Raw genomic sequence first — 63,955 nt, 5'->3', positions numbered from 1 at the left:
AACCCAGTTGATTCAGTCTTTCTTGATATGTCAGTCCCGCCATCCTGGGAATCAGTCTGGTGAACCTTCGCTGCACTCCCTCAATAGCAAGAATGTCCTTCCTCAAGTTAGAAGACCAAAACTGTACACAATACTCCAGGTGTGGCCTCACCAAGGCCCTGTACAACTGCAGTAACACCTCCCTGCCTCTGTACTCAAATCTCCTCGCTATGATCCCGGGCATGTTACCAATACCAGCAAAATCAAAACCCATGGAATAAAAGGGGCAGTGGCAGCATGGATACTCAGTTGGTTAAGTGAGAGGAAACAGAGAGTTGTGGGGAACAGTTGTTTTTCGGACTGTAGGAAGTTATACGGTGGTGTTCCCCAGGGCTCGGTCCTGGGGCCACTGCTTTTTCTAATAAATATTAATGACACAGACCTGGGTGTACAAGGCACAGTTTCCAAATCTGCAGATGGATCAAAACTTGGAAGTATAGAGAATGGTGAGGGGATGGTGATAGACTTCAGGAGGACAGAGACCGTACAGTGAATGGTGAGGAGGATGGTGATAGACTTCAGGAGGACACAGACAGGCTGGTGAAATGGACAGACACAGTACAGTGGATGGTGATAGACTTCAGGAGGATACAGACAAGCTGGCGAAATGGGCGGACACGTGGCAGATGAAATTTAACACAGAAAAGTTTGAAGTGATACATTTTGGTAGGAAGAACAAGGAGAGGCAATATAAACTAAAGGGTACATTTTTAAAGGGGTACATGAACAGAGAGACCGAGGGGTCTATGTGCACAAATCGTTGAAGGGGGCAGGGCAGGTTGAGAAAGAAGTTTAAAAATGCTTACAGGCTCCTGGGCATCATAGAGGCATAGATTACAAAATCATGGATATTATGATGGACCTCTATAAAATACAGGTTCGGCCTCAAACATAGAAACACAGAAAATAGATGCAGGAGCAGGCCATTCGGCTCTTCGAGCCTGCATCATCATTCAATATGATCATGGCTGATCATGCAACCTCAGTGCCCCACCCCTGCCTTCTCTCCATACCCCCTGATCACTTTAGCCGTAAGGGCCACATCTAACTCCCTTTTGAATATATCTAACGAACTCGACTCAATAACTTTCTGTGGTAGAGAATTCCTTAGGTTCTCAACTCTCTGGGTGAAAAAGTTTCTCCTCATCTCGGTCCTATATGGCTTACCCCTTATCTTTAGACCGTAACCCCTGGTTCCCAAATATCGGGAACATTCTATCTGCATCTAACCTGTCCAGTCCCGTCAGAATTTTATAAGTTTCAATGAGATCCCCTCTCATTCTTCTAAATTCCAGTGAGTATAAGCCTAGCCGATCATATCTTGGTCCTGCCATCCCGGGAATCGATCTGGGGAATTTTCGCTGCACTCCCTCAATAGCAAGCACGTCCTTCCTCAGATTAGGAGACCAAAACTGCACACAATACTCAAGGTGTGGTCTCACCAAGGGCCTTTACAACTGCAATAAGACTTCCCTGCTCTTATACTCAAATCCCCTCGCTATGAAGGCCAGCATGCCATTTGCTTTCTTTACTGCCTGCTGTACCTGTATGCCTATCTTCAATGACTGATGTACCATGAAACCCAGGTCTCTTTGAACCTCCCCTTTTCATAATCTGTCACCATTCAGATAATAATCTGCCTTCATGTTTTTGCCACCAAAGTGGATAACCTCACATTTATCCACATTATACTGCATCTGCCATGCATTTGCCCATTCACCTAACCTGTCCAAGTCCGCCTGCAGCCTATTAACATCCTCCTCACAGCTCGCACTGCCACCCAGCTTCGTGTCATCTGTACTATCTGCAACTGGAGTATTGTGTCCAATTCTGGGCACCGCATTTTCGAAAGTATGTGGAGGCCTTGGAGAGGGTGCAGAAAAGATTGACAAGATTGATTCCAGGGATGAGGGACTTCAGTTACTTGGATAGACTGGAGAAGCTGCGGTTGTTCTCCTCAGAGCAGAGAAGATTGAGAGGAGATTTGATAGATGTTCAAAATCATGAGGGGTCTGGACAGAGTTGATAGAACCTGTTCCCATTGGTGGAAGGGTCGAGAAGCAGATGACATAGATTTAAGGTGATGGGCAGAAGAACCAAGGGTGACGTCAGAAAAACCCTTTTTATGCAGCGAGTGGTCAGGATCTGGAATGCACTGCCAGAAAGGGAGGTGGAGGCAAACTCAATCACAGCTTCCAAAAGGGAGTTGGATAAGGACGAGAAGGAGAGAAGTTTGTGGGGCTACGGGAAATGGTGGGGGAGTGGGACCAGCTAACCGTTCTTGCAGAGAGCCAGCACGGGCTCGATGGGCCAAATGGTCTCCTTCTGTGCTGTAACCACTCTCTGATTGTAAAGATGATGAAAAATCTGTTGTCCAGGATGTTCCATCTCCCAGGCACTGGGACCCAGTGAGGAACAGAGACCTTGAAGCCCCGCCCACTGGGGGCTAAGCCCCTCCCACCCAGGCTCAGCCCCGCCCACTGGGGAGCCCAGGCTCCTCCCACCCGGGCTGAGCCCCGCCCACTTGGGGGCCCAAGACCCTCCCACCCGGGCTCAGCCCCGCCCACTGGGGGGGACACAAGCCCACCCCTCACACACTGAATTGTTGAGAGTTTCGATGCGGGACTCAGTGAGGGCTTTTGTCAACTGGTGTTCCAGGCTGAGAGAAAAGGGGAGCAGCATTTACAGAGCAAAGTCCCAGTCCACATCACACCCAGGTCTGACACAGTCACTGCATTCATCAGGGCCCCAATATCATCGGGCTCTGAGTGTGGAATGGCAAAGGTTTGTCTGTTCTGTGTGTGGGCAAAGATTTCAAACATCAGTGTGACTGGAAAAGCACCGACCCGAGTGAGAGTATTCCAGTGCACCGACTGTGGAAAGGGCTTTAACCAGTTACGCAACCTGAAAAAACATCGCACCATTCACAGCGGGGAGAAACCATACACGTGTTGTGTGCGTGGACGAGGCTTCAACTGATCGTCCAACCATGGAGAGACACAAGGACACACACCATGGAGAAACTGTGTAAATGTGGGGACTGTGGGAAGGGATTCAATTCCCCCTCCCAGCTGGAAACTCATCAATGCAGTCACACCGGGGAGGCCGTTCAGTTGCTCTTGCTGTCTGAAGACTTTCAAAGAATCATCGAACCTGCTGAAATACCAGCAAACGTTCACTGACGAGGTATCATTTAGGTGCTGTCACTGTGCAAAGACATTTGCTCACTCGTCCAACCTACTGAAACACCGGTGAGTTCACATCCGGTAAAGGTTGTTCACCTGCTCCGTATGTGGGAAGGGAGTCACTCGTTCATCTAAACTGCTGACCCACAAGTGAGTCCACACTGGGAAGTGGCCATTCTCCTGCTGTATGTGTGGGATGAGATTCACTCCGTCATGCAACCTCCGGACACACCAGCTTGTTTACACTGATAATAGATCTTTGAAACGTTCTGACAGTGAGAAGAGCTTTAAAAGCACAAAGGTTCTGCTGACACACCAGTGAATTCACACTGGGGAGATGCCGTTCACCTGCCCCGAGTGTGCAAAGGGATTCACTCATTTATCCAACCTGCTGAGGCACCAGCACGTTCACAAGTGGGTACAGGGGATGGATTCTGCTCTTATTGTTGCTGTTAATCATATCTAGGATTGAACCATGTTCATTCGGGCAGTCGGGGTTTGGTAAAACTGATGCTAGTAACCCCTATAACTGGGCTGGAGTTTAATCTGTATCGATGTCCAGTAAATCAGGTTTGTGTCCCACACACAGTATGTCAGGTCCTTGATGTTTCGACAATAAGACGAGCTGATTGAGCACTTGTTACAAACTGTGTGGTATACATCGTAGAACTGAGTTCCCACAACATTTTTAAGATGGATCTCCAAGGTGTCTAAGTCTGACAGGACAGAAATTTCTATTATATCACAGGGTCCAGTTCAACGATCCAGGGCAGTGAGTCCCTGTAATATTGTTTTTTAACCTATGGGAAATATTCTGATAATCTGTTATTGTCACAGGGCAAAGCAGTATTTTTAGTTTATCAATTTAATCAAACTCAATGGGCAATCGATCTTCAAAGGGACAGCATCGGCAGTTCTGAAGCTCATTTCTCACTGAGCGAGTCAGAATGAGAAGCTTTAACAACAGCCGATGTTTCATTAAGGGAGACCTCACCAGATCAAAGGACATTGATGCGTTTAACGGGCTGTTTGTTTCACTGGGCTCAGGAGACTATTTGTGACAGAGGGAAAGCTGGTCACAGCAAACAAACAGTTTACCGGCCTGTCCAGGGCCCACTCTGACCCCATCTCCTCTCTCTCACTATTGGTTATGCTGCAGTAATTGCTCCTCTGACCTTTCCTCTCTTGTCCCTCCTACATCTCTAAAACACAGCCCTACACAATCTCCCTCCCCGTCCATCCTCACTGTGCTGGAACCCACACCAGTCTCCCCATCTGCTCCTTGTTCTCTCCCTGGATCCTGAAACAACAGAACTAACTCTTCCCCTCCTGAAGTTTACAGGCTCTAAAACTGAAGCTTGGTGGCCCTCAGTCCCTACTCCTTCATTTACCTCCCCTTCTCTCCTCCTCTTTCCCCCTGGGTTGTGTTCCACACTCTGGACCTTGGGCCTTCCCCGGGGATTCTCAGTATGAACAGGGGGATGTGTGTTGAGACAGAATGTCCCAGCTCTTCACCTTTAAAGGGACAAGGAGAGGACCCGCTGGGCTGAATGGCCCTGCTTTATGACATCACTGCAGTGCCTAGCAACCACCCTCCCTAGGACCTGCTCATTATGGGCTGGGTTGAGCTCAGTGCTGTTACAGGAAGGGAAACAGGAGCAGGATTCGGCCCATGAGGAGCCCAGGAATAATGGGGAGAGGTACAGGATCAATTTATACATTATTGAGTGAGAAATGTCAGTGTCCCGGACACTCCCTGTCCCTCAGTATCTGTGTCGGGGAGCGACCGATGGGTTCACTCTGTATCTAACCCGTGCTGTGCCTGACTGGAGAGTGTTTGATGCTGGCACGAGGTGCTCAGCTCAATGAACACAACATTTAAGCCAAAGATGATCAGATAACCCATCAGCTTCTCCCCTGGACACAGGTCCTGAAGGACAGGGAGTGTCTCTAATAATTTGGCTGGTGTCCTTAATCAAATTGAAACACCTCACTCATCACCTTTTAAAACTCCTTCATGCGATGTGGGCGTCGCCTCGCACCTCTCATTCTTCTAAATGCTAGAGAATATAGGCCTGGTCTGCTCAATATCTCATAGGACAATCCCCCCGTCCCAGGAATCAGTGCAGTGAACCTTCGTTGCAATCCCTCTGATATGTTCGTAATAAACTGAATACTGTGTACAATGAGCAAGTGTGACCTCAGCTCCTTTAATAAGATTCCAGAGCGCAGGTACCGTGTGGGTGGCCTGCTTATATACCGTGCTCCCAAGGGACTCCACAGGTAGGCCCTCTGGTGGTAGTGTAATACAGGTTACAAGGGGTTAAATACATAACATCACTCCCCCGTGAAGTCAATTGTACACTTATTTACAAGGTGAAACGATCTGGGGCTTTTCGCTCCCTTGTCGATTGTCTCGGCACAAATGCGGATGTTGGTGAGGTGGTTAGTTCTTCACTGAGCTGTTGGGCAGCCGGCCTTGCCGGGCTAATGGGGAGGGATGGTGAGTTCGGCTTCGTGGTCAACCATGATGTCAGTTGCCACTTGTGTGTGTGTTGGAGAGTCAAAGTTGGTGGTGTCTTCTTCGGGTTGTTCGTAGCTGTTGGTGAACTGTAATTTGATTTGGTCGAAATGTTTTCTGCATGTTAGTCCATTGGCCAATTTGACCTGGAACACCCTACTCCACTCCTTGGCTATGACCGTGCCAGCGAGCCATCTGGGACTGTGTCCATAATTGAGTACAAGCACAGGATCATTGATCTCAATATCGCATGACAAATTTGCACGGTCATGGTACACACTTTGTTGATGCCGCCTGCCCTCTACGTGATCATGGAGATCAGGGTGGCAGCACTCGGGATAGGCGGAACTGCAGGGAGCCTTTCGACATGCATTTCAGGCTTTGCTTGATGGTCTGAACTGCCCACTCTGCCTGGCCATTGGATGTGGGCTTGAAAGGGGCAGATGTGACGTGCTTGATCCCATTGTGGGTCATGAATTCCTTGAATTCAGAACTGGTGAAACATGGTCCATTGTCACTGAATAGGACATCAGGCAAGCTGGGCATGGCAAACATGGCTCGTAGGCTTTGAATAATAGCCGTGGACTTGCTTACAGACATTATCGCACATTCAATCCATTTTGAGTAAGTGTCCACGACAACCAAAAACATTTTGCCTAGAAATGGGCCCGTGTAGTCCACGTGGATCCTCAACAATGGTTTGCAGGGCCACGTCCACAAACTTAGCGCTGCCTCTCTGGGTACATTGCTCAGCTGAGAGCAAATGTTGAACTGGCGCATGCATGACTCTAAATCTGAGTCGATGCCGGGCCACCACACATGGGATCTGGCTATGGCTTTCATCATTATAATGCCTGGGTGTGTGCTGTGCAGTTCACAAATGAACATATCACTGCCTTTCTTGGGCAAGACCACGCGATTGCCCCACAACAGACAGTCCGCCTGCAGGTACATTTCGTCTTTGTGCCAGTGGAATGGCTTAATTGCCTCCTGCATCTCCGCTGGGCGCTGGACCAGCTTCCTTGGCTGACACAGTTTTTTTTTACCAAGGACAGTAAAGGATCGTGGCTGGTCCAGGTCCTGACCTGGTGGGCTGTAATGGGGGACTTTTCATTTTCGAATGCATCCATTACCATGAGCAAGTCAGCTGGCTGTGCCATTTCCACCGGTGGTGGGCAATGACAGCCGACTGAGAACATCAGCGCAGTTCTGTGTGCCCGGTCTGTGGCGGATTACTTAGTTGTATGCTGACAGCATGAGCGCCCATCTTTGGATGCGGGCAGAGGCATTGGTGGTAATCCCTTTGCTCTCAGAGAACAGTGATATGAGCAGCTTGTGGTCAGTTTCAAGCTCAAACTTGAGGCCAAATAAGTACTGGTCCATTTTCTTTACCCAGTAAACGCATGCCAGAGCCTCTTTTTCAATCATGCTGTAGGCCCTTTCGGCCTTGGAAAACCTCCTGGAAGCATAAGCGACCGGTTGAAAAATCCACGATTCGTTAGCCTGTTGTAACACACACCCGATCCCGTATGACGACACATCACAAGCTAGCACTAATCTTTTACAAGAGTTATACAGGACAAGCAGGTTGTTTGAACACAACAGATTTCTGACTTTTGTAAAGGCAGCCTCTTGTGAATTCCCCCATACCCAGTCATCTCCCTTGCGCAGTAGCACATGTAGGGGTTCGAGCAGGGTGCTTAACCCAGGTAGGAGATTACTAAAATAGTTAAGGAGTCCCAGGAACGATCGCAGCTCCATCACATTCTGTGATCTCGGCGCGTTCTTGATGGCCTCCGTCTTGGCATCGATGGGTCTGATGCCGTCAGCTGCGATTCTTCTTCCCAGGAACTCAACCTCCTGCGCCAGGAAAATATATCGAGCGTTTCAACCTGAGCCCCAACTGACTAAGAACCTCTTCCAGATTCTTCAAGTGCTCGATGGTGTCCTGACCTGTAACCAGTATATCGTCCTGGAAAACCACAGTGTGAGGAACTGACTTTAGCAGGCTCTCCATGTTCCATTGGAAGATTGCCGCGGCCGACCGAATCCTGAATGGGCATCTGTTATAGATGAACAGACCTTTGTGCATGTTGATGCAGTTGAGGCCTTTCAAAGACTTCTCCAGCGCCTGTGTCATGTAGGCCGAGGTCAGGTCCAGCTTGGTGAATGTCTTTCCTCCAGCCAGAGTCACAAATAGGTTGGATGCCTTGGGTAGCGGGTACTGGTCCTGGAGTGAAAACCGGTTAATCGTTACTTAGTAGTCCCCACAAATTCTGACCGTGCTGTCCTCTTTAAGTACTGGGACAATCGGATTAGCCCACTCATTGAATTCCACCAGCGCGATGATGCCTTCGCGCTGCAGCCTGTCCAGCTCAATTTCCACTTTCTCATGCATCATATATGATACCACCCGTGCTTTGTGGTGGATGGGTCACGTACTGGGAACGAAATGGATTTGCACTTTCACCCCTGAGAAGCTTCCAATGCCTGGCTCGAACAACGATGGGAACCCAGCTCAAAGCCTGGGCACATGAGGCGTCGTTGACGGATGAAAGCGGTCGGATGTCATCCCAGTTCCAGCGGATTTTTCCCAGCCAGCTTCTGCCAAACATTGTGGGGCCATCCCCTGGCACAATCCACAGTGAGAGTTCGTGTTCTGCTCCATCATAGGAGACTTTGACTTCTGCATTGCCAATTACAGGGATTATTTGCTTGGTGTAAGTCCTTCGTTTGGTGTGAATGGGGCTGAGCTTGGGCCTGTGTGCCTTTTTGCCCCACAGCCTGTCGAAGGCCTTTTTACTCATTATGGACTGACTCGCACCCGTGTCCAGTTCCATAGATACTGGAATTCCGTTCAGTTCAACTTTCAACATTATTGGTGGATATTTCGAGGTGAATGTGTGCATCCCGTACACTTGTGCCTCCTCGGTACGAGTCTCCAATTCAGCCTGATCCACAGCGGATCGATCTTCCTCTGCAACATGGTGGTTTGCAGGGTTTGCAGTTCGCCTGCACATTCACTGGAGGTGCCCCATTGTTCTGCAACCATTGCATGCATAGTGTTTGAGGTGCCATTGATGGGGCCGATGATCATCTCCACAGCGCCAACAAGGTGTTAGCTGCCTAGCATTAAACATTGATGGTGGACTCTGGGTCATCTGAGGTCGGGCAACAGCAGCCGGTGTGTACGTTCTGCCATGTATATTTCTGCTGGAAAACGACATTACTTTGTGCACAGTACTGGTCGAAACTTCTTTACTCTGCGAAATCTGTTTGGTGTTGTCGCTGGTAGACATAAGTGTCTGGGCTATCGTTATGGCTTTACTTAGATTCGGAGTTTCAACAGTCAACAGTTTGCGAAGGATTACCTCATGGCCAATGCCCAGTACAAAATAGTCTCTTAGCATTTGTTCTCGGAATCCCTCAAATTCACAATATTCTGCGAGGCGCCTTAGTTCAGCGACATAGCTCACCAATTCCTGGCACTCTGACCGTTGACATGTGTAGAACTGATATCTCGTCATAAGAACACTTTCCTTAAAATTTATTTGCTCCTGGATCACCGTACACAATAATTCATAGAATTTAGCTGTTGGTTTTGCCGGAGCTAGGAGATTCTTCATGAGGCCATAGGTTGTTGCCCAACAGACAGTTAGGAGGATCACCCTTCATTTGGCAGCGTTCTCGTCCCCTTCCAGCTCGTTGGCCACAAAGTATTGTTCGAGTCTCTCCACGAAGACCTCCCAATCGTTCCCTTCTGAGAACTTCTCCAAGATACCAACAGTTCTTTGCATTTTTGCGCAGTTGTTCGTTACCTCATCGCCATTTGATAGCTCATAATAAAGGATGTAACTGAGTACTGTGCACAATGAGCAAGTGTGACCTTAGCTCCTTTAATGAGACTCCAGAGTGTAGTTACTTCATGGGTGGCCTGCTTATATACCGTACTCCCAAGGGATGCTGGGATCCCTTGGGACTCCAACAGGTGGGCCCTCTGGTGGTAGTGTAATGCAGGTTGCAAGGGGTTAAATACATAACACAAACGACCACCGTCCTGGGGCCATTACTTATCACCTTGATGTGTGTGGGAGCTTGCTGTGCATGAATTAGCTGCGACGTTTCCCACATTACAACAGCGACCACACTGGGAATGTGCTGTGAGGGGCTTGCGGGGGTCCTGAGGCTGTGAATGGTGCGGGTGAAATACAATGCTGGGTGTGAGCAGGTGTGATGGGGGGTGGGGCTGGGAGAGGTTACTGACTCTGTGCAAACCCTGTACAGGAAATACAATCACTGGCCTCCCTCATCTTCATCGTCCTCCGCTGCCCCTGACGCTGATCTAACAGGCCCAGAACTATTGGTGAGTCACCACAGGCCGCACCGGCGGGGGTGGGGGGGGGAGGGGGATAACCGTGTATGGGGGGGAGAGGTAACCGTGTTCGGGGGAGGGGGCGTGTACGGGGGGTGGAGGGGGAGTGTGGAGGGGAGCAAGACGGGGGAGGGGGGTAACCGTGTACAGGGAGGGGAGAGGTAACCGTGTTCGGGGGGGGAGCATGTAAGGGGGGTGGAGGGAGAGTGTGGAGGGGTGGAGGACGGCGGGGTAACCGTGTACAGGGGGGAAAGCTAACGGTGTTTGGAGGGGACGTGTATGGGGGGTGGAGGGGAAGTGTGGATGGGAGGAGGATGGGGGAGGTGGGGTAACCGTGTACAGGGGGGAGAGGTAACTGTGTTCGGCGGAGGGGGCGTGTACGGGGGGTGGAGGGGGAGTGTGGAGGGGAGGAGAATGGGGGAGGGGGGGTAACCGTGTACAGCGAGGGGAGGGGAGAGGGGGAGAGAGAGGGGAAGAGGGGGAGGAGTGGGAGAGAGAGGGGAAGGGAGGGGAGGTGAGAGAGAGGGGGAGGGAGGGGAGGTGAGAGAGAGGGGGAGGGAGAGAGAGGAGGGGGAGAAAGGAGGGAGAGAGGGTGAGGAGGGGGAGAGAGAGGGGAGAGAGAGGGAGGGAGGAGGGGAAGGGGAAGAGGGTGAGGAAGGAGGGTGAGGAGTGGAGGGGGAGGGGGAGAGGGAGGGGGTGAGGGGTGGGGGAGAGGGAGGTAGGGTGAGCGGGGGTGAGGTGCTGAGAGTGTGGGAGGGAGAGAGAGAGGGGGGAGAGAGAGGGAGGTGTACAGGGGAGGGGGAGAGGGAAGGGGAGGGGAGAGGGGGAGGGTGAGAGAAGGGGGAGAGCAAGAGAGTATATCTTGCGCTCTCTCTCAGTCTCTCTCCTTCTCTGTCTCTCCCTCTCTGTCTCTCCCTCTCTGTCCCTCCCTCTCTGTCTCTCTGTCATAAGGACATAAGAAATAGGAGCAGCAGTAGGCCATACGGTCCCTTGAGCCTGCTCCTCCATCCAATACGATCTCCCCCTCTCCCCCTCCCCCTCCCCCTCTCCACACCCTGCCCCTCTCAACCCCTTCCCCCTCTCCTCCCTCTCCCTCAACTCCCTCTCACCCCCTCCCTCTCCCCCTCCGATCTTGCCTGATCCGATCATGGACTCAGCTCCACTTCCCCACTCGCTCGCCATAGCCCCTTATTCCCTTATCGTTTAAGAAACTATCTATTTCTGTCTTAAATTTATTCAATGTCCCAGCTTCCACAGCTCTCCAAAGCAGCGAATTCCACAGATTTACAACCCTCTGAGAAAATAAATTTCTCCTCATCTGTTTTGAATAGGTGACCTCTTAATCTAGGATCATGCCCTCTAGTTCTAGTCTCCCCCATCAGTGGAAACATTCACTCTGCATCCACCTTGTCAAACCCTCTCATAATCTTATACGTTTTGATAAGATCACCTCTCATTCTTCTGAATTCCAATGAGTAGATGTCCAACCTACTCAACCTTTCCTCATAAGTCAACCCCCACATCTCCGGAATCAACCTGGTGAACCTTCTCTGAACTGCCTCCAAAGCAAATATATCCTTTCCTAGGTATGGAAACCAAAACTGCACGCAGTATTCTAGGTGTGGCCTCTCCAATACCCATATAACTGTAGTAAGACGTCCCCAACCGGACCCATATGATTTCCTGGGAGAGGCAAAAACCAGATAAAAATCCAGGCCAATTTAGAGAGAAGAAATCTGGGAACATTCCTCTCAGACCCCCATCCAGGTGATCGAAAATAGTCCAGGAGATCACCCTGGCCGTATTCTATTCCCTGCAGCACTCACCATTATATCTGCTCCGTCCACCAAAAGGTCACCCAGTCTAATCCCAGTAACCAGCTCTAGCTCTGTAACCATGCAGGTTACGGCACTTTAAGTGCCCATCCATCCATCTCTTAAAAGTAGTGAGGGTTTCTGCATCCAGCACTCTTCCAGGCAGCGAGTTCCAGATCCCCACATCCCTCTGCGTAAAGAACCCCCCCCCCGCCCACAAATCCCCTCTAAACCTTCCACCAACCACCTTAAAACTATGCCCCCTCGCAATAGACCCCTCCACCAATGGAAATAGACCCTTATTATCCTTAATGTCCAGGCCCCTCAATATTTTGTACACCTCAATGATATCTCCTCTCAACCTTCTCTGTTCCAATGAGAACAAACCCAGCCTATCCAATCTGTCCTCATAACTAAGATTCTCCATTCCAGGCAGCATCCCAGTAAATCTCCGATGCATCCTCTCTAGTGCAATGACGTCCTTCGATAATACGTCGACCAGAACTGCATGCAACACTGGCCAACCAAAGTATCATACAATTTAAGCATAACCTCCCTGCTCTTATATTCTATGCCTCAGCCAAGAAAGGCAAGCATTCCATATGCCTTCTTAACCACCTTATTCACCTGGTCTGCTACTTTCAGGGATCTGTGGACAAGTGCTCCAAGGTCCCTTTGTTCATCTACACTATTAAGTGGCCTTTCGCTTAATGTGTATGCCCTATCCTTATTAGCCCTCCCAAAGTGCATCACTTCACACTTCTCTGAATTAAATTCCATTTGCCATTGCTCTGCCCACCTGACCAGTAGATTAATATCTACCTGCAGCCCATTACTTTTCTCTTCATTATCAACCACACAACCAATTTTAGTGTCATCTACAAACTTCTTAATCATACTCCCTATATTCTAATCTAAATTGTTGATAAATACCACAAAAAGCAAAGGATCTAGTACTGAACCCTGCAGAACCGCACTGGAAACATCCTTCCAGTCACAAAAACATCCATCAATCATTACCCTTTGCTTCCTACTCCAAGCCAATTTTGGAACCAACTTGCAACTTTGCCCTGGATTCCACGGGCTTTAACTTTCATGACCAGTCTACCATGTGGAACCTTATCAAAAGCCTTGCTAAAGTCCATATACACTACATCGTACGCACTACTCTCATCGACCGTCTCGGTTACCTCCTCAAAAAATTCAATCAGGTTCGTCAGACACGACCTTCCCTTAACAAATCCTTGCTGACTGTCCCTAATTAATCCTTGCCTTTCCAAATGCAGATTTATCCTATCTTTCAGGATTTTTTACAATAATTTTCCCACCACTGAGGTTAGGCTGACAGACCTGTAATTGCTCAGCCTATCTCTTTCTCCCTTCTTAAACAAGGGTACTACATTAGCAGTCCTCCAATCCTCCGCACCATGCCCAGATCCAAAGAGGAGTGGAAAATGATGGTCAAGGCCTCTGCTATTTGCTCTTTTGCATTCGTTCCTGGGATGTGGGCATCGCTGGCGAGGCCGGCATTTATTGCCCATCCATAATCGCTCCTTGAGAAGGTGGTGGTGAGCCGCCATCTTGAACTGCTGCAGTCCGTGTGGTGAAGATGCTCCAACAGTGCTGTGAGGGAGGGAATTATACCCTTGCGTAAACTAGAGGTGATCCAAAACTCAGCTGCCCCGTGTCCTAACTCACACCGAGTCCTGCTCACCTATCACCCACTGTGGTCACTGTCCCGTGTCCTAACTCGCACCAAGTACCACTCACCCATCACCCCCTGTGCTTACTGCCCCGTGTCCTAACTTGCACCAAGTCCCACTCACCCATCACCCCCTGTGCTCACTGCCCCGTGTCCTAACTCGCACGAAGTCCCACTCACCCATCACCCCCTGTGGTCACTGCCCCGTGTCCTAACTTGCACCAAGTCCCACTCACCCATCACCCCCTGTGCTTACTGCCCCATGTCCTAACTCGCACCAAGTCCCACTCACCCATCACCCACTGTGGTCACTGTCCCGTGTCCTAACTCGCACCAAGTCTCGCTCTCCCATCACCCTCTGTGCTCGCTGACCTAAATTAGCTCCCCAGTTAAGCAAAGCCTCGATTTCAATATTATCATTCTTGTTTACAAGTTCCTCTATGGCTTCGCCCCTCCCTATCCCTGTAATCTCCTCCAGCCTCTACACCCCTCCCTACCTCTAACCTCCTCCAACCCCTACACCCGTCCCTATTTCTCTAACCTCCTCCAGCTCCTATGCCCCTCCCTATCTCTGTAACTTCCTCCAGCCCCTACACCCCTCCCTATCTCTGTAACCTCCATCAGCCCCTACACCCCTCCCTATCTCTGTAACCTCCTCCAACTCCCATGCCCCTCCCTATCTCTGTAACCCCCTCCAGCCCCTACACCCCTCCCTATCTCTGTAACCTCCAGCCCCTATACCCCTCCCTATCACTGTAATCTCCTCCAGCTCCCTCACCCCTCCCTATCTCTGTAGCCTCCTCAAAAAATTCAATCAGGTCGTCAGACACGACCTTCCCTTAACAAATCCTTGCTAACTGTCCCTAATTAATCCTTGCCTTTCCAAATGCAGATTTATCCTGTCTTTCAGGATTTTTTACAATAATTTTCCCACCACTGAGGTTAGGCTGACAGACCTGTAATTGCTCAGCCTATCCCTTTCTGTCTTCTTAAACAAGGGTACTACATTAGCAGTCCTCCAATCCTCCGCACCATGCCCAGATCCAAAGAGGACTGGAAAATGATGGTCAAGGCCTCTGCTATTTCCTCTTTTGCATTCGTTCCTGGGATGTGGGCGTCGCTGGTGAGGCCGGCATTTATTGCCCATCCATAATCGCTCCTTGAGAAGGTGGTGGTGAGCCGCCATCTTGAACCGCTGCAGTCCGTGTGGTGAAGATGCTCCAACAGTGCTATGAGGGAGGCAATTATACCCTTGCGTAAACTAGAGGTGATCCAAAACTCAGCTGCCCGGTGTTATAACTCGCACCGAGTCCCGCTCACCCATCACCCACTGTGGTCACTGCCCCGTGTCCTAACTCGCACCAAGTCCCACTCACCCATCACCCCCTGTGCTTACTGCCCCGTGTCCTAACTTGCACCAAGTCCCACTCACCCATCACCCCCTGTGCTCACTGCCCCGTGTCCTAACTCGCACCAGGTCCCGCTCACCCATCACCCCATGTGCTTACTGCCACATGTCCTAACTCGCACCAAGTCCCGCTCAACCATCACCCTCTGTGCTCGCTGACCTAAATTAGCTCCCCAGTTAAGCAAAGCCTCAATTTCAATATTATCATTCTTGTTTACAAGTTCCTCTATGGCTTCGCCCCTCCCTATCCCTGTAATCTCCTCCAGCCTCTACACCCCTCCCTACCTCTAACCTCCTCCAACCCCTACACCCGTCCCTATTTCTCTAACCTCCTCCAGCTCCTATGCCCCTCCCTATCTCTGTAACTTCCTCCAGCCCCTACACCCCTCCCTATCTCTGTAACCTCCTTCAGCCCCTACACCCCTCCCTATCTCTGTAACCTCCTCCAACTCCCATGCCCCTCCCTATCTCTGTAACCCCCTCCAGCCCCTACACCCCTCCCGATCTCTGTAACCTCCAGCCCCTATACCCCTCCCTATCACTGTAATCTCCTCCAGCTCCCTCACCCCTCCCTATCTCTGTAGCCTCCTCAAAAAATTCAATCAGGTCGTCAGACACGACCTTCCCTTAACAAATCCTTGCTAACTGTCCCTAATTAATCCTTGCCTTTCCAAATGCAGATTTATCCTGTCTTTCAGGATTTTTTACAATAATTTTCCCACCACTGAGGTTAGGCTGACAGACCTGTAATTGCTCAGCCTATCCCTTTCTGTCTTCTTAAACAAGGGTACTACATTAGCAGTCCTCCAATCCTCCGCACCATGCCCAGATCCAAAGAGGAGTGGAAAATGATGGTCAAGGCCTCTGCTATTTGCTCTTTTGCATTCGTTCCTGGGATGTGGGCGTCGCTGGTGAGGCGGCATTTATTGCCCATCCATAATCGCTCCTTGAGAAGGTGGTGGTGAGCCGCCATCTTGAACCGCTGCAGTCCGTGTGGTGAAGATGCTCCAACAGTGCTATGAGGGAGGCAATTATACCCTTGCGTAAACTAGAGGTGATCCAAAACTCAGCTGCCCGGTGTTATAACTCGCACCGAGTCCCGCTCACCCATCACCCACTGTGGTCACTGCCCCGTGTCCTAACTCGCACCAAGTCCCACTCACCCATCACCCCCTGTGCTCATTGCCCCGTGTCCTAACTCGCACCAAGTCCCACTCACCCATCACCCACTGTGGTCACTGTCCCGTGTTCTAACTCGCACCAAGTCCCGCTCACCCATCACCCCATGTGCTTACTGCCACATGTCCTAACTCGCACCAAGTCCCACTCAACCATCAACCCCTGTGCTCGCTGACCTAAATTAGCTCCCAAGTTAAGCAAAGCCTCGATTTCAATATTATCATTCTTGTTTGCAAATTCCACTATGGCTTCGCCCCTCCCTATCTCTGTAATCTCCTGCAGTCCCTACACCCCTCCCTATCTCTAACCTCCTCCAACCCCTCCACCTGTCCCTATTTCTCTAACCACCTCTAACTCCTATGCCCCTCCCTATCTCAGTAACTCCCTCCAGCCCCTACACCCCTCCCTATCTCTGTAACCTCCTTCAGCCCCTACACCCCTCCCTATCTCTGTAACCTCCAGCCCCTATACCCCTTCCTATCACTGTAATCTCCTCCAACTCCCACATCCCTCCCTATCTCTGTAACCTCCTCCAGCCCCTACACCGCTCCCTATCTTTGTAACCGCCTCCAGCCCCGACACCCCTCCCTATCTCTAATCTTCTCCAGTCTCACAACATCCCGAGATGTCTGCGCTCCTCTAATTCTGCCCTCCTGAGCATCCCTGATTATAATCGCTCCACCATTGATGGCTGTGCCTTCTGTTGCCTGGGTCCCAAGCTCTGGAGCTCTCTCCCTCAACCTCTCCGCCTCTCTACCTCTCTCCTCCTTCAAAATGCTCCTTAAAACGGACCTCTTTGACTGAGCTTTTGGTCACCTGCCCTAATTTCTCCAAGAATGATAGAGCACAGAATCAGGCCATTCAACATCAGCAACCACTTGCACTGATATCGCGCCTTTAGCCGAATAGTACGTCCCAAGCCGTTTCACACGGGGCGATTATCAAACAACATTATAATCAGGGATGTTCCAGAAGCCAGAATTGTCAGTGGGGTTGTGGGGCTGGAGGTTACATAGATGGGCAGGGCTGGGGGCCATGGAGGAATTTCTAAATACAGAGGAGAATTTTGAAATCGAGGCGTTGATTAATTACACCCAGGACATGGAGCGAGGTTGCCTCCTGGTGGTGAGTTGTTGAATTACACTCATAACAGGGAGCGAGGCTGCCTCATGGTGGTGAGTTATTGAATTACACCCATAACAGGGAGCGATGTTGCCTCCTGGTGATGAGTTGTTGAATTACACCCATAACTGGAGCACGGTTTCCCCCTGGTGGTGAGTTATTGAATTACACCCAGGACATGGAGCGAGGCTGCCTCCTGGTGGTGAGTTACTGAATTACATCCAGGGCAAGGAGCGTGGCTGCCACCTGGTGGTGAGTTATTGAATTATATCCAGGGCATGGTGCGAGGCTGCCTACCGGTGGTGAGTTATTGAATTACACCCGGGACATGGCGAGAGGCTGCCTCCTAGTGGTGAGTTATTGAATTATATCCAGGACATGGAGCGAGGCTGTCTCCTGGTGGTGAGTTATTGAATTATATCCAGGACATGGAGCGAGGCTGTTTCCTGGTGGTGAGTTATTGAATTATATCCAGGACATGGAGCGAGGCTGCCACCTGGTGGTGAGTTACTGAATTACACCCGGGACATGGAGCGAGGCTGCCTCCTGGTGGTGAGTTACTGAATGACACCCAGGACATGGAGCGAGACTGCCTCCGGGTGGTGAGTTACTGAATTACACCCAGGATATGGAGCGAGGCTACCTCCTGGTGGTGACTTGCTGAATTGCATCCAGGACATGGAGCGAGGCTGCCCCCTGGTGGTGAGTTACTGAATTACACCCAGGACATGGAGCGAGGCTGCCTCCTGGTGGTGAGTTACTGAATTACACCCAGAACATGGAGCGAGGCTGCCTCCTGGTGGTGAGTTACTGAATTACTCCCAGAACATGGAGCGAGGCTGCCTCCTAGTGGTGAGTTACTGAATTACACCCAGGACACGGAGCGAGGCTGCCTCCTGGTGACAAAGTTACCAGAGGTGAGATGAGGGGAAAAATATGCAGCAATTTGCTGTGATTGAGAATGGGCTTCCTGAAAGGGTGGTGGAAGCAAATTCAACAGCAAGTTTCAAAAGACAATTGGGAAATAATTGTAAAGGAAATAATTGCAGGGCAATGGTGAAAGAGCAGGGGGTGGGGGTAGTGGGGCTAATTGGAGAGCTCCACCAAAGAGCCTGGTGTAATACAATAATTCACCACCAGGAGGGAGCATTCGTCCAAGTTCTGGGTGTAATACAATAATTCACCCCCAGGAGACAGCATTTATCCACGTTCTGGGTGTAATACAATAACTCACCACCAGGAGGTAGCATTCATCCACGTTCTCGGTACAATACAATAACTCACCACCAGGAGGCAGCATTCATCCAAGTTCTGGGTGTGATACAATAACTCACCAGCAGGCGGCAGCATTAATCCAAGTTCTGAATGTAATACAATAACTCACCATCAGGAGGCAGCATTAATCCAAGTACTGGGTCTAATACAGTAACTCACCACCAGGAGGCAGCATTAATCCAAGTTCTGGGTGTAATACAATAACTAACCCGTGCTGTACCTGCACTGTCAGCCATGCCTCAGTGGGTAGCACCCGTGCTTCTGAGTCAGAAGGTTGTGTGTTCCAGTCCCACTCCAGGGACTTGAGCATGTAAATCCAGGCTGACACACCATTGCAGTGCTGAGGGAGCACCGCACTGTCGGAGGGACAGTGCTGAGGGAGTGCCGCACTGTCGGAGGATCAGTACTGAGGGAGCGCTGCACTGTCGGAGGGGCAGTACTGAGGGAGCACCGCACTGTTGGAGGGGCAATATTGAGGGAGGGCCACACTGTCAGAGGAACAGTACTGAGGGAGGGTCGGACTGTCGGAGGGGCAGTGCTGAGGGAGCGCCGCACTGTCGGAGGGACAATATTGAGGGAGGGCCGCACTGTCAGAGAAACAGTACTGAGGGAGGGCCGGACTATCGGAGGGGCAGTGCTGAGGGAGCGCCGCACTGTCAGAGGGTTAGTACTGAGGGAGTGCCGCACTGTTGGAGGGGCAGTGCTGAGGGAGCGCCGCATTGTCGGAGGGTCAGTACTGAGGGAGTGCCGCACTGTCAGAGGGGAAGTACTGAGGGAGTGCTGCATTGTCGGAGGTGCAGTACTGAGGGAGTGCTGCACTGTCGGAGGTGCAGTATTGAGGGAGTGCTGCCCTGTTGGAGGGGCAATACTGAGGGAGCGCCGCACTGTCAGAGGGGCAGTACTGAGGCGCCGCACTGTCGGAGAGGCAATACTGAGGGAGCACTGCACTATCGGAGATGCCGTCTTTCAGATCAGACATTAAACCGAGGCTCCTTCTGCCCTCTCAGGCGGATGTAAAAGATCCCAGGGCACTATTTGGAAGAAGAGCAGGGGAGTTCTCGCTGGTGTTCTGGGGCCAATATTTATCCCTCGATCAACATAACAAAAACAGATGATCTGGTCATTATCACATCGCTGTGTGTGGGATCTTGCTGTGCACAAATTGGCTGCCGCATTTCCCACAATACGACAGTGAGCTCACCCCAAAAGTACGTCATTGGCCGTAAAGTGATTGAGATGTCCAGTGGCTGTGAAAGATGCAATATAAATGCACGTCTTTCTTTCTTCTGCTTTCTAACCCGTGCTGGACCTGGCCTGGGAGTGTACGGTAAAGGTGCTATGTAAATATAAGATGTTGTTGTGTTTGATGGGACCCAGTAGTTCCTTTCCTGGCCCTGCAGGGGGCGCTTTACACTGAATCCATCGCCTCAGCCAATAGCAGCGGGCCCTCTCCTTGATGGGCAGCTGCTTCAGCTAATGGCAGAGCCGCCCGGCTGTGAGGGAATCTGCCTACTCGGCTGGGTGATGGACAGCTGTCACCAACCAATCACAGGGCCGCTCCAGCTGCCATTCCGCCGCCGCCCCAGCGCCATTGCGTCATCGCGCTTCTGACCACACGGCCGCTCCCTGGAATCGCCCTTAAAGCGGAGCCGCCCATCCGCGCAAATTATGGTTGTGCAACTATAATTCAGTCCCGACCCCATTAAAGCGGGAACTGGATTGTGGAAAGTCGGGGGGTGGGAGAGGAGGAGAAAGGGGGGAAAGAAATGCAGGGGCAGAACGATAGAAGATAGGAAAGGGAGAACTTAGGAAGGAAGAAAGAAACACTTGCATTTATATAGCGCCTTTCACTACCACCGGACGTCACAAAGCGCTTCACAGCCAATGAAATACTTTTGGAGGGTGGTCACTGTTGTAATGTGGGAAACGGAGAAAGGGAGGAAAAGGAGAAATAAGTCACAGAATGTCTTTGTATCACAGAATGATCTTGGGGCAGACCCTCGTATTGAGGGTGACAGGTGTTTCAATGAATATTCCGGATCCCGAACTAATCCTGAAGGGTGGAAGATGACTGTGTGTGGATTGTACACCAGCCACCACACAGGTTTGACAGAGCGAGGTCTTGGTCCAGTGGCAAGGGTTAACCAGGACCATTGGAGACCTGCTCTGCTGCACCGATAAATCCCTCCATGACCCTCGCCCCTCCCTATCTCTGTAACCTCCTCCAGCCCGACACCCCATCGTAGCTCTGTAACCTCCTCCAGCTCCTACACCCCTCCCTAGCTCTGTAATGTCCTCCAGCCCCTACATCCTCCCTATCTCTGTAACCTCCTCCAGCCCCTACACCCCTCCCTATCTCTGTAATGTCCTCCAGCCCCTACATCCCTCCCTATCACTGTAAACTACTCCAGCCCCTACACCCCTCCCTATCTCTGTAACCCCTCCAGCCCCTACACCACTCCATATCTCTGTAACCCCCTCCAGCCCTGCACACTACCTATCTCTGTAACCTCCTCCAACCCCTACACACCTCCCTATCACAGTAACCGCCTCCAGCTCCTACACCTCTCCGTATCTCAGTAACCTCCTCAAGCCCTACATCCCTCCCTATCTCTGTAACCTCCTCCAGCCCCTACTTTTATACTCATAATAAAGCAATGTAACTGAGTACTGTGGACATGACTAAGTGTGACCTTAGCTCCTTTATTCAAACTCCAGAGTGCCGGTACAGCATGGGAGGCCTGCTTATTTACAGTGCTCCCAAGGGATGCTTACATCACTCCCTCCCAATATCAATAGTACACTATTTACAGGGTGAGTCGATCTGGGGCATTTCACTCCCTTGTCAATCGTCTCAGTACAAATGCAGGTGTGGGTGAGTTTGTTGGTTCTTCACTGGGCTGCTAGGCAGCTGGCCTTGCCGGGCTGCTGGTAATGGTGAATTCAGCTTCGTGGTCGACCGTGATGTCGGTTACTACTTGTGTGTGTTGGTGGGTCGAAGTTGGTGGTGTCCTCTTCGGGTTGCTCGTGGCTGTTTGTGAATCACAGTTTGGTTTGGTCAAAATGCTTTCTGCAAGTTAGTCCATTAGCAAGTTTGACCTGAAACACCCTATTCCCTTCTTTGGCTATCACCGTGCTAGTGAGACATTTGGGACCATGTCCATAGTTGAGTACAAATACAGGGACATTGACTTCAATATCGCGTGAAAAGTTTGCGCGATCATGGTACATGCTTTGTTGATGCTGCCTGCCCTCAACGTGATCATGAAGATCAGGGTGAACAAGAGAGAGTCTTGTTTTGAGTGCCCTTTTCATGAACAGTTCGACTGGGGGAACCCCAGTGAGCGACTGGGGTCTGGTGAGGTAGCTGAGCAGGACTCGGGACAGGCAGTCTGCAGGGAGCCTTCCGACACACGTTTCAAACTTTGCTTGATGATTTGGACGATTCTGCCTGGCCATTGGATGCGGGCTTGAATGGCACAGATGTGACATGCTTGATCCTATTGTGGGTCATGAATTCTTGAATTCAGCACTGGTGAAGCATCGCCCATTGTCACTGACAAGGACAATGCATGGCGAACATGGCCTGTAGGCTTTCGATGGTGGCAGTAGACGTGCTTACAGACATTATTACACACTCAATCCATTTCGATTAAGCATCCACAACAACCAAAAACATTTTGCCTCGAAATGGGCCCGCAAAGTCAACATGGATTCTCGAGCATGGTTTGGAGGGCCATGACCACAAACTTAACGGTGCCTCCCTGGGTGCATTGCCCAGTTGAGAGCAAGTGTTGCATTGGCGCATGCATGACTCCAAATCTGAGTCGATGCCGGGCCACCACACCATGGGATCTGGATATAGCTTTTATCATTACTATGCCTGGGTGCATACTGTGTAGGTCACGTATGAACGTTTCCCCGCCTTTCTTGGGCGAAACCACACGATTTCCCCACAAAGGACAGTCCACCTGTGTGGACATTTCAGCTTTGCGCCGCTGGAACGGCTTGATCTCTTCATGCATCTCTCCGCTGGGACGCTGGAGCACAGTTTTTTACAAGGGACAATAAAGGATTCTGGTTGGTCCAGGTCCTGATCTGGCGGGCCATAATGGGTGATTTTTCATTTTCAAATGCATCCATCACCAAGAGCAAGTCTGCAGGCTGTGCCATTTCCACCCCGGTGGTGGGCAATAGTAGTCAACTGAGAGCATCAGCGCAGTTCTCTGTGCCTGGTCTGTGGCGGATTACATAATTATATGCAGACAGCATAAGCGCCCATCTTTCGATGCGAGCAGAGGCATTGGTATTAATCCCTTTGCTCTCTGAGAATAGGGATATGGTCGGTTTCTAACTCAAACTTAAGATCGAACAGACACCGGTGCATTTTTTGCACCCCATAAACGAATGCCAGAACTTTTTTTCAATCATGCTGTAGGCCCTTTCGGCCTTGGACAAACTATTGGATGCATAGGTGACTGGTTGCAATGTTCCCGATTCAGTTGCTTATTGCACACACCCGACCCTATATGATGACACATCACAACGTAGCACTAAACGTTTACATGGGTTAGAAACATAGAAACATAGAAAATAGGTGTAGGAGTAGGCCATTCGGCCATTCGAGCCTGCACCACCATTCAATAAGATCATGGTTGATCAGTACCCCTTTCCTGCTTTCTCTCCATACCCCTTGATCCCCTTAGCCGTAGGGGCCATAGCTAACCCTCTCTTGAATATATCCAATGAATTGACATCAACAACTCTCTGCGCTGCGAATTCCACAGGTTAACAACTGTCTGAGTGAAAAAGTTTCTCCTCATCTCAGTCCTAAATGGCCTACCCCTTATCCTGAGACTGTATTCCCTGGTTCTGGACTTCCCCAACATTGGGAACATTCTTCCCGCATCTAACCTGTCCAGTCCCATCAGAATCTTACATGTTTCTATGAGATCCCCTCTCATCCTTCTAAACTCCAGTGTATAAAGGCTCAGTTGATCCAGTCTCTCCTCATATGTTAGTCCAGCCATTCCTGGAATATTCTGCCTTCGTATCTTTGCCCCCAAAGTGGATAACCTCACATTTATCCACATTTACTGCATCTGCCCTGCATTTGTCCACTCGCCTGACCTGTCCAAGTCACCCTGCAGCCTCTTTGCGTCCTCCTCACAGCTCACACCGGGTTTACATGGGTTATACAGAACAAGCAGTTTGTTGGAACTTAACAGATTTCTGGCTTTCTCAAAAGCAGCCTGATGCCGTCTGCCGTCTGCTGTGATTTTTCTCCCTATGAACTCGACCTCTGGCGCCAGGTAAACACTCTTCGAGCATTTCAACCTGAGTCCCACGCGATCTAGCCAACTTAGAACCACTTCCAGGTTCTTCAAGTGTTCGATGGTGTCCCGACCTGTGAACAGTATGTCGTCCTGAAAAACCACAGTGCGCGGAACTGACTTTAACAGACTCTCCATGTTCCTTTGAAAAATTGCCGTGGCCGATCGAATCCCAAATGGGCATCTGTTGTAGATGAACAGACCTTTGTGCGTGTTGATGCAGGTGAGCCCTTTCGAAGATTCCGCCAGCTCCTGCATCATGTAGGCCGAAGTCAGGTCTAACTTGGTGAACGTCTTTCCTCCAGCCAGGGCCGCAAATAGGTCCTCTACCTCGTGTTGGGGGTACTGGTCCTGTAGCGAAAAATGGTTAATCATTAATTTATAATTCCCACAAATTCTGACCGTGCCATCGCCTTTGAGAACCGGAACAATTGGACTGGCCCATTCATTGACCTCCACCGGTGCGATGATGCTGTCTCGCTGCAGCTTGTCCAGCTCAATTTCCACTTTCTCTCGCATCATATATGGCACTGCCCGTGCCTTGTGGTGGATGGGTCGTGTACTGGGAACCGAGTGGATCTGCACCATCGCCTCCGAGAAAATTCTGCTGCTTGGCTCAAACAACGACAGGAACTTGCTCAGCACCTGGGCACATGAGGCATTGTCGACGGATGAGAGCCCTCGGATGTCGTCCCAGTTCCAATGGAATTTTCCCAGCCAGCTTCTTCCGAACAGTGTGGGGACATCTCCTGGTACAATCCATAGTGGGAGTTCGTGCACTGTTCCATCATAGGAGACTTTTAATACTGTGCTGCCAATTACAGGGATCAGCTCTTTAGTGTAAGTTCTTAGCTTGGTATGAATGGGGCTACGCTGGGGCCTGTGTGCCTTGTTGCACCACAGCCTGTCGAAGGCGTTTTTGCTCATGATAGACTGACTCACACCCGTGTCCAGTTCCATGGATACTGGAATTCTGTCCAGTTCGAATTTTAGCATGATCGGTGGACATTTCGTGGTGAAGGTGTGTACCCCATACACTTCTGCCTCCTTGGTTCGAGTCTCGAGTTCAGCCTGATCCGCTGTGGATCCATCCTCCTCTGCAACGTGGTGGTTTGCAGGGGTTGTACATTCGCTGGAGGTGTCTCATTGTTCCACAGCCTTTGCACATATAGTGTTTGAAGCGGCATTAATGGGCTCGATGATCACCTCCGCAGCGCCAACAAGGTGTTAACTGCCTCGCATTAACGTTTGATGGCAGACTCTGGGTCATCTGAGGTCGTGCAGCTGCAGGCGTGTACTTTCTGCCAGATGCATTTCCTGCCTGAAACCAATGTTACTTTGTGTACAGTACTTGCCGAAACCTCTTTATGCTGCAAAATTTGTTTGGTGTTATCGCTGGTGGACATAAATGCCTGGGCTATCATTATGTCTTTCCTCAGGTTCGTGTTTCAACAGTCAATAGTTTGCGAAGGATAACCTCATGGCCAATGCCAAGCACAAAAAAGTCTTTTAGCATTGGCTCAAAGAATCCATCGAATTCGCAATGTCCTGCAAGGTGCCTTAGTTCAGCGATGTAGCTCACCACTTCCTGGCCTTCAGACCGCTGAAACATGTAGAATCGATACCTTGTCATCAGAAAGCTTTCCTTCGGATTTTGGTGCTCCCAGACCAGTGCACACAGTTCTTCATAGGATTTGGTTGTTGGCTTCACAGGAGCGAGAAGATTCTTCATGAGGCCATAGGTTGTTGCCCCGCAGACGGTGAGGAGGATTGCACTTCGCTTGGCAGCATTCTCATCCCCTTCCAGCTCGTTGGTTACGAAGTATTGGTCGAGTCGCTCCATGAAGGCCTCCCAATCGTCCCCTTCTGAGAATTTCTCCAGGATACCAACAGTTCTCTACATTTTCGCGTGGTTGTTCGTTATCTCATCACCAATTGTTATGCTTATAATAAAGTAATGCAACTGGGTACTGTAGCCAATGAGTAAGTGTAACCTTAGCTCCTTTATTCAGACTCTAGAATGCTGGTACAGCGTGGTAGGCCTGCTTATATCCAGTGCTCCCAAGGGATGCTGGGATCCCTTGGGACTCCAATAGGTAAGCCCTCTGGTGGCGGTATTATACATGTTGCCTGGGGTTACATACATGACAGGTGGGCAAGGCAGCAGCGTGTTCTGCAACCAATTGCGGTGCTTGAGGTTTGGATCCTGAGTCGGTCTGTCAGGTGAGTCAGTGTGAACCCCTCTTAAAGAACTTATCTTTTAACAGTTAAATTCAGGTTTCTTTAGTCAACAAAACAGTTTAATATTTGTCAGTATTTTGTTTCCCTGGAGTTCCTATTATGAGTTCCAGACACTTCAGTGCCAAGTGGAACAGAGATTGAAAAGATCATTCATTTCCCTCTTACCATGTCACTGTTAGTTAAAGGTACAGAGATTGATTTCCCCTCATTATACTTTTGCGGTAGTTAAAGTAACATCCTTCCTATTGGTAGTGAGTCACATTTTGTGCTGGAGGAGATGGCTGGTGGTATCAGCCTTTAAAATACTCCTCCACTTGTTGAAATCCCTCAAAAGTATCAACCCTGCCTATCTCTGTAACTGCCTCCAGCCCAACAAACCTCTTAATAGTTTGGGTTTGTTTTCTTTGGAACAGAGGAGGTTGAGGAGAGACCTTATTGAGGTATATAAAATTATGAGGGGCCTAGATAGAGTGCATAGGAAGGACCTATTTCCGTTTGCAGAGGGGTCACCAACCAGGGGGCATAGATTTAAATTAATTGGTAGGGGGTTTAGAGGGGATTTGAGGGGAAATTTCTTCAACCAGAGGCTAGTGGGGGTCTGGAACTCAGTGCCTGAAAGGTTGGTAGAGGCAGAAACCCTCACCACATTTAAAAAGTACTTGAATGTGTATTTGAAGTAATGTAACCTACAAGGCTACGAACTAAGAGCTGGAAAGTGGGATGAGGCTGGATAGCTCTCTGTCGGCCTGCGCAGACACGATGGGCCTAAATGGCCTCCTTCCGTGCTATAAATTTCTATGCTTCTATGAGAAACAATTTACAGTGTCGGGGGTCGATAACCAGGTGTTTAAAGGTCATTCATTTCCATCTCTCCATGTTGCTGTTAGTTAAAAGTGCAGAGATTGATTTACCCTCATTATGCATCTTTAGTCCTTAAACAAAAAGCTTTCCTGTTAGCAGTGAGTCATATTCTGCACTGGGAGAGACAGCTGATGGCTTCAACCTTTAAAATACTCCTCTTATCCAAATCCCACCAAGGCCTCGTCCCACCCTATCTCTGTAACCTCCTCCAGCCCACCAGCTCTCTTAATAAGGAGAAACAATTTTCAGTGTCAGAAGGCTCGGTAACCAGAGGGCACCAATTTAAGGTGATTGGCAAATGAACCAGATGCGACACGAGGGGAAAAAATTAAGCAGCCAGATGTTATGGCCTGGAACGCACTGCCTGTAAGGGTGATGGAAGCATATTCACATGTTACTTTCAAAAGAGATAATTATTTGAGTTGGAAAGATTTTCAGGGTTATGAGGCAAGAGCAGCGGAGTGGCTTGCATCATCGGGTCTTGAGAAGTAGCGGCAGGGATAGTGGGTGCACTGGTTGTAATATACCAAAATTTCCTGGATTCTGGGTAGGTCCCAGCAGATTGGAAAACTGCAAATGTAACACCCCTATTTAAAAAAGGAGGCAGACAAAAAGCGGGAAACTAGTTAACCTAACATCTGTGGTTGGGAAAATGTTGGAGTCCATTATTAAAGCAGTAGCAGGGCATTGGGAAAATCAAAATTCGGTCAAGCAGAGTCAGCATAGATTTATGAAGGGGAAGACATGTTTGACAAATTTGCTGGAATTCTTTGAGGATGTAACGAACAGGGTGGATAAAGGGGAACCAGTGGATCAGGTGAATTTGGACTTCCGGAAGGCATTTGACAAGGTGCTACATTAAAGGTTCATAAGATAAATGTTCACAGGGTTGGAGGTAATATATCAGCATTGAAAGAGGATTGGCTGACAAACAGAGAACAGAGAACAGAGAGTCGGGATAAATGGGTCATTCTCTGGTTGGCAATCAGTAACTAGTGGGGTGCCACAGGGATCAGTGCTGGGGCCTCAACTATTTACAATTTATATTAATAACTTAGATGAAGGGACCGAGTGTATCGCGGCCAAATTTGCTGATGATACAAAGATGGGTGGGAAAGAAAATTGTAAGGAGGACGCAAATAATCTACAAAGGGATATAGATAGGCTCAATGAGATGGCAGAAATCTGGCAGATGGACTATAATGTGGTAAAATGTCAGGTTATCCCCTTTGGTAGGAAAAATAAAAATGTAAATTATTTATATGTGACAATTACAAAATGCTGTAGTACAGAAGGATCTGGGGGTTCTTGTACATGAAACTCAAAAAGTTAGTATACAGTTACAGCAAGCAACCAGGAAGGCAAATGGAATGCTGGCCTTTATTATAAGGGGGATGGTGTATAAAAGTAGGGAAGTCCTGATACAACAGTACAGGGCGTTGGTAAGACCACACCTGGAGTACTGCATAGTTTTGGTCTGGACTTGTCTCCATTCCCATGCCGAGGGTATTGCTACACCAGACGGGAGGGGCAACATTTGGGGACACTGATTTCCCGCCAATTCCCATTCCCCTTCTTTCTGGTGGATAATGGAGGGGCCACTGTGCAATGTGCAAGTCAGTAAGAATTGTCAGCAAGCTCCTTCTAATTGGAGATTTTATTCAGTAGAAATTTGCACACACTATTGTAGATTTTGAACCAAAGATCAATTTAGAATTAAAGCAAAAGTTCATAATTTTATTCCAAATTGAATTTCTGTTGTGAGTGCTGAATTAAGGGGAAAGATAACACACAGCGTTTCTTAAATGGACACTGCAGCACCAAGAACACAATAAGCAATATATACAGAATATTAAAATCCAGCCCAGTTATAGCGTTTTTAACATCAGCAGAAACAAACTCCAACTGTCAGAATGAACATGGTTCAGTCGGGATGTGAATAACAGCAGCAATAACAGCACATTCCAACCCCTGCAGTCATTTGTGAACTCGTTGGTGTTTCAGCAGGTGGGATGACCGAGTGAATCCCTTCCCACACTTAGAGCAGGTGAATGGCCTCTCCCCAGTGTGAACTCGCTGGTATATCAGCAGGGTGGATGACAGAGTGAATCCCTTCCCACACTGAGAGCAGGTGAATGGCCTCTCCCCAGTGTGAACTCGCTGGTATATCAGCAGGGTGCATGACAGAGTGAACCCTTTCCCACACTCAGAGCAGGTGAACGACCTCTCTCCAGTGTGAACTCGCTGGTGTCTCAGCAGGGTGGATGATGTAATGAATCCGTTCCCACACTCAGAGCAGGTGAACGGCCTCTCCCCAGTGTGAACCCGCTGGTGTTTCAGCAGGTTGGATGACTGACTGAATCCCTTCCCACAGTAAGAGCAGGTGAACGACCTCTCCCCGGTGTGAATTCGCTGGTGTATCAGCAGGTTGGATGACTGAGTGAATCCGTTCCCACACTCAGAGCAGGTGAACGGCCTCTCCCCAGTGTGAACCCGCTGGTGTATCAGCAGGTTGGATGACTGACTGAATCCCTTCCCACAGTAAGAGCAGGTGAACGACCTCTCCCCGGTGTGAATTCGCTGGTGTATCAGCAGGTTGGATGACTGAGTGAATCCGTTCCCACACTCAGAGCAGGTGAACGGCCTCTCCCCAGTGTGAATTCGCTGGTGTTTCAGCAGGTTGGATGAATGAGTGTATACTTTCCCACACTCAGAGCAGCGGAACGGCCTCTCCCCAGTGTGAACTCGCTGGTGAGCTATAAGGTTGGATGATTTAGTGAATCCCTTCCCACAAACTGGGCAGCTGAACGGCCTCTCCCCAGTGTGAACTCGCTGGTGTGTCAGCAGGTTGGATGATGCTATGAATCTTTTCCCACACTAGGTGAAAGGCCTCTCCCCAGTGTGAACTCGCTGGTGTGTCAGCAGGGTGGATGAATGAGTGAATCCCTTCCCACACTCAGAGCAGGTGAACGGCCTCTCCCCAGTGTGACTGCGTCGATGAATTTCCAGCTCAGATGGTTTTCTGAATCCCTTCCCACAGTCACATTTCCACGGTTTCTCCGTGGTGCGGGTATCCTTGTGACTCTCCATGGTTGGACGATCAGTTGAAGCCTCGCCCACACACACAACACATTTACAGTTTCTCCCCACTGTGAATGGTGCGATGTTTTTTCAGGCTGTGTAACTGGTTAAAGCTCTTTCCACAGTCAGTGCACTGGAACACTCTCACTCGGGTGTGTGTGTCTCGGTGCCTTTCCAGTCACACTGATGTTTGAAATCTTTTCCCGCAGACAGAACAGACAAACATTTCTCCTTCCACTTTCAAAGGCCGATGAGATTCACGTCCTGATGAATGGATTGACTCCGTCAGATCTTGACGTGTTGTTTGTTTTGTGTTTCCTGTCTGAAAATCTCCCCTTCTAATACGCTGTAAAAAGAGATAACAAAACTCATCACTGTCAGTACAAGACAGAAATTGAGGATAGACACATCTAGTTTCCATGGAACATTCTTTCCTCTCTTGTTCTTCCAAAGCTGTAAATCCCTGTCCCACACATTGTCCCTCCTGCTGTGCTGAAATCCAAATCAACACACATTTCTAGACTGTTTCTCCTCCACTCCCAGTTTTTACCAGCAATTCTGGCCGGGTTCAGTTCTACACTCACTGGTTCTCCTCCCCTGAAGGTACTGACTCTGGCTAGGGGTCAGTTCTGCACTCACTGGTTCCCCTCCCCTGAAGGTGCTGACTCTGGCTGGGGTCAGTTCTGCACTCACTGGTTCCTCTCCCCTGAAGGTGCTGACTCTGGCTGGGGTCAGTTCTACACTCACTGGTTCCCCTCCCCTGAAGGTGCTGAATCTGGCTGGGGTCAATTCTACACTCACTGGTTCCCCTCCCTTTCCTCCCCTGGAGGGTTTTTTTTCTCGTTAAGTTAGTACTTAGTCTTTAAATAAAGTTGTTGGGTGTGTTTTTCTTAAGGTTTAGAGTTTAATTCTACTTGATAGTTCCGAGTGTAACTAGAGGGATGGCAGGATAGCTCAGTCCCATGGTTTGCGCATCCTGTGGCAAATCCTGGATGCTTTGTGCAGTCGGGACGACCACGTGTGCAGGAGATGTCTTCAGCTGCACCAACTCGAGCTGTGTATTTTGGAGCTTGAGCAGCGTCTGGAATCACTGCAGTGCGTCCGTGAGACTGAGAGCTTGTGGATAGCACGTTTCTAGAGGTGGTTACCCCGCAGCTTTAGAGTGTGCAGGCAGAGAGGGAGTGGGTGACCACCGGACAGAAGGGATGATGGCAATCTCATTTCATTCTTTTAAAAGGGATGTGCTGCCAGTCCTGGATCATCCTGCATCTGTGTAAAAGGGATTTGCTTGCAGTCCCGGATCATTCTGTGTCTGTTTAAAAGGGATGGTTGTCAGTTCCGGTTCATAATCTGTCCCTTTAAGACGAATTTTCGAATAATCACGGATCATCCTGTATATTTTTAAAAATAGAGGAATTTCAGCTGTGATGACCGAATTATTAAACTGTTGTGTTCCAAGTTACATTGGGGTTGGCTGCGCTCGTGTAACCCAGAGCGCAGCGCATCTGTTCATATACTCGAAATATGCTCAACTTTTACTAAATGCACTCTTTGACAAAGCTGTTGTCCAGAATTTGCTCCCAATATTCACAGCAAATTTGCGCTGCTGGCAGCAGCCGCGTGGCCTAATAAATAAGGCGTCTGACGTCGTTTCTATCTGCGACGTTATCAGAACATTGTAGGGTTGAGTCCTGCTGCGGCCAGTTAAATCGCTGCGGGAAATTTTATATTCCCTGTTGTGAATCTGACTCCAACCCAAACATGTCGCACAGTCACTCACCGGAAGCAAAATTTGCTTCACGACGCTGATGGCATATTTTCAAAATTGTCGATCTGCTTGCTCGGGCGGGACAAGTGGCGAAGAGAACATTCTTGCAGGTTATTTCTGTTTGGGTGCCAAAGGCAGGAGATTGAATGGCCGACTTTGATCCGAATGGGAGACGAGGTGGCCGAGAGGTTAGGCCGATGGACTGCTAATACATTGCGCTTTGCACGGGTGGTTTCGAATTAAATCCTCGTCGGTATTGTGTTACAGATTTTGCGCTTCTGGCTGTTTTGTCAATTACAACTCATTGCAAATTCAGATTTATGATCAAGGTTGCTGCACGTTGGTCATGTCCTGTCTCAAACTAATAACATATTCATCAAAGGGAAAACATGATAAGGGCTATGGAGAGGGGGACTAATTAGATAGCACTCTCAGAGACATAACAATGGCACGATGGGCCGAATTGCTTTCTCACTACCATTAGAATCTGAGAGCCACGCTGCCCACTGTCGGCGGATCGTTGGTCTAGGGGTATGATTCTCCCTATGGGATCTTCACAGCTGAAATGCGAGAGGTCTTGGGTTAAAATCCCAGACGAGCCCCGCCATCTTTTAATCAAAGATCCGCTTCTCACAGCCGGTCGACATGCGAGAAAACAGACATATTTCAAATTAAATCTTGTGATTTCACATCTTCTTCCCACAGCGTCCAAATCCCAGACTTTCACGGAACAAAGTGAAATTCACCCTACTGAGTAAAGGTAAAGTTCTCAGATGTACTCGGCTCCGTACCTCATTGGACAACCATAAATCCGTGTTCAATTCCAGCTAAAATTGATCAGTATGTCTTCCTTGCTGCACGCATGAGCCCACTTCCGTTGGGATAAATATACATTCAGCATCAATCTGTACGTCAACGTGAAACACACTCTGCCCTGAATATGATTGTGTCAATCTTTCTCGAGCGCAGAAAATATGTGAGAAACTGGTTTTTGAATTAATCCCTTGGTTCCCGAATTCAAACTGTACAGGAAATCAATCCGTGGTGGCCAAGCTACCTGGTCTGATTAAAAGATTTTTGCAAACTATCTTTCGATTAGGCATTTTATAGTCTTCAGGCCTCAGCAGTACGTTCAACAACTCGGATCATAAGCACCGCTCCTATTGTCTGGGGCAGCAGATGATATGGTTCTGCTGTTTCCACTAACAACTCCTTTGGACCATCCTTTGTTACTTTATTGCTCGATTACCAACCACTTTGCCTTTTCCCATTGTGCCATTTATTATTTAATCACTCCACTGTATTACAGACCTTCCCTTTTGTCCTTTCTCGCTGCCTATTTTTTCCAGGCGCTGCTGTTGTTGAAATAATCTGTAATTTTTAACTTTCTCTTTAAAGATCGGAATGCTCATCCAACTGAACTTCAAACCGGCTTATTCAGCCATGGAATCTGCACGACATGATGAGTTTTACATAATTTTCTGTTGTTATTCATTCTGTTTCCATATCCCTTTTAAGGCTCTCTGCTGCCTGTCCGGGATCATTCTCTGTCTGTTTAAAATGATGTGCTGTCAGTCCCGGATTTCAAATGTCAAATTGGAAAAGATGCCTTTGGAGGATGCAGCAATTTTAGTTTGTTTGTGAGTTTGTGTATAAGGGCGATAGCGAGTGCAAACGTGATGTGCGTTCTGACTGTGCATTTCATGTCATGTGTGAAAAATGGCATTATATGCAACTTGATGCCATGCGGATTTGATTGAACACTCCTTCGAGGACTGTCTGATAGTAGAAGAATCTGCTGTGGGATTGTGCTATTCCACATCAGAAAGAAGGTGAAATATACAAGTTAGAAACGTTTCCACTTTGATCGCAGAGAGGATCGCCGAAATTATAGCCCACACAAGGTCCATCCCAAGTTTCAGCACTTACCATGCACTTCGCTGGACCGATGTAAGGCCCAAAACGGTGCTGACAAATAGTTGTTTTTTCTGGATCTAAGAGAAGGAAAATGGGTATCTCGGACGCCATTTTGACTTCAATGGAAAGGTAGAGGATTAGTTGTGATTCAACTAGAGTTGTACTCAGAATATTGAGTTAGGGAATATAAAATAGGTATTATTACGTTATTTTTATTAAATAGGTTTTATATAGTATAATTTACTGAGAGCTGTAAGTTTTTATATAGTTATCATTACGTTTGGTTTTATATAATTACGTTTTATACAATAGAATTTAATGAGGATGAGAGCTGTAATTTTTCATATCGGTATTATTACATTGTTTTTAGTGAATAGATTTACAGAGGTGTTTAGTGAATAGCTTTTATATAATAGAATTTATTAGAAGGTTTTACTAAAGTACTCGTACATTAATAGGATGCTCAGATATGGAATAACATCTGTATAGTTAATAACTAAGAGAGAAGATACACACAATTTATTGAATTAAAGATTTTTTTTTAAATTAACAAAGCGCAAATAAAAATTTAAAAACTAGCCCTCCATATTCCCCACCCCCTGCCCTCGGCATCAACCCACCCTTCCCTTAAATACAAAATGTTAACAATTAACAAGTAACAATTAACCAATACCAACAAACAAAACCCACAAAACAGGAACAAGAGCAAGTGAACAAGTGAACAAACTGTGAAGAAACGCCCCCTCCCTACCTGCGGTCACGTTTCCCTCCAGGTCAGCCCCACCCCCTGGTCGCACCCCACCCATCCGTTATGGTCTATGCAGACTGACAGCAAGAAGTCGTGCAGAGTGGGACAGCAAGACTTCCTGCTGTGCTGGAGGTGATGGAGAGGAAGCGGAAGCCTGAGGCTCTACTTCCGAGTCAGGAGCAACTGTGCCCTCCATACTCGCTTGCGTGCTCGGTGTCTTGCTGCAAGCAGACATGACACCTTGGGGTGCAGCGTCGTGTCCAGCCAGCAACGCATGCCATAGGACATTGGTTGCGGCTGTCAGCTGCTGAACAGTCTCCAAGATCTCCCTTGCAGTCTGTGACTGCTCAGAAGATCAGTTCGAGAAGTTCTCGCAGAACTCACTCCAGTTTGCTGGGAACTGGCTACAGTTTTCAGGGAACTGGATTCAGTTCGCAGAGAATCCCGCAAACCTCTGGATAAGGTCACAACCTATCGCGACCGTCTCCTTGCACAGGAAAACCAAGCTCTCTGTCTGGCCCTCCATGGTAGGCGATTGCTTGCCACGCTGAGCGGACCTCCGTGGGGTCGACGTTTGCAATATAACGCACCTTGTCATCACTACCTGCACACTGCTTGGTCCCAGTGCTTCTTCCATCTCTACCGAGATGGCTGCAGGTTGTTCCTCCGCCACTAAAAAAAATCTTCTTCTTCCATCTCCTCCTACTCCTGCTCCTGCTGATGCACAGCAGCAGGAGTCTGCAGTGGCTCTCTTCTTCTTCATCCTCCTGTGATGTTTGAGACGGTTCAGTGGTAGTGGACTCCAGTGGTAGTGAATGGTAAGGGTACCACTGTTACTGTATCAGACCGTGGGCAGGTTATCTGGGGTAATGTGTGCACTGGGAGAGGGACAGACTGTGAATGGTCACGGTAGCACCATTACTGTATCAGACCGTGGGCAGGTTATCTGGGGTAGTGTGTGCACTGGGAGAGGAACAGTATGTGAATGGTCAGGGTACCAGTATTATTGTATCAGACTGTGGGCAGGTTATCTGGTTTAGTGTGGGCACTGGGAGAGGGACAGACTGTGAATGATCAGGGTACTACTGTTACTGAATCAGACCAGGGGCGGATTATCTGGGGTATTGTCTGTGTGCACTGGGAGAGGGAGAGAGTGTGAATAGCCCGGAGTCCCCCGTGTTATTGTATCAGACTGTGGGCAGGTTATCTGGCTATTGTGTGCACTGTGAGCGGGACAGATTGTGAATTGTCAGGGTACCACTGTTATTGTATCAGATTGTGGGTAGGTTATCTGGTTTAGTGTGGTCACTGGGAGAGGGACAGCGTGTGAATGGTCAGGAGTCCCAAAATTACTGTATCAGATTGTGGGCAGGTTATCTGGACAAATGGGTGCACTGGGAGAGGGACAGACTGTGAATGGTCAGGGTACCACGGTTACTGTATCAGACTGTGGGCAGGTTATCTGGGTTTCTGTTGGCACTGGGAGAGGGACAGACTGTGAATGGTCAGGGTACCACTGTTACCGTATCAGACTGTGGGCAGGTTATATGGGTTATTTTTTGTACTGGGAGAGAGACAGACTGGATGGTCAGGGTACACTGTTACTGTATCCGAACGTGAACAGGCTATCTGGGGAATAGTGTACACTGGGAGAGGGCCAGACTGTGAATGATCAGGGTATCACTGTTATTGTATCAGACTGTGTAATCTGGAGTAGTGTGTGCATTTCTAACTGTCTGGCTATAGGAAAACTGTTTTTACAACATTGAAGTTACAAAGAAGAATCAAAAATATTGTGTGTGCCAGGAATATCGACAGAGGAAAGGCTGTGAGAGTTGGATTTGTATTGTTGCGCGATGAGACAAATGATGTTGAATTATTGATCTATATTTTGAAGGGAGTTCATAAAATGAATGCGGGAAACAAACCCGCAAATAACAACATGATTTAATAACAAATCAGCTGAGATTGCGAAGTGAGGACTGAGAATGAAGTCAGGGTGATATTGTTCATCCGGAGCATAATAGAGCGGGGTATTAGATACCAGGGAAGGACACTAAAGGGTCAGTGTAAATTGGGTCCACAGATAATTGAACATGTTTCTGTGGATAAACTGAAAGGAGCGGTTGGTGGTTCATCTCTCTAACCGGGACAGGACTTTAGGGCCAATGGCCTTTTCTTGTCCAGAAACATTCTCCTGTTAGATTGAGTTTCAGAATATTGAAACCGTTTTTCAGTTGTTTTAAACATACAGTAATTTATTATGTTTTATAACAGTCCTGTCCAGTCTGAAATAGAACGACTGCCCACATCACCGAGTATAATTTTAGAGCAGAAATTATTCACTTTTCCATCAATAATTACATTCTCTTGTTTAACTTTGATCTGCGTGTTCTATACTGCAGGGCTGGAAATTAGAAAATATGTTTCCATTAGTCATTAATTGTCCGCATGCCGACTCAAGACCCCCAAAGCACTCTATTCGGAACTCCTACACGGCAGGCGATCCCCTGGTGCGCAGAGGAAACATTTCACGGACACCCTCAAAGCCTCAGTGATAAATTGCAGCATCCCCCCGACACCTGGGAATCACTGGCCAAAGACCGCCCTAAGTGGAGCAAGAACATCTGGGACTGTGCTAAGCACTTCGAGTCTCATTGTCGAGAGCATGCAGATAACAAGCGCAGGCAGCGGAAGGACCACGCGGCAAATCAGACTCCCGACGCACCCTTTCCTTCAACGACTGTCTGTCCCACCTGTGACAGAGACTGTAATTCCCGTATTGAACTGTACAATCACGTGAGAACTCACTTTTAGAGTGGAAACAAGTCAAGCTCGATTTTAAGGGATGGCCGATGGTGAACTGGGTATAAATGGGGCCATGAATTAAATGACTATTCTTTGAATTAACAGGTTGCTCGGTGCACATTTTAACTGTTTCGCTGCCACTACGAAATGGGCCAATAAACTCCTCGTCACCCTGAACAATTATGAGAGTCATTGAGCGAGATAGAGAAGGAGAGAGCCAGAGAGAAAGACAGAATAGGAAACAGAATAACATTGAGAGAGGCATTGAGAGAGATATTGAGAGAGATATTGAGATAAATAGAGGGGGCAAAGAGAGTTAGACTGATAGAGATAAACAGATAGAGAAAGAGACACGAAGGGAATGGGCAGACGGAGAGATAGAAAAAAAGAAATATGCAAACTGGGCGGTGGGGTGGGGGTGGGGTGGGGCAAGCCATGAAAGCGAGAGTGAGAGCCAGAGAAACAAAGAGATACAGAGGGAAGAGAAATGCAGCAACAGAAAGTGAGAGTTAGAGAGGCGTGGAGGGAGGGACAAAGGGACTTTGAACGTGATTTTGTTAAATCTGAAACGTGGATCTTAAATGTAAAAACGCAACAACGTAGTTATGAGCGATGAGTTGGCTACAGTATGTTGAGAAACTACATTAAGAGTTATGATTGTCGACAAGCGATGCTACCATTTAAAGAATTAATACATAATTAACAACAAATACACATTCCTTTAAGGCACAAAAAGCAGACAGGAAAAGTGGCCCAACCTTGGCTAAAAAGACAAACAAAGGTATAATTAGAACAAAGGAATAAACTTCTAATGTTGCCAAAAGGTGGAGTAAGCATTAGTATTGGGGGGGGATTTTAGAATACAGCAAAGGAGGACAAATACATTTATGAAGAAAGGGAAAATATAATATGAGAACTAACTATCAAAAACAATGAAAAGAGACTAAAAGCTTTATAAGTATGCAAAAGGAAAAAATTAGAGGAAGTAAATGTGGGTCCCTTGGAAGCTGAGACAGGAGCAATTATAATAGAGAATACTACAAAATCAACAAATATTTTGTGTCTGCCTTCATGAAGAAGGTGCAAGAAACCTCACAGAAATAGCAAAGAACCAATGGTCTAGCGAGAATGAGAAACTGAAAGAAATTAGTATTTGTAAAAAAATAATACTGGTGAAATTAACGGGACTGAAAGTCAATACATCCCCTGGACCTGTTGGCCTATATCCTAGGTTTTGGAAGTGCTGGTTATAAAGAATGTGGATGCATTGGCTAACATTTTTCAAATTCCATAGATTCTATAACAGTTCCTGCGGATTGGAAGTTGCCAAATGTAACACCGCTATTTAGGAAAGGAGCGAGAGAGAAAACGGGGAGCTACAGACCAGTTAGAATGACACCAGTAATAGGGAAAATGGTAGAATCTATTATTAAGGACGTGGTAGCTGGGCACTTAAAAAATAGTCATAGTATTGGGCAGATTCAACACGGATTTAGTAATGGGTAATCTTGTTTGCCGAATATGTTAGACTTTCTGAGGTTTTAAATAGCAGAATAGATAAGGGTGGTTCATTTGATTTTCAGAAGGCTTTCGCTAAGACGCCAGACAAGAGGTTATTAAACAAATTTAGAGCTCATGGGATTGGGGGTAATATATTAGCATTAACCGAGGAATGGTTAATGGACAGAATACACAGAGTAGGAATAAACATCATTTTCGGGTTGTCAGGCTATAACAAGTAGGTTATTACAATGATCAGTGCTTAGGTTTCAGATATTTACAATCTATATCAATGATTTTGGTTGGGGGACAAATGTTATATATCTAAGTTCACTGATGATACAAAGCTAGGTGGGAATGTAAGTTGTGAGGAGGATGCAAAGAGGATTCATGGAGATATAGATAGGCTATGTGAGTGGGCAAGATCAGAGCAAATGGCAGATACTGTGGAGAAATGTGAACTTATCCACTTTAGCAAGAAAAATCCAAAAGCTGAAGATTTCTTTAAATGGTGAGAGATTGGGAAATGTTGTTCAGAGAGACCTGGGTGTCCTTGTACACGAATCACTGAAAGGTAACATAAAGGTACAGCAAGCTAAGAAATAAAATGGTATGTTGGCCGTTGTTACAAAAGGATTTGAGTATAGAGTAAAGATATCTTATTGCAATTATATAGGGCATTGGTGAGACAACACCTGGAGTGTTGTGTACACCTTACTGAAGGAAGGATATACTTGCCATAGAGGGAATGCAACAAAGGTTAACCAGACTGGTTCCTAGTATGGGGCAGACTGGTCACGAAAGTAGAAACCCATGGGATCTAGGGCAAAGTGACAAGTTGGATACAAAATTGGTTCAAAGGCAGGAAGCAAAGGATAATGGTTGTTGGGTGTTTTTGTGAATAGAAGGATGTTTTCAGTGGGGTTCCCAGGGCTCAGTACTAGGTCCCCTGCTTTTTGTGATAAACATCAATGATCTAGTCTTGAATATAGGACGCATGATTAAGAAGTTTGCAGATGATACTACAATTGGCTGTGTCGTTGATAATGAAGAAGAGAGCTGCAGACTACAGGAAGATCTGAATCAATTGATCAGGTGGGCAGAACAGTGGCAAATGGAATTTAATCCAGAGAAATGTGATGTATTGCACTTGGGGAGGGCTAGCAAGGAAAGAGAATAAAAATTAAATGGTAGCAGTAAGAAGTGCAGAGGAACAAAGGGACCTTGGATTGTATGTCCACAGATTCCAGAAAGTAGCAGGCCAGACATATAAGGTGGCTAATATGGCATACGGAATGCTTGCATTTATTAGCCGAGGCTTATAATACAAGAGCATGATTCAGGACGCTGGGGTGGGGTGATTATGCTTGAATGGTATGACACACTGGTTAGGCCACAGCTGGAGTGCTGTGTGCAATTCTGGTCACCACATTACAGGAAGGATGTGCTTGCACTAGAGAGGGTACAGGGGAGATTTACGAGGATGTTGCCGGGAGTGGAGAATCTTAGCTAGGAGGACAAATCGGATAGGCTGGGTTTGTTATCCTTTGAACAGAAGAGGCTACTGGGAGACCTCATTGAGGTTTTTTAAATTATGAGGGGCCTAGATATAGTGTATAGAAAGGGACTATTTCCATTAGCAGAGGGGTCAACAATAAGAGGGCATGAAGTTAAAGTAATTGGTCGAAGGGTTAGAGAGGATTTGAGGGGAAATTCCTTCAGCCAGATGGTTGTGAGTGTCTGGAACTCACTGGCTGAAAGAGTGGCAGAGTCGGAAACCCGCACCACATTTAAATATACTTTGATATGCTTTCGAAAGGCTGTAACCTGCAGGGCTACACACCGAGAGCTTGAAAGTGGGATTTGTCTGGATAGCCTCTTGCTGGCTGGCACGGACATGATGGGCTGAAATAGACTCCTTCCTTGCTGTACATTTCTGTGTTTCTATGATTCTGTGAACTAAACCAGCAGCAATAATGTCAACCAGTATCTATAATATAAACCAGCAAAGATAATATAATCCAATATCTATAAATGAAACCAGTGCCAAAAAGTAAACAAGTATCTATAATCTAAACCAGCAACAATAAAGCTACTCAGCATCTTTAAACTAAACCAGTAACACTAAATTGACCTGCAGGTATAGCAAGCAATTAAGAAAGCAAATGGTATGTTGGCCTTTATGGGTCCTGAACTTAAGGAAAGGTAACTTCGATGGTATGAGACGTGAATTGGCTAGAATAGACTGGCGAGTGATACTTAAAGAGTTAACGGTGGATAGGTAATGGCAAACATTTAAAGATTGCATGGATGAACTTCAACAATTGTACATTCCTGTCTGGAGTAAAAATAAAACCGGGAAGGTGGCCCAACCGTGGCTAACAACGGAAATTAAGGATACTGTTAAATCCAAGGAAGAGGCATATACATTGGCCAGAAAAAGCAGCAAACCTGAGGACTGGGAGAATTTTATAACAAAGCAGAAGAGGACAAAGGGTTTAATTAGGAGGGGGAAAATAGAGCTTGCTTGGAACATAATAACTGACTGCAAAAGCTTCTATAGATATGTGAAGTGAAAAAGATTAGTGAAAAAAATCGTTGGTCCCTTGAATTCAGATTCAGGTCAATTTATAATGGGGAACAAAGAAATGGTGGACCAGTTAAAAAAATACTTTGGTTCTATGTTCACGAAGGAAAACACAAATAACCTTCTGGAAATACTAAGGTCCGAGGCTCTCGTGAGAAGGAGGAACTGAAGGAAATCTTTATTAGGCGGGAAATTGTGTTAGGGAAATTGATGGGATTGAATGCCGATCAATCTGCGGGGTCTGATAGTCTTCATCCCAGAGTAATTAAGGAAGTAGCGTAGAAATAGTGGATGCATTGGTGATCATTTTCCAGAAGTCTATCAAATCTGGATCGGATGTTATGGACTGGAGGGTAGCGAATGTAACACCACTTTTTAAGAGGGAGAGAGACAACAGGTAATTATAGACCAGTTAGCCTGACATCAGTAATGAGGAAAATGTTGGAATCAATTATTAAAGATAAAATAGCAGCACATTTGGAAAGCAGTGACGGGATCGGTCCAAGTCAGCACAGATTTATGAAAGGGAAATCTTGCTTGACAAATCTTCGAGAATTTTTTGAGGATGTAACTGGTAGAGTGGACAAGGGAGAACCGGTGGATGTGGTGTATTTGGACTTTCAAAAGATTTTTCACAAGGTCCCACACAAGAGATTGGTGTGCAAAATTAAAGCGCATGATATTGGCGGTAATGTACTGACATAGATAGAGAACTGGTTGACAGACAGGAAGCAGAGAGTTGGGATAAACGGGTCCTTTTCAGAATGGCAGGCAGTGACTAGTGGGGTGCCGCAGGGCTCAGTGCTGGGGCACCAGCTATTACAATATACATGAATGATTTGGATGAACGAATGGAGCGTAATAACTCCAAGTTTGCAGATGACACTAAACTGGGTGGCGGTGTGAGCTGTGAGGAGGGCGCTGAAAGGCTGCAGGGTGAATTGGACAGGTTAGGTGTGAGGGCAAATAAATGGCAGATGCAGTATAATGTGGATAAATGTGAGGTTATCCACTTTGATCACAAAAACACGAATGCAGAATATTATCTGAATGGCGGAAGAATAGGAAAAGGGGAGGTGCAACGGGGCCTGCGCATCATGGTGCATCAGTCATTGAAAGTTGGCATGCAGGTACAGCATGTGGTGAAGAAGGCAAATGATATGTTGGCCTTCATAGCGAGGGGATTTGAGTATAGGATTGGGGAGGTCTTACTGCAGTTGTACAGGGCTTGAGTGAGGCCTCACCTGGAATATTGTGTTCAGTTTTGGTCTCCAAATCTGAGGAAGGACGTTCTTGCCATTGCGGGAGTGCAGCGAAGATTCACCAGATTGATTCCAGATATAGCAGGACTGACATTTGAGGAGAGACTGGATCGACTGGTCCTGTATTCACTGGAGTTTAGAAGAATGAGAGGGGATCTCATAGAAACATATAAAATTCTGATGCGACTGGATAGGTTAGATGCAGGAAGAATGTTCCTGATGTTGGGGAAATCCAGAACCAGGGGATATAGTCTAAGGATAAGCGGTAAGCCCTTTACGACTGAGATGAGGAGAAACTTCTCCAGTCAGAGAGTTGTTAACCTCTGGAATTCCCTACCACAGAGAGTTGTTGATGCCAATTCATTGGATATATTCAAGAGGGAGTTAGATATGGCCCTTATGGCTGAAGGGATGAAGGTGTATGGAGAGAAAGCAAGAAAGGGGTAATGAGGTGAATGATCAGCCATGATCTTATTGAATGGTGGTGCAGGCTCGAAGGGCCGAATGAGCTGTTGCTGCACCTATTTTCTATGTTTCTATGTTTATTACATAAGATTTTAGTATAAGAGTAAATACATCTAAATGCAATTATATAGGACCCTGGTGAGACCCTCCTGGAGTATTGTGTACAGTTTTGGTCTCTTTACCTAAGGAAGGATAGACTTGCCATAGAGGGAGTGGAACTAAGGTTCACCAGACTGATCCCTGGGATGAGGGAATGTCCTATAAGGAGAGATTATGTGGATTACGTCTATATTCTCTAACATTAAAGATGATCTCGTTAATATATGTAACATTCTTACAGGGCTTGACAGTGTAGATGTTTCCAACGACTAGCGAATCTAGAACCAAGGGTTACAATCTCATAAGTGGCACTCCGTTATTTAGGACTTAGATGAGGAGAAATATATTCGGTGTTGAATCTTTGGCGACTCAGTCGTTGACTATATTCAAGTGAGAGATCGATAGATTTTTGTATATTAAGGGAATTTAGGTATACGGGATTAGTGCAGGAAAGATGGGATTTTACTACAATCTGATAGTTAGATGCTTACCCTTAATGATACTATATTTTTATTCCAGGTTTATTTAATTGAATTTAAATTCCACAGCTTCCATGGTGGGATTGAACTCATGTCTCTGGAAAATTAGTCTTGGGCTTTGAGGTTACTGGTCTAGTAACATAAACACTATACTACCGTACCCAGTGATTTTTACATTCAAAGATCCTGCATTTCGTTTTTACAATCTTATCACTTGGCCTTCAAAGATTAGAAAACTTAAACACCCAGGTCCCTCTGTACCTGCACCCCATTTACAATTGTGACATTCCGTTTATATTGCCTCTCCTCATTTATTCTCCCAAAATGTATCACTTTGCACTTGTTAAATTGTATTTGCCACCTTTCTACACACTTCACCAGACTGTGTATTTGCTCCTGAATTCTGCTACTCTCCTCACTGCTCACTATATTTCTGAGTTTTGTTTCATCTGCAAACTTTGAAATTATGTCTTTAGACTTATGTCGAGTCCATTAATCGCGATTAAAAAGACCACTGGACCTAATATTGGATCCTTGGGTGGGTGACACCACGATATGTTTCCCTTCCACGTGAAAAACAGCTGTTCACCACTGCTAGCTGATGTCAGTCCCTTAGCCAATTTTGTATTCATACAGTCACTGCCCCACTACTCCCAAGATTTTTCTGTTCTCCTATCAACTGTGTTAAGCGGTACTTTATCAGAAGCCTTTTGAAAGTCTCGATACACAACATCAACCGCACTAGGCTCATCAACCCTCTCCATTATATCATCAAATAACTCATTCAAGTTTGTCAGACACACTTTGACTTTAAAATATCTGTTCTGGTTGTAATTGATTTATTCATGTTTTTCCAAGTGACACGTAATTTTGTCTCGAGACTATGGCCTGTTGATTTTTCCCCACCACCGACTTTAGGCTGACTGGCCCATAATTACAGGGTTGATAATTCTCTCCATTTTAAAACAGGCTGTAATATTTGCAACTCTCCAGACCTCTTGCTTCACTCGCATATCCATGGAAGATTGAAAGATTCTGGCCTGAGCCTAAGCTATTTCTACCATTTCTTCACTCAACAACCCTCATTCATCCCATACGGACTCGGTAAATGTTCTACTTTACTGTGGTACAATAGATTGAAAGAGGTTAACTGAAGCTGTTTGTGCAGGGACTGTATTTAATGTCAGTCTCCATGGGTTAACTGAACCTGTTTGTTCAGTGACTGTAATTAATGTCAGTCTCCATGGACCCTAATTGTATCAGTGCAGGGTTTCCTTCTTCTATTAATAAGGGATTCCTTTCAAGTGTTATCCCATAGTGTCAGTGAGAGCATCACCTCTGGCGTTAACAGGGATCAGCGCGCTGCTAACAGAGAGTCAGTCGGAAATTGAGAAGAGTGGACTGGAAGGCTCCAACAATGGATTGGAATTGGAGAAAAATGGTTTGGAATGCTACAACCATGGATAGAAGTTTCATGTCGGATATTGACTTATTTTCTCTATATTTCAATATATTATCATTAGAAGAGCGAATACGTTTTGCACTTTTGATTATTCAATACATTTACTATCCTCTCCTTGCTGCTCTTGGTATTCCTGGTAAGTCTCTGTATCCAGCTATTAATTCTGTAAATCATGTTTTACTGTATTACTGTTCTTATCATTTACTCTACCTTACTTTCTGCTTAGGTGTTCCAGGTATAGCTGTGTTACTCTTCTTGTAATCTACTCTTTTCTTTTTGCTATTGGTTTCCGTGGTCATTCTCTATATCCAGCTATTAGATCTGGGAGGTTTTCAAACTGTATTTAAAGTGATATAGAACCAGTTAATACCCGTAAGGGTCAAGGGCTTTACATGTCGAAAATAAAACAGCCATGTATGACTAAAGAGATAGAGGGCAGCATAAAACTAAAGGAAAAGGTATACAAAAATGGCGAATGTGAAAGATACAAAGAACAGCAAAGGGTAAGAAAAAGAGCGCGGCCCTGAAATCCCGGTTTCTCCTTCCCGCAGGCGTTCGAATGGACTTTAAAAAAAGATGCCCACCTACCTGATGCTGCTGCGGCCATGCGAGATCGTGGTCGGGAAGCCTCTCTTGACTGCGCGTTACAGTGCGTGCACATCAGGACGTGCACAGGCCTGGAGCTGGAGTCACATGGCTGCACCCTGGCAATGCCAAGCTGAGGCCATTAGTGCCTCATTTACTGATCCCCACCCTCACTCCTGTGGTGAAAGCTCCCTATATGACACACTTTGAAAATGTCTCCAATAATAAAAATTACCACCCTAAATTCACCAATTTCATCCCCTCTGTGTTTCCTGTACAAGTATCGCTAGATCTTTCTCAACACCAGCATTTAATTGTTACTTATCATTGAAAAATACTCTTTTTGTTTATTCTTCCTACCACAGTGAATTATATTTCCGAACATTATACTCCAGCTGTAAACTCACTGATCAGTCAATAACCCTTCGCAGGCTCGTTGTGTCCTCTTCACTGCTTACCTTCCCATTTGCCTAGTATCGTCAGCAAACTCAGTCCCTTCATCTTGTAACTATCTGAGGTTACACATCTATATTAAATCTCCCCTTAACTGTCACTTCTCCGAATTGCGCAAACCCAGCTTCTCCAGTCTCTCCACTTAACTGAAGTCCCTCATCCCTGGTACCATTCTGGTCAATGTCTCATTAACTTTCTCTGCTCGAAGGATAAAAATTTCAGATTCTACAGCCTCTCCATGTCACTGAAGTCGATCATCCCTGGTACCATTCTGGCAAATCTCCCCTTAACATTTGCTGTTCTAAGGAGTACAAACACAGCATCTCCAGTCTCTCCAAGCAACTGTCGTTTCAGATCCCTGGTACCATTCTAATAAACCTCCTCTGCATTTTCTCTAATCGTTGACTACCTTGCAATAGTTTGGTGCTCAGAATTGGACACAATATCCCCACTGGACCTTAACCAATGAGTTAGAAAACGTTAGCATTTCTTCCTGGGTTTTGTTACTCTATGGCCCCAAAATTGCGGTGACCTCCGACCGAAACAAAATTCCAGTAACTTTCCTGGTGGTCTGGGCGGTTCGGAAACCTTCGGTGCTAGGTTTCTACGTGAAGGCCTAGGTCGAGGCCGACATATTCCAGGAAGGTATGTGCTTCATATATGTCCTGGTATAACCAATCAAAGTAGGGGTAGTCCCTGCCATATTTGTGCTAAGTTCCGAATGTCACCATAAGTATGAAAGGGAATGTCCCCAAAACACACTTAATATTCATTTGTTAGAAATCACGTATTTAAAATTCATCAAAATTGAATGTATTTAATTATTTAATTACGTTTTCTTTCAATTGAAATAAATGTACATATGTTAAAGAGCATATAAATAAACTTACCTTATTCAACCGGATTTTAAATGTTTGGATTATTTAAATATGTCTTTTTCTGTCTTTAAATTGTCTTATGCTGAAAAAAGCCTGCTTTTATCAGTCGTAAGTGTTTCACGGGCATTTGCTGTGCAGCAGTTGGACAAATAGCCCAAATTACCACTCGCGGAAATGCTTTACTTCCAGATGTGTGCGATCTGTCAGAGGATTATTGACTGATCACAGACCTAAACCTGGAATTGCATTGTCCCCGCAGGAGCCCGGAGGCGCTGCGAAATCAGGGTCGATTTCTCTGTTTGGAAAGCCAAGGACTGTATGCTTTATTAATAACCGTCGCAACTTGTTCTGCCAAGTTGAAAGATTTGGGTAAGTACACCCCAAGTCTCTCTGATCGTGCACGCACTTTGAATTGATGCCCCTTAATTCATATTGCCTCTGCCCATAATTCTACCAAAATGTATTACATCACACTTTTATGACTTAAACTCTATACTTTTCATTATTTAGTAACATTTCCGAGTTTTGTGCCTTCAAGAACTTTGAAATTATGCCTTTACATCCAATTCCATGGTTTTAATATATACCAAAAGAGCAGTGGTCCGAACAGTGACTCCTGCGGAACACCACTGCATACGTCCCTCTTGTCTGAAAAAGAACCGTTCACCACTGCTCTCTGCTTTCAGCCTCTTAGACAATTTCTGAGCCATGTCCCCACTGCCCATTTAATCGCATGCACTTCAATTTTGGCATTGTGTGCTATTTATCAAACGCATCCTGAAGGGAAAGAAAAATCGGGAAAGTATGAGCATTATCAATCATAGAATTGGTGAGTCAAGTTGTGTTAACAATTTCTTTAGCAGAGCATGCCGCCCCACTCTGATTACAGGCCTTGCCTGGTTTCAACCAATGAATTGCAAAATCATTACTTTTATTCCCATTTTATTATTTATATGTGTTTGTCCTCAGGATATGGGCGATACTAGTAAGGCTGATATTACAAGGCTGGTCTGCATAGAGTGGAATTAAAAAGTGGTTTACTTGGGAATTTGAAAAGAGTGGGGAGTTGGAGACGAGGACGAGGTATAACTTCTTGCCCACAGTATTTGTAGTGCTTTGTGTTACATGCAGATATTTAATTTCATTACCTATTACCTTATACAGAGAAATTAAGAAGTCAGTGAACAAAACTGTGAATGAAGTTAGTCAAATACCAATTTAATTACAGTTAATTAAATAGAACAAGGCCATGTCGGGATGTCAATGTAGGTGGTGCAGCATCTGGGTTTCTCGCAAGTATTGTGATCCCGGAAAGCCACGTTTGCATTCTGTGCCTGCAACTTGAGGAACTTTAGCCCAGAGTTGCTGAGCTGTAGTCTGGGTGGAGACATTGAGGAGCATCAGGAAGCAGTTGATTTACCTGGATACTTTGTTCCAGGAGGCCGGCTCATCCCTTAGGTTAGGTAGTGGTGCAGGTATGGTTACTGGTCACGGGCAGGAGGTTGTGGCTACAAATCAGGCAGGTAAGAGGACCACATGTGCAGAGTTGGAGGAGCCTTAGCCTTTGCCCTTATTCAACAGGTACGCGGTTTTTGCTGCCTGTGTGGATAAGGGAAAAGCCTGCACGATGGGTGAGCAGGTTGACCATGGCACCATGATGCAGGATGCCATTCAAATGGGTGAAGTGAAAGGGAATGTAATTGCAATAGGGGACAGTATAATCACTGCAGCCGTGACTGGTAGTTTTGAAGGTCATGTTCTTTCCCAGGGTTAAAGACGACGCCTCGCGGCTGGAGAAGAACATGGAATGGGTAGGGGAGTATCCAGTTATCGTGGTTCATGTAGGAAACAACGACAGGTAGAACTTAGAATGAGGTTCTGCTGAAAGAGTTTGAGGAGCTGGGATCCAAATTAAAGAGTAGAACCTCAAAGGTAATAATCTAGGATTGTTACCTGAGCCACACGCCAATTGGTATAGCGATAAGCGGATTAGAAAATTAAATGCGTGGCTCAAAGAGAAGTGTGGGAGACAGGGGTTTTGCTACATGTGGCCCTGGCACCAGTACCGGAGAAGGAGACGGGCTTCACTTGAACCGGGCTGGAGCCAGTGCCCTGGCAATCGATAACTAAGGCAGATGGCAGGGCTTTAAACTAAATAAGGGGGAGGACTCAGAAAAGAGTAAATTTAAAAGCAGCAAGGCTCTGGAGCAGAGTAGAGTTTAGGGTAAAATTAAGCAGAGTAGTTCAGCAAGGGACAAAAAGAGTACCAAAGGTATTAGGACATATTCTATCTGACTCAGATAACTGCAGGGAAACATAGAAAAAAGACAAAACCTAAAGGCACTATATCTGAATGCGCGAAGCATTCACAACAAAATAGATGAATTAATAGCGGATATATAAATTAATAGGTTTGATCTAATTGCCATTATAGAGACGTGGTTGAAAAATGGCCAAGGTTGGGAACCAAAAATAGCAGTATACATAACTTTTAGAAGAGATAGGCAAAATGGAAAAGGAAGAGAGGTGGTCCTGATAATAAAGGATGGGATAAAGACAATAGAGACAAAGATTCTTTCTTAGCTCGGATAATCAAAAAGTAGAATAAGTTTTGGTGGAGGTAAGAAACAGCTGGGGCAGAAAACATTGGTGGAAGTTTTTTTTATCGGCAACCAAAATGTAGTGTTAATGGAAGGCAGAGTATAAATCAGAGAATTAGAGATGCATATAACAATGGTAATACAGTAATCATGGGGGACTTTAATCTACATATAGACTAGGCAAACCACATTTTCAGTCATTTAAATATCTGCTATTAATTCATCTATTTTGTTGCAAATGCTTCGCACATTCAGATATAGTGCCTTTAGGTTTTGTCTTTTTTCTATATTTCCCTGCTGTCATCTTAGACAGATGTGCCCTATTACCTTTATTACTGTCTTTGTGCCTTCCTGAACTATTGTGCTTAAATTTACCCCAAGCTCTGCTGTGCTCCAGAGCCTTGACATTTCTCTTGCTGGTTTTAAATTTACTCTTTTCTGAGTCCTCCCCCTCATAATTTTATAGATCATGAGGTTCTGGACCAGTATTTTGTAGAACGATCTAGAGAACAGGCTATTTCATATATAATCATAGAGCATGGAAGGAGGCCATTTCGGACCATCATGTCCATGCTGGCCAAAAAGAGGCTATCGAGCTTCATCGCACTTTCCAGTTCTAGGTCCAACCCTGTAGGTTACGGCACGTTGGGCGCACATCCAAAAGCACATCAAAATACTTTTTAAATATGGTGAGTGTTTCTGCCTCGAGCACCCTTTCAGGCAGTGAGTTCCAGGTACCTCCGCCCTCCCTTAGCAGAGGGTGTCAACAACCAGGGGTCATAAATTTAAAGTCATTGGTAGAAGGTTTAGAGGGGATTTGAGTGGAATTTCTTCATTAGAGTGTTGGCGGGCCCCTCATAATTGTATAGACCTCAATGCGGACTCCACTCAGCCTCCTCTGTTCCAATGAAAACAAATCCATCCTATCCAATCTCTCCTCATAGCTTAGATTCTCCACTCCCGACAACATCATCGTAAATCCCCTCTGAGCCCTCGCCAGTACAATCACGTCATTCCTGTAATGTGGTGACCAGAACTGCACGCAGTACTCCAGTTGTGGCCTCACCAATGTTTTGTACAGTTCAAGCATAATCCTCCAGCTCTTTTATTCTATGCCTCGGCTAATAAAGGCAAGCATTCCATATGCCTTATAGCCACCTTGGCCTGCTACTTTCAGGGATCTGTGGAAGTGCACTCCAAGGTCCCTTTGTTCCTCTACATTTCTCATTATCCTGCCATTTAATGTGTATTCCCTTTCCTTGTTAGGCCTCCCAAAATGCATTACCTTACATTTCTCTTGATTAAATTCCATTTGCCAGTGTTCTGCCCACCTGACCAGATGTTTGATATCTTCCTGCATTCCGCAGCTTTCTTCTTCATTATCAACCACACAGCCGATTTTAGTGTCATCTGTAAACTTCTTAATCAGACCCCCTATATTCAAGTCTAGATATTTGATGTAGATCACAAAAAGCAAGGGACATAGTTCTGAGCCATGCGGAAATCCACTGGAAACATCCTTCCAGTCACAAAAACACCCATCAACCATTACTCTTTGCTTCCTGCCTCTGAGCCAATTTTGGATCCAGCTTGTCACTTTGCCCTGGATTCCATGGCTTTTATTTTTGTGACAAGTCTTCCATATGGGACCTTATCAAAAGCTTTGCTAGAATCCATATACACTATATTATACGCTTTGCCCTCATCGACCCTCCTGGTTAACTCATTGAAAAATTCAATCAGTTTAATCAGGCACCACCTTCCTTTAACAAATCCGTGCTGACTCTCCTCGATTAATCCTTGTCTTTATAAATAAAGGTTTATCCCCTTCTTTAGGATGTTTTTCAATAAATTTTCCACCACTGAGGTTAAGCTGACTGACCTGTAATTACTCGGTCTATTCTTAGTATTGTGCAACGAGAAAAGTTTAATTAATAACCATGTAATAAAAGTGGTCTTTTGAGAAGTGTGATCATAATATAATAGAATTTTATATTAAGTTTGAAAGTGATTTAGTTAAGTCCGAAACTAGGATCTTAAATCTAAACAAAGGAATCTTTGTACGTATGAGGGGAGACTTGGCTAAGATAGATTTGAAACTACATTAAAAGTTCTGACTGTGGACAAGCAATGGCTAGCGCTTAAAGAATTAATGCATAATTTGCAACAAACATACATTTCTTAATGCGCAATCGAATTTCAGTCTGCTATCTCCACGGATTATTTGTACCAGATCAAGAGAATTTTGCATTGCTTTAGGATATTTTTCACCTGATGGCGAAAGGGCATCGACCTGAAATGTTAACTCTGTTTCTCTCTCCCACGTTTCTGCCTGACATACTGATTATTTCCAATATTTTCTGTTTTCATTTCAAATTTCCAGCACCCGCACTATGTTGCTGTTGTTTTCGCCTAACGCTCAGCATGGTTACTTGCACAGAGTCACAGGATCAAATCCTAGCAGTTTATAACACATCTTCAAATTTCTGAAATACCCGCTCATCATTCAGTTCCACTCAGTGTCTCCTTTATCACCATCTTCAGTTCTGCATTAGTCACATTGCTTCTGATTGTTGAAGCAGGATTACAAGGATCATTTTATTCTCACCAAATGTTCATTCTGTCAGATTTTAATACATTTATTTCCCATCTTTGTTTTGAATTTACAATTGGATCCCATGCCCCACTGGCATAGTTCAGAGTGATTCTCTATCGCCTCCTGCTGTATTTCAGGATAAAAAATCCCAGCTGATGGTAAGTGAATGAGTGAGAATAAGAAAATCCTTTCATATTTTCTCGTGTAATATTTTCTACACGAATGGAAACCAACTGGTGAAAAAGTCCGAGGATATTTCCCTTCCATTTGTTTTCATATAATTTACAAACACATTCGGCGGCTCTTTGCCTGTGAGATAATTCGCCTGGTTTCGATGCTAATAAATGCATTTGGTGGGACGTCACCTGGTCAATCATGACTACTTATTTTAATTCAGTGTCTATTCCTTGCAATTTTATTTGTAATAACTTCCTTTCAATGAGTTGCAATTTGTGTATTTCAATAAAAACGGCAGAAAACTCAACCTTTAACACACATCTTATAGACGAATTATACTTATAATTACAGTTAACTTGTATTTATTACCTTTACCTTAGCAGTTGCATATTACATCCGTACACTTTAAATACAATTGTCTGTAATCGCATGGCAAAGTTGCAGTTTATTTATTTTGCTGTTGCATTCATTTTCAGTTCTAAATAGAATGGATATTCTAAACAGGAGCACGAATCCAAGCGGGTTGACATCCTTCCTAACATAATGGCACAGAAGCGAATTGCACAGCTCTGAATGCTGACTGATCCCGGGACACGACGGCTTCCTGAGAGATTCTAGTCCTTTTTGTCACTGGTACTTCGGGTGGTTCTTTGGTCTGCTGGGTTAAAGCGAGATCTATCATTTAATCTCTCATTGATCAACCATCTGTTACTTTCTGTTGTATTTATCACCATTTCATTTATTGATTTCACAATGTATTCCCAATTATTCGGGCACTAAACCCTGCATTCTGCTCCACGGGTAATCGAATTAGATTATATCATTTAATGACTTGCAGATTTCACCACATATTCCATCCAACTGCTACTCTTGCTCCCAGCCTGATGTATAATGTATCTGTTTATTTCCCTTCCTCACAGCGAACGTAGTGACGATTGTGATCCTGTCTCGGGGAAAATGCGGTCTCTCCAAATGTGTCACTCGCTACCTGGTGGCCATGGCAGCGGCGGATCTACTGCTTGTTATCCTCGACCTGGTATTGAGGCACATGCCGATTGTTTATTGGGATCAGTTTCGCTTCCTGTATGACCTCCCTGTGTGTAATATCCATGCCGTCCTGCTGTTTGCAGCCACAGACTGTTCTGTCTGGTTCACTGTAAGTTTCACCTTTGATCGATTTGTGGCCATTTGTTGCCACAAACTGAAAACTAAATATTGCACAGAGAAAACGGCGGCTCAGGTTCTGGGAACAGTGAGTGTGCTGAGTGGATTAAAAAACATTTTCTGGTATTTTATGATGACAAATCGGTATTCGCTCATGAACGACCCCTGGTTTTGTGATTTAACATGGGCAGTTAAGGACTCACCAGTCTGGACAGCAATCGAGTTTCTTCATTATATCCTCACTCCATGTCTCCCATTTGTTGTGATTGTGCTGCTCAATGCTGTCACTGTTAGACACATTTTAGTGGCCAGCAGAGCCCGCAGGAGACTCCGGGGTCCCAGCAGTGGGGAGAGTTCCAGAGACCCAGAGATGGAAAGCCGCAGGAAATCCATCATTGTACTGTTTGTTATCTCGGGAAATTTCATCCTGTTATGGGCAGTGTTTATGGTGTATTGTATATCGATCCGAATGTGGTGGATGGGGTATCGGTCTGTATTTCTACCTGGTTATGTACAGGAAATGGGATTCGGGCTGCAGCAGCTGAGTTGCTGCACAAACACCGGTACTTATGCCGTGACACAGACAAAGTTCAGAGAGCAGTTGAAGAATGTGGGGAAATATCCCTTTACTCTGATTGTCAAAAAAATTAAACGATGAGCAGAAGCGCAGAATTTGCAGCCTCCGACTCCCAACGGTTTGGTATTGTAAGCGAGACTATCTCCCCTGCACTAAGATGGCGGCTCTGGTGTCCTGCACTATGATTGTGTCTTTTGGATCCTGCATTACAATTGCGGCTCTTGGATCTAGCACTAAAATGGCGAATCTGAGGCCCTGCACTAAGACGGCGGCTCTGCGGTCCTACACTATTATCGTGGCTGTTCGTCCCTGCTATAAGTTGGCAGGTCTTGGTCCCTGAAATAAGATCGCAGCGCTTGGTCCATGCACAAAGCTGGCGACTCTGGACCCCGCACAAGGATGAGGCTCCTGACGCCCCGCACAAAGATGGCGGCTCAGGCTTTGCATATTAAGAAGGCGGCACTGGCTCACCACACATGATGGCCACGGGTCTTCTATACTAAGATGGTGTCACTAGAGACCTGCACTAAGATGGCGGCTCCGGGGTCTTGCACTAAGATTACGGCTCTGGCTACGCGCCCGAGGATGGCTGATCTTGGTCCCCGCACTAAGATGGCGGCTCTGACGCCCTACTTTAAGATGGCGGTTCTGCGAACCCATAGTAAGACGGCGGCTCTGGCGCCCCCACACAAAGATGGTGGTTCTTGCTCCTCGCACTAAGATGGCGGCTCTGGGGTCCCGCACTAAGATGGTTGAGCTGATCCACCGCACGAAGATAGCGGCTCTGGTGCACCGCACAATGATTGCGGCTGTCAACCGGGACCTTTTACCCGATTCTTTGAGCGATGTGGGATATATCAGTGTGTTACAGAGGGGGCTGTGTGGTATATCCGTGTTATAATAAGGCGTGTGGTGTTTATCAGAGTTTTACAGTGAGGGGTGTTGGTGTATATCAATGTGTTACAATGAGGGGTATGGTATTTCTCTGTGATACAGTGAGGGTTGTGGCTATATCAGAATGTTACAGTGAGTGGTTTGGGTATATCAGTGTGTTCCGGTGAGAGGTGTGGGGTATATCAGAGTGTTACAGTGAGGGTTATAGCTATATCAGTATGTTACAGTGAGAGGTGTGTGGTATATCAGAGTGTTACAGTGAGGGGCATAGCTCTATCAGTATGTTACAGTGAGGGGTGTGGTGGTTATCAGAGTGTTGCAGTCAATGGTTTGGACATATAATAATGTGTTACATTGGGGGGTGTGGGTATACCATTGGTTACAGTGAGGGGAGAGGTTATATCATTGTTTACAGTGAGGGGAGTGGTGTTTATCAGAGTGTTGCAGTGAGTGGTTTGGGTGGATAACAGTGTGTTACAATGAGGGGTTTGGGTATATCATTGATTACAGTGAGCGGTGTGGGTATATCATTGGTTACAGTGAGGGGAGTGGTGTTTATCAAAGTATTACCGTGAGGCGTGTGGCGGCACAAATTAAAATAAATGGCTATGACCTGATAGTCATTACAGAGATGTGGTTGCAAGGTGACCAAGGATGGGAACTGAATATTTAGGGTTACTTTATATTTCAGAAGGACAGGTAGAAAGGAAAAGGAGGTGGGATAGCGCTGATGTCGTGTAACAAATGAATACACACTGGAAGTCTGTTGAAAGTCAAAGAATCGTTTATTCCCTTTCCCTGCAGGGGAGAGCGTGTCCTTACTCAGGCCAATCCACACTCGCTCTCTTCGAACATAAAATTGTTGCTTCAATTATACAGCTACATTGAACTATTTCGGTCAGAGACACACCTGCTCGGCTCGACCGCAAGGTTCATGACATTTAACATTGCATCTAAAAACATCATGTTGACAAGTTCACTTGAATTGTGTGGTTTGTACATCTCAACCACAAGGACTATGAGAGTTACAGAGAAGCGCACAACTCAGCTGAACATCCTGTCCCATGCGATTTCTTGGAACTGTTTATGTGATGTTCGTTATTACAGCCTATACCTGCTGTTGCTGGGGCAGTTGGGTTTGCTGCTGACCTAATTTGCAATTGCCAGGGTCTTACTACAATGGGATTCAAAAATCCTACTTCAATCTCCCATTTTGGCCCTTGGCTAACCTGCCTTGCATGTCCCGCCCCCTTGTGTCGTGGGGAGGTCCACTGCATTTTAAGGCCTAAATAACAACTTTAAGTAGTTTTGCCTGTTTTTTAACGATAGCTTCAGCTTTCTTTTTATGTCTTTGCTTCGAACAAGCGGTGCATACGATCACCAACCAGCATAATGCCAAAGCCACCTGTAATGCCACCAATTTAAATGAGATAATGCGAATCCAAAGGTGGATATTTACATTTAAGCCCCAATTCAAGGCTTGTTCGTACCACGGGATCTTATGGATTTTAGTTTCAATCTCTTTGTCTAGCTCTTGTAATTCTTGTTTTAGGAGGTGATACTGTTTAATGTTCTCCGTTAAGATTCCTGAGGTTCTTTAGATCCTCTGGAAGATGCGTGATGCGCGCTGCGATGCATTCGTCGTATAGCCCCAGGTCCGCTCTTATCTCGTCTGTTAGGTTCTGGGTGACCGTTTTTCGTGCGTGAATGTACGTCTTCCATGCATGCCGGATTGTCACGGGTAGGCTGGGTGTAAAGCAGAAGTTGGGGTCAGTGATATTTCCGCCATAGACGTACATCCGTTGGGTTGTTACTCTGCACTTTTCCCCGGTAAGCAGATGGGTAGGTTCGGATTCCGCTGGACATATTTCCAGCACACATCCGATAGTCTGATTGAACTGGCATCCTTAATACCTTGTCCCACCGGATGTGGACAGATCGTGAGGCTCCATTCCCCGCGGCACCCAGTCAAAGAGACCCCTCTGATGGTTACGTTTCTTTTGATCGCATAATGATCCATTGGGTAGTACCACAATAGTCCCTTTTCCTGATCAATCCTATATTAGGTGGATGCTGTTGATACAGTCGGGGACCCTGCCTGCCTGCATCTGGTCCAGGTATGTCGGACTTGTCCTATCATTCATCCCCCATATGTGTGGCAAATGTCCCGTTTCACCCCATCGCTGGCGTCCTTGTATTCTTGGTCAATTAAATGGTTAACAGTGGCAGCATGACCCTCTAGCATCGTACGTCCCTGCAATAATACCTTGTAGGTCTGCTGTCCCAAGTCTACTCCCGTCCTGGCGTCACCCACTTACCTCTGGAGCAAAATCCGCATGGTCTCCTTAAGACTCTCTGAGCTTGCTTTCAAGGATTGGATGTCCAGGGCATTTACAAGGGATGTGCCACTATTTATGCCAATCAGTATGACTAATCCTCGCTTGTGGCAGCGGAACCCCGTGTGTCCTCGGTATTGGGAGGCCCTTGAGGCGTCCCTAGCTTCCCTGAGCATTATATCCAACATTCTGGTATGTAGGGCCCTATCCTTGGGATCGCATTTCTCTGGTAAGTTCAGGTCAATTAAGTGGACTATTGCCGGGAGTATCTCGTGGTGTACATTATCATACAACTGGATCCCCTCCGCACACAAGACCACTCTGCTCGAAGGTCCATCGGTATGGATTATGGGGATGGGGCACAATCTCTCACGATGTCTGATGTGACATCTATATTGATACCCCTGTGGCTACCCTCCTTTGAAAAGCACCGCATATATTTAGCACGTGGCCATGTTTCTGCAGGCATCGAATACCTGTGTCATCCCTGGTAGATACTTGAACATAATCTGTACGCAGCTCGGATAGGTCCGGAATTTGGTCCATATTCTATTGATACCACATTCAATGCACAGGGTCCTATTGTACCCGATTGCGACACCCGATATTGTGGGTTGGTTCGATTACACCTGCAAAATGTTCAGCCTAATCCGAGGGGAGTCTCTGCGCCCTCTCGCCAGAATATGCCAGTCAGATTGATTCCATGAGGACCTGTTGGTAATTCGAGTCTCCCTGATCATCTGGATGCCGATTTCTCAGAAGATGTTCTGTTTCGTGGGTCCAAAGTATTATCAGAACCACGATCCTGCAGGTCATCCTGTCAATAGGAAACGGAGTAGACGCCCTTGGGCTATCCATTACATGTCAGTTTTCAACTGGGTCCAATGTTTCCATCGCCTGACGCTCTTAATATCTACATATGCACACGTGTCGCCAATTATGAGCACCGCGCGGCAAATCCCATTCGGCCTGGTAAACCTTTTACCATTATCTTTTCTCCTATCTATGGCACGTCTGCCGGTGATTCTAAATCCCCATCCTGGCCCCTATCAACCTGCTATTACCTGATTTTACGTCTCATGCCTTTGTAACTGTTTACTCAGTTCCAGTACATATCTTAGACTGTGGTCCCTTAATAGACCCAGGTCCACTCCCTCTGTAATTACTCCCTTGGTTAGCCTCATGGCCCTACCTGGCATGAGCTCGTATGGGGTTAGACCCATTGTACGGTTCTGAGCTGTTCTCAGCCTCATTAATATGGCAGATAACAGTTCAGGCCAGGCATGTCGAGTCTCCTGAATGGCCTTGGCCAGGTCTGTCTTTATAGTGCGGACCATCCGTTCCACCACCCCAGAACTCTGGGGATGGTAAGAGATGTGAAATTTATGCTTGATGCCTAATGTGGTGCACAATAACTTTACTACTTGGCCCGTGAAATGGGTTCCTTGATCAGAGTCGATTTGAGTGAGAATTCCCCAGCGGGGAATTACCTTTTCTGCGATTATTCTTGCTACAGTTGTCGCTTTGGAGTTTCGGGTAGCAAGTGCTTCCACCCACCGTGTGAACAAATCTATTATCAATGGACAGTATTTTCTTCCTCGAGAGTTTGGCAGTGGCGCTGTAAAATCAATTTATATATTCTTCCGTGAGCCCTGTGGGCGTGACTGATGGCCATGTTTATTTTTATGTCCTTTCCGAGGTTATGGTGGACGCATGTAATGCATTGCTGACAATACTTAGCAATGTCGTGTTCCATTCCTGGCCACCACTAATCTCGGGAGGTACTTGTTATCATAGCGTCAAGCCAGGCGTGATTAATGTCATGGTGTAATTCCTTGAGCATCTTCTTTATGCAGGAGGGGCTAATACCTTTCCATCCTTTCTCCATATGGAGTCCGGGCCTAGCATTTCTCCCTTCCTTTTCCATTCTGCCTTTTCCCTATTGCTCATGTTTGCGTGTCATTTTACTATGTTTATGTCTTCCTCTGTGCTAACACTGCAGACTGATTCTATTTCTGCTTCTGCAGATGTGACCACCTCGTGGGCGGCGTTGTCTGTGGCTTCATTTCCTCACTGAATCTGGTCTACCAATTGTTGGTGGGCTTTCACCTTAATCACCGCCCCTTTGATGTGTTACTTGCAGTATCTAACAGACATTTTATTTGGTCATCAAGTTTGATAACCTCGCCGCCTGAAGTGATGAATCCTCGTCTCCCTCAGGCGACCATATTGTCATGCACCACCCCAAAGGCAGATCTACTATCTGTATATATGTTTACCATTTTCCCTTCTGCTAACAACAGGGCCTCGGTCAGCGTGGTCAATTCTGCCACCTGAACTGAGATGCTTCTGTCCAATGCTCCTTGCATCACTACCTGTAGATGTTGGTCTACTACTGCCCATCCCGTACAGGGGTGGCCATCTACGTACCGTCGAGATCCGTCCACATATAACGTGACGTCCGGATTCTCGAAGGCTACCTCACTCAAGTTTCCTGGGGAATCCTCCCATTCTGGTGCACTGCACTCGTGGGGTTCTCTCCTGGACATGATTCCTTCCGCCGGGTTCTCCCCGGTGTCTCTGACTATCTTTACTGATTCATCATGTGGTAAAAAGGCTTTTTCTCACATTGCTCGTCGGATAATGGAGATTGCCCGGAGCTTTCAACATTTCCACCAGTGTGTTTTGTGTGTAGGACAATCTCACCTGTCATGCCGACAGGTTCACTGACCGAGACTGCCCATGTGGCACAATCTCGACAGGCCCGCGGCTACTGCTGATTGTTGGGTTGAATAGAAAGCTACGGGTCTCATTCTGTCCCCATGCATTTGTGTTACCACAGCTCCATAAAAGCCTTCTAGGTTCTCACAGTATATGTAGAAAGGGAGGTCCATATTCGGGAGTCCCAATACTGGGGCGGACATTAAGCCTTTCTTCAGATGTCCATGTGCCACCTCCTGCTCGGGACCCCATTAAATGGTCTCTAGGGATGGTTTTCCCCCTTTTACCAGTTTGTGCATGGCTTCTGCAATTGCCGCAAAGTTAGGTATAATGTTCCTGTAGTGATTAAAGAGACCCAGTATGTTGCGTACTCCCTGGACTCTCTTTGGTCGGGGCATAATTCTAACGGCTTTTTTCCTGTCATTGGACATTGTCTGAGCTCCTTGGGATATCTCGTGTCCCAGGCACTGCACTGTGCTTATTCTAATCTGTGCCTTCTTGGGGTGCACCTTAAACGCTGCTTCTTGTACGACTTCCAGGATCCTGTGACAACTAAATCATCTTCTGAGACAATCAGCAGGTCATCTACTTACTGCAACATTGTGCTTCTGTACGGTGTCAGGCCAACGTCTCTATGATTTGACACATATTCTGGTGAAATATCGCCCGGCTATTGTGGAACCATTGTGGGAACCATGTCCAGGTATACTGGCCTACCAGAAAGGCACATTTATCCTGGTGTTCTTTTGCCTGGGGTTTGGACCAAAATCCGTTGGCTATTAGTACATTGGACTGGCGGCCGGGTGGGTTGTTTCTGTCTACATTCCTTTTTCATGTGTTCCACTTACCCGCAGCCATAACAGACTGGAGGCCCTCGTTTAGTCTGCCCCCCAGGGGTTGTAGCTGCGGTCAATTTCATTTTTTCTGTTTAGTATTACAATCACTGCCCACCTGACATTACCAGGTAATCAAGCAGTCGTAGGTGTCGATGGCTATCACCCCCATTTTTAGCATATTGTTGGTGCTCTGCGGACAATCCGCTTTTTAAGCACTTACCTAAATGCCGTGTGATCGTTTGGCGCTGGCTGTGCTGAGTATTCCTGATACGCCGTCCACAGTCTTCTCCATATTCATTACTGTTCTCATGTTTCTTTTGTTTAACTAACATTATGAGTCCCCAACTTGGCACAGGGTTTCCCAAAGCTGTACGAACTGCCAGGATAAAACCTTCTAACGCCGTCTGTCCTATGTCAGGCAGAGCGTTATACGCGGGAATCCATCCTCTATTGTTTTCAGCATCTGTCAAGGTAATCTACCTATTTGGTGTACGATTTGATGTACATCTTGTTCATGCATGTTATGTATTTCTGAGATCTCCTTTAACTAGCCCCAGAAATCTATATTTCAGTGACGGACATTTAAAGGAGGTAAGTCCTTGATAATTCCCTGTTTCTCTAATGGGATGAAGGCTGTATATGTTGCCTTTATATTTCCCTGGTGATTTAGCGAGATTCTGATAGACGCCAGAGGTGCATGTTCCTCCTCATCACTTGATGAGCATTCCAGCGCTGTCGTCCCGACTTCTGTATATGGCGGGGCACATCCTTGTTTTCTTCAATGTATTCCCCTCCAAATCTTCCATTTCTACGTTTCTCTAACATTTCCTTTAATTTCTTAATTTCCTTCTTAATTTCTTAAGTTCTTCTATTGTTAGTTTAGCCAGTTATTTGTTTTTTAATGCTTGCCATGCTATAATTATAGGAGCTTTTGTTGCCCTTTTCCGTTTTTCTTCCTGCCACCATTCTTTCTGAACTGATGGCTCCTGAGACGGATCCTGTCGTCCTTTTTCATTTTGTCTATAAGTCCCGGGCGGCCATCAGCGTAAAACATGGTGAGCGATCCTTCGGGCACCCGCTCTATTTTACCGCTGTCGGCAATTCCCAATGACCGAATGGAAAGACGGATAACAATTATCTGCCTACTTCTTATACAGTATTATCAGTGTCCGTGTCAGGCAGCCGATAATAGACCACAATTAGACCACTATCTCTTATACTGTCCACTGTACGCATATATATCCAATATATACGTCCCCTTCAATATCTATGTACCTCTTATCCTCATACAATCTTGCTGGCAAATATTGCAACAACAATTCTCTACAAATTCCTTTAAGAAAACATTATAATATTCTAAGTTTCACATGTCAACCAGACACCGCCACCTACACATCACAAACAAACTTACTTTTACCACGAGTCTTTATTCTTTCACAGACTTCTCTATGTAGGGATTCCCTAGTTGACCGACATGTCCCGTCACAGATTAAATCGGATTTTAAGAGTGGTAGTTTAAAATACTAATTCCTGTATGATCTGTCAATGGTCGTCTGTTGGTCTCCCAGGAGTTATCCTCCCGATTATGCCATCCGATATAGTGTAACAAATGGATACACGACTCGAAGTCTGTTAAAAGTCAAAGAATCGTTTATTCCTGTACCTGCAGGGGAGAGCGGTCTTGCTGGGTCCTTACTCAGGCGTTTCCACAGCTAACTCTCCCCAAACATAACATTATTGCTTCAATTATACAGCTACATTGACCTATTTTGGGCATAGATACACCTGTCTTGGCCTGACCGTAAGGTTTCATGACAGTTAGCGTTCCATCTAAAACATTGGGTTGACAGTGTATTAATACACGTTCACTCGAATTGTGTGGCTTGCACGTCTCAACCACAATGCCTATGACAGTTACAGAGAAGCACACTACTCGCAGTTTCAGACGACTGTGGTTTTACATTCTCAAAGCTGGACATCTTGTCCCATGCAACTTCTTGGAACAGTGTAAGTGATGTCTCTATCCTCCTGCTGCTCGGGCAGTCAGGTTTGCCGCTGACCATATTGACTTTTGCCAGGGTTTTACTATAGTGGGATTATAAAATCCTCCTTCAGTGGGGATTTACTGCCTGCATCCCCTGATTTCCAATGCTATCTATCGACACAATCAAAATATAAATAGAATTAATTATTTACTTATTTAACACGAATCAAATTTATTTTTTTAATAAAATGTAATTAACAAAAAATGTTAAATACATATATATTTTTTTTAATTGGATTTTTTATGGTTTGGTTTTACTTCCCTCTCCCCTTCCTGCCTGTCTATCACCTGGGCTTTCAATAACCGTCCCAGCCACGCGTGGTCCTGAGCCCCACGCCATCTCATGCACTGCACAGTTACCTTTTGGGATGATATAAATATCACTTTGTTCTTTTGAAAGGAATGTGCTGTCAGTCAAAAGTCATTTTGCATCCGTGTAAAAGGGAAGGTTGTCCGTTCCGGTTCATAATCTATTCCTCTAAAACGGGTTTTCCCATGATCCCGGATCATCCGGTGTATTGATAAAGGAGTTGGACTTCAGCTGTGACGAATTGTTAAGCTGTTGTTTTCCAAGTTACATTGGGTTTCCCTGCGATGATGCACACCCAGACCACGGCACATCTGTTCATTTACTCGAAATATGCTCATCTTTTCCTAAATCCACTTCTTGATACAGCAGTTGCCCCGATAAAACCAACAACAAATGATGTATGGACGGCAGCTGCGCATAGCCTAATGGATAAGGTATCTATCGTCAGATTCTAAGAGCTGCACGTCCAAGGTCGGCGGATTGTTAGTCTAGGACTATGATTCTAGCTTTGGGATTCTTACAGCAGAAATGCGGGATGTCCCGCGTTCAAATCCAG

At 46.3% G+C, this 63,955-nt stretch overlaps 1 protein-coding gene and 1 pseudogene across 1 annotated transcript; one reads left to right on the top strand and one right to left on the bottom strand.

Annotated features, from left to right (window-relative positions):
• Window positions 1–24,276: 24,276 nt before the first annotated feature.
• On the bottom strand, window positions 24,277–30,289 carry LOC139273978 (zinc finger protein 256-like; annotated as a pseudogene).
• A 14,894-nt stretch (window positions 30,290–45,183) lies between these two features.
• Window positions 45,184–54,339, top strand: LOC139272767 (probable G-protein coupled receptor 139). The gene is made up of 2 exons (XM_070888882.1): window positions 45,184–45,364; window positions 53,438–54,339. Exons 1-2 carry the CDS (start codon window positions 45,184–45,186, stop codon window positions 54,337–54,339), a joined length of 1,083 nt encoding a protein of 360 aa, XP_070744983.1.
• Window positions 54,340–63,955: the final 9,616 nt, after the last annotated feature.

This window comes from Pristiophorus japonicus, chromosome 9, assembly GCF_044704955.1.
Source record: "Pristiophorus japonicus isolate sPriJap1 chromosome 9, sPriJap1.hap1, whole genome shotgun sequence".
In the NCBI taxonomy this organism is placed as follows: domain Eukaryota; kingdom Metazoa; phylum Chordata; class Chondrichthyes; family Pristiophoridae; genus Pristiophorus; species Pristiophorus japonicus.
The sequence above is the reverse complement of the archived record's forward strand: the minus strand, read 5'-3'. Positions and strand labels throughout refer to the sequence as shown.

Coding starts and splice junctions, on each gene's coding strand:
- LOC139272767 (XM_070888882.1), top strand. CDS start 45,184: ATGGATTGGAATTGGAGAAAAATGGTTTGGAATGCTACAACCATGGAT. Junction 45,365..53,437: donor TGCTGCTCTTGGTATTCCTG/GTAAGTCTCTGT, acceptor CCTTCCTCACAG/CGAACGTAGTGACGATTGTG.